The sequence below is a fragment of the Olea europaea genome, unplaced genomic scaffold (genome assembly GCF_002742605.1).
Source record: "Olea europaea var. sylvestris unplaced genomic scaffold, O_europaea_v1 scaffold793, whole genome shotgun sequence".
Taxonomy (NCBI): domain Eukaryota; kingdom Viridiplantae; phylum Streptophyta; class Magnoliopsida; order Lamiales; family Oleaceae; genus Olea; species Olea europaea.
This window is the reverse complement of record NW_019266359.1, coordinates 17,655-89,038: the sequence shown is the minus strand read 5'-3', so window position 1 is coordinate 89,038 and position 71,384 is coordinate 17,655. Positions and strand designations below refer to the sequence as shown.

At 33.3% G+C, this 71,384-nt stretch overlaps 7 protein-coding genes, 1 long non-coding RNA gene and 1 pseudogene across 11 annotated transcripts in view; 1 reads left to right on the top strand and 8 right to left on the bottom strand.

Annotated features, from left to right (window-relative positions):
• Positions 1-2,059: 2,059 nt before the first annotated feature.
• Positions 2,060-2,607, bottom strand: LOC111391450. The gene is made up of 2 exons (XR_002702116.1): positions 2,462-2,607; positions 2,060-2,375 (listed from the first exon to the last, which is right to left on the bottom strand). It is a non-coding gene; the product is annotated as an uncharacterized LOC111391450 (long non-coding RNA).
• A 2,196-nt stretch (positions 2,608-4,803) lies between these two features.
• Positions 4,804-5,624, bottom strand: LOC111391449 (protein GLUTAMINE DUMPER 5-like). The gene is made up of 2 exons (XM_023016674.1): positions 5,064-5,624; positions 4,804-5,031 (listed from the first exon to the last, which is right to left on the bottom strand). Exons 1-2 carry the CDS (start codon positions 5,524-5,526, stop codon positions 4,940-4,942), a joined length of 555 nt encoding a protein of 184 aa, XP_022872442.1. The 5' UTR covers positions 5,527-5,624; the 3' UTR covers positions 4,804-4,939.
• Positions 5,625-11,711: 6,087 nt separating this feature from the next.
• On the bottom strand, positions 11,712-18,676 carry LOC111391448 (diacylglycerol kinase 7-like). Its single transcript, XM_023016673.1, has 12 exons — positions 18,160-18,676; positions 16,670-16,792; positions 16,367-16,504; positions 16,199-16,284; positions 15,165-15,252; positions 14,483-14,558; positions 14,316-14,398; positions 13,837-13,907; positions 13,306-13,383; positions 13,045-13,132; positions 12,209-12,325; positions 11,712-12,122 (listed from the first exon to the last, which is right to left on the bottom strand). The coding sequence occupies exons 1-12, from the start codon at positions 18,511-18,513 to the stop codon at positions 11,964-11,966; spliced, it is 1,461 nt and encodes a 486-aa protein (XP_022872441.1). The 5' UTR covers positions 18,514-18,676; the 3' UTR covers positions 11,712-11,963.
• Positions 18,677-27,691: 9,015 nt separating this feature from the next.
• Positions 27,692-36,650, bottom strand: LOC111391436 (probable alpha,alpha-trehalose-phosphate synthase [UDP-forming] 11). 3 transcript variants are annotated; one of them, XM_023016657.1, is made up of 4 exons: positions 34,240-36,650; positions 33,930-34,161; positions 31,689-31,730; positions 27,692-28,360 (listed from the first exon to the last, which is right to left on the bottom strand). In XM_023016657.1, the coding sequence occupies exons 1-4, from the start codon at positions 36,210-36,212 to the stop codon at positions 28,037-28,039; spliced, it is 2,571 nt and encodes an 856-aa protein (XP_022872425.1). In that variant the 5' UTR covers positions 36,213-36,650; the 3' UTR covers positions 27,692-28,036. The 3 variants fall into 3 exon arrangements, with proteins under 3 accessions (XP_022872425.1, XP_022872424.1, XP_022872426.1); XM_023016656.1 differs by lacking the exons at positions 31,689-31,730; positions 33,930-34,161; positions 34,240-36,650 and adding exons at positions 28,806-29,079; positions 29,158-30,348; positions 30,544-31,353; XM_023016658.1 differs by lacking the exons at positions 31,689-31,730; positions 33,930-34,161; positions 34,240-36,650 and adding exons at positions 28,806-29,079; positions 29,158-30,492; positions 30,688-31,353.
• On the bottom strand, positions 32,762-33,604 carry LOC111391444 (probable alpha,alpha-trehalose-phosphate synthase [UDP-forming] 8). The gene has a single exon (XM_023016670.1). The coding sequence runs from the start codon at positions 33,362-33,364 to the stop codon at positions 32,762-32,764; it is 603 nt and encodes a 200-aa protein (XP_022872438.1). The 5' UTR covers positions 33,365-33,604.
• Positions 36,651-48,469: 11,819 nt separating the features above from the next.
• On the bottom strand, positions 48,470-53,389 carry LOC111391442. Its single transcript, XM_023016668.1, has 5 exons — positions 53,159-53,389; positions 51,740-51,824; positions 50,248-50,361; positions 48,843-48,944; positions 48,470-48,743 (listed from the first exon to the last, which is right to left on the bottom strand). The coding sequence occupies exons 1-5, from the start codon at positions 53,260-53,262 to the stop codon at positions 48,699-48,701; spliced, it is 450 nt and encodes a 149-aa protein (XP_022872436.1). The 5' UTR covers positions 53,263-53,389; the 3' UTR covers positions 48,470-48,698.
• Positions 53,390-55,578: 2,189 nt separating this feature from the next.
• Positions 55,579-57,313, top strand: LOC111391456 (annotated as a pseudogene).
• A 1,883-nt stretch (positions 57,314-59,196) lies between these two features.
• LOC111391453 (RING-H2 finger protein ATL13-like) lies at positions 59,197-61,113 on the bottom strand. Its single transcript, XM_023016678.1, has one exon. It carries the CDS (start codon positions 60,832-60,834, stop codon positions 59,329-59,331), a length of 1,506 nt encoding a protein of 501 aa, XP_022872446.1. The 5' UTR covers positions 60,835-61,113; the 3' UTR covers positions 59,197-59,328.
• Positions 61,114-67,104: 5,991 nt separating this feature from the next.
• Positions 67,105-71,384, bottom strand: part of LOC111391440 (probable E3 ubiquitin-protein ligase XBOS32) — a 4,963-nt gene continuing 683 nt past the window's right edge. Inside the window, exons 1-10 of one of the 2 annotated variants that reach the window (XM_023016665.1) lie at positions 71,152-71,384; positions 70,986-71,045; positions 70,812-70,883; positions 70,531-70,706; positions 70,281-70,441; positions 69,545-69,603; positions 69,418-69,464; positions 68,903-69,043; positions 68,370-68,461; positions 67,105-67,842 (exon numbers count right to left, since the gene is read on the bottom strand). The exon at positions 71,152-71,384 is cut by the window's right edge and continues 683 nt beyond it. In XM_023016665.1, the coding sequence (XP_022872433.1) occupies positions 67,322-67,842; positions 68,370-68,461; positions 68,903-69,043; positions 69,418-69,464; positions 69,545-69,603; positions 70,281-70,441; positions 70,531-70,706; positions 70,812-70,883; positions 70,986-71,045; positions 71,152-71,355 (1,533 nt within the window). In that variant the 5' untranslated portion in view covers positions 71,356-71,384 and the 3' untranslated portion in view covers positions 67,105-67,321. Of the gene's footprint in view, positions 67,843-68,369; positions 68,462-68,902; positions 69,044-69,417; positions 69,465-69,544; positions 69,604-70,280; positions 70,442-70,530; positions 70,707-70,811; positions 70,923-70,985; positions 71,046-71,151 lie in introns of both variants that reach the window. The other variant, XM_023016666.1, reaches the window with a different exon arrangement.

Below are 71,384 nucleotides of genomic sequence, written 5' to 3'. Positions count from 1 at the left end.
TTTACACGCCTTATCACATACAAACAATATTCTGAGATCTAAAATATGGAGGTTTTATAAATAAGTGATGACAAGACAATTAAAACTTGAATTCAAATGTTTCGTTTGGCTTGGGTAATGTAACCATCCCGTCTAAAATCTTAAGGTATTATAGATTATGGTTCAAAATTTTTAATTTTTGGCCTATAATCAATATTGTTCTTGGTTTTTCTAGTTGGACTGATGAATTAGATTCAATTATGATAGTGCTGGCGAAGTTCATGAAGAAACGAATATGATTTGCGCGTAAGAAGATATATTTTTAAATAATTAAATGCCTTCTTCCTTGATTAGGCAACATGAAGAAACTTCTAATTCTCTCATGTTAATGGTGATTAAAATGTTATTTTTAGGAATCCAACTACTAATGAAGACTAATGGAACAGATAATTTAAAATATTCCATTCATTTGATTTTTAATGTAACTTTAACTATATAGGAATAAACATTCGAAGGAATTTTTTTCGTCACAAAATTTTACTCCTCTATTTTAGTTTTTACTTTTTACCTTACATTTTTCAATGTTTAGTAATGGTAAAAGTTGTGCTTAAAAACTAGAAGAGCAAGCAGAGTTTAATGTTTGGTAAATAAGCCGATGGCTTATAAGCCATGGATCAGTGCAAAATGTGTAGTTACAAATATTTGAAGGGTCTCTAATAACATTTTTGTTTTTTTGTTTTTTTTTTTTGGAATAATCTCTAACCACAATTATTATTAGCACTATCATTATTATACGAATTAGCCCTTGTTTGGCTTCTTCAAAATCAGGTAATTGTCGGAATATGATAATTTGCAACACATAATTAAAATAATTATGCCAAAAAAAATCTGTCAAGTGCAGGATTTTGACAGGTCATAATGCATGCAATCTTCATTTGCCAAAGAACAATTCAAATTGTACGGGGTTGCCTTCACAGAATTTTTATGTGTTGTTCTTCTTTTTTTCTTTTTTTTTTTCCTTTTTTTTTTTGTCATCTTTCACCAAAAATTGCCACATATAACATAACTCTCCTGTATAAATTCTTTGAATCAACTTCTGCATTTGTAGTAAGGTTCTTTACTAAATGTACGTATGTGTGTGTATATATATATCTAGCACAAGAATCGATTTTTCGACAACACAACTTAATATATTATATCGTTACACGTATCTAACAATAATTATTATTATATTATCAGGATATTAAAGAGAGTCAATATCGACTAAAACTCTCAATAAATCATAAATTCCCCGCTGACATAAACACCAATTGTCATCCCAATGTATTTTTACTCCTGAAAAATTCACCATAGAAGTTTAAGTTTTGCCTACATCTCTTATATTGCTCGATTCTCTTAAATTTGCAACTTCTACATAGTTGATAATCATGATACGACACAACTTAAAAAGTTCCACTAAAGAAATTTTTTAGAATACCTGTTAAATATCAAATAAGTTAGAGATTCGAGCTAACTAGCTGGAATTTTACTTCCCGCATTTAAATCTTTTAAGAATGTCACTAAATCAAATTCTCTTCATGAAACACGTTAATCTAAACAATTGTAGAAAATCATTTTTCAATTGCTAGTGCTAGCAAATAAGTGATTCCACCTGGAACAATCGAATATGATAATATTAGAATGTACTTACAACACAACAACAATAACAACAACAAAAACAACAACAACAACAACAATAATAATAATAATAATAATAATAATAATAATAATAATAATAATAATAATAATAATAAGAAAAAAAGAAAAAGAAAGGGACAATGCTCTATGGGACAATGCTATGCTCATACACAAGGATTATCACATAATCCTAGCATGATAGAAACATTACATTTGGCTTTTAACCATTTGGTGCTTAGGAATCTTCTTAATCATTCCCATCTCAATTTAAAGTGATTCCATATAACACAAGTAATATAATATATTGACGATCATAGTAAAGATCGAAATTATTGTTTAATATTACGTATAACATATAGACATTCAATTCTTGTTTTTTCTTACATGCTTGTTGCTTACAATGCTTTCTTCAAGACTCCATAAATTTAGCTCCACAGTTGGGAGTTGACTAAAAATTCCTCCTAAACAAGGTATTACACATACAATATTAAAGAAAAGGATTGTTCAACAATGATCCAATTTCCACAAATTGATAAAGATGCTACAAAATGCTGTTGTAATTACTGTCCATTGACCATAACTGATCGAAATGGTACCCGTTTAATTTCAACGAAGGTCGAAAACTCATTGTCCAACGGTTGTTTCCACGGTTCACCATCCATCTGCATATATGCCTTCTTCCATGACCCTCCTCTCAGCTCAAACCTAATTGCCAAAGCCTGGAAAATTGCAGTACAATAAATTTTCTGCTTATTGAAAGCAAAAGTCATGTAGTACAAGTTACTTCCTCTTGTAACTAGAATACCTGTGCTATGTGTTTGGCAGAGATAATCTCACTCATAACCATTGAAGCATGCCACCCTTGTTTCAGACCAAAAATTTCTAAGAAACCATCATCGGCATGGGCCTCAACAAATCCTCTCTAGAAATAAAAGGAGAAAGCGTCGTCAGCTTATAATCTCATACAATTCTTTGTTGATAATCTATAGAAGCAATTGTAACGAGTTAACCATCAAACAAAATCACCAAATTTCAAATAAATTAAATTTGAGATAAGAAGATGTACGGCTACATGTCAAAATTTCATTTTCTTCCATGTTACTTGAGGTAAAAATGTTGAGCTAATGGGGATGAGGGAAGTTTATGCATGTATGTTACTATACCGGCTGGATATGAAGTCGCATGAAAGAGTTAAGTAGCAACTTCACTGGTTTTTCATGCATTTGATATGTTTATTTATAGTTTACTCATGGTATGAAAAGAGTCCAAGGAGCACCAGCAAAATACCAGTAAAGACTGAGGTTGCAAGAAAATAAGTACCCACAGTTAATTATCTTTTTTGGAACTAGAACTAAATTTAGACAGCATAACTAAAATTGATACTGTCTCAGGGTAAAAGAAATTATCTCAGCAAGTAGAATGGCAACTAAATCCATTTTCGAAGAAAAACCAATATAGAATTGGAAATCCAGAAGTAAAACACAAATAACAAAAGGCCCAAAGAAATTGTATTCAAAAGATGGATCTTGAAGAATTAAAATGCAAACCCTAAAATTTTGCCAATTCAACATTCAAAATCAGGGACCATGATTGTTTTAATTTAATCAATATTGGGCAAATTCAGTTGTTCTTGTCAAGTTAGCATTATTGAGAGAATGTTGGATAACGACTCTAATGGATGTTGCTGTAAATGTCCATCAATCTTGACATGCTTCGAGTTATTCATATTTTAAGCAAATTTTCTAACAAAAGGTGATGAAGACTTCACTCTTTTTTAACGAAATAAGACCACAAATTTAAATCATTTAGGCTCCATGTAAATGAGATGTCTCACTCTACAGTTACCTAAAATTGACAATCCAAAAATAAGTAAAGTAGAGAAAAAGAAATTAACAATCACTCACATGAAGGTAGAAGTGCACATTGGATACTGCAAATTGGATCTAACTAATGTTTTATTCCCATCAGATAATAAGGAAATTGATAGTTCTCAATTTGTCACTAAATTAATGATCAATTACAAATAGTGAGAGGTTTAAAATACTCAAGCAACACGTTGTATATAGGGACGTTTGGGACGACCTATACCTCCAACCCACATAGCCACTAAGATGGCCAAAAACATTTTGAGCTTGTGATTTATGCAGATCGTGAAATTTTATATTTAGTGGACCAAACTTGACACGTCTTATTTACACTTGAATAGCATCAAGCCCAACAAAAACTTAAATATGGGTGGACGAGAAGACCTATCAGTTCAACACGGATCATTTTACATCATTAATCATAATTATGCACAAAGAATTAACTATGGAATATCCTTAATTAAAGTAGATACTCTAAGAAGTCAGCAAATCATTATCAAAATTGTAAAATATTCCTAGTAATATCATATAATTGAAATTATGAACTTTAGTCAATTCAAAAATAATAACTCCACCATATTACTAGTTGCATATAACCTTAGCACAATAATTTAACGTGCAAAACCCATAATAATGCACCCGTTCAACAAGACAATGCATGCTGTCGTGTACCACACTGGCTATCACTTTATGATGTTACAACCTTTGTCTTCCCTAATTAAACCAACATATATTTTCGTTTTTCAACTGCCTTGTTTATTTTATCTCATCTGGAACACATTTGGATTTATTTATTTTAATAAAAATTTGATGCTCGGGCAATTTTTATAAATGAGTAATAATGGCAAGACTTTTACAACTTATGTTTTGATACTGTGATGAATTATTTTATCTAAAAACTTAAACTCTTTCGACATATAATTTTTTTTGCATTAATTGAGTTTCTTTGCATTCATAGTCGAATGATTAAAGTGTGCGTTCGATGGGGGTAAAGGGATAATTTTGTAGGGTCTGTCATCTAATCAAACATTTCTTAAATTGTTAAACCAGAAGGGGTAATTTATTTTTCTGTTGTAAATCACCAATAACTTTATCGTTAATGCAAAAAATTCAATACGGAAGGAACAACCTTTTTCACTCATCTATTTTTTTTCTTTAATGTTTTGTTTTTTCTAATGTTGTGCACTCATTCTGTGCATAAATTATTAGGGATGAAAATTCCCTCTTGATGTGTACACATAATTGGGTCAAAAGTGAAGAACACCAGAAGGCAGAGCAACAATTGATGAACAAAGAATGGGAATTTTCTCCAAACACTCTTAATTTCTCCAAGAATTATTTACAATTTCAAAATTCCTACTCAAATCTTAATAAAATAAATAACCCACAAAATGTTGACAGGATACTTTTGAAAGTATCTAAGCAATAAGTTGCTCAAAGACGAGTGCTCGACTTCTTTGTAGCGCAGCCGAGACAGCAAAGGTCTCTGCAAAAATAAAAATAAAATAAAATGATTTCAATGGACCTGATCTACTGCTTCAAGGCTCTCCATGTTCCCCATTTCTACATTTCCACCGTTTTTCTGCTGCTTCTTCTCTTCATTATCTTCCTCTGTAGATTTACTACTAGTAGTGCTTGTACTTTTATTGCCAAAAGATGATGCTTTACTGGACATAGGAGTGGCCAAGAAAGTTGGCTTTTCTTGGCCGGCCATGATCACTAGATACTTCTCTTCAAGAATTGGTGGTGCAGCCTTTAGGCTGCCATCAGCTGAGCCATCGCCGCTGCCATTGACCTCCCCTGCCTCAAGATCCCTCTCGGTTTCTCCCTGGTTCTCGAGGTAGCCGGAAAGTTTCCAATATGAGCAGGCCAGGATCAAGAGAGCAAAAGCAATGAGCCCTAACATGGCTGCCAATCCTCCGAAGAGGTACGGCACCGGAGAATGCCACGGTGAGCGCTGTGCAAGTGATGAATATGATGCTGTTGGAGCCTCCACAGTACCCATTTTTAAGTCTTATGGCTATAAAGAATTTCTTTTTTACGATAACTTATTAAAGAACTAGTTATGCTGTTATGGGGAGCAGACGATGGAGAAGGGGTGGTGGATTGAGGAAGGAGAGATTGGTTGAGGTGTTATTTATAGGGAAGTGGGAACAGGTGGATTTTTTATTTTTTTTTTCGGAGAATTATTTCGCATGAAAAGTGGGGCCTACGTCTTTGTTCATATCTAAAATGTACAGTAGAAAGCACTCGACATGCATCCGAGTCCGTGAGACATTGGAATTGGCATATTGCCGTAACTAATGTGGTGGAATAATGTTATTTAATTTTACTGAAATTATAATTTCAATTTAGGTATCGTTAGCGTGACATTAAATAATAGGTAAAATTAAACATTTTATTCAGTCAATATCTAGAATCATTTAGACTGTTGTTGTAATCTGTAATATTATTCAAATGGAATTGATTTGTAAGAATATCTCTAAAAAATATTTTAAATACAAAATACTCTCTACTTTAGAGAGTCAATACTTAAAATAAGTTCCAAGAGAATCTATTTTAACTTTTTAAAGTAGAGAATGTACTTGATTTTTCAAATTTAAAGAGTCAAATTCACTCTCTATTCTTAATGTACAATGATTGTATTTAATATATTACAAATTTCAATACTTTACAATTAAAATTTTTCAAATTACATTTGAATTTACTGGTCATTAATATATAAAAGAAAATTATATTTAAATAAAATATGTGGAGAAATTATTAAATGTTCATTGAAAAAAATTCTCCCTCCGTTTCACGTATATATGCTTGTTTTGTTTTTTACAAAGATTAAGAAATCTTATTTTATGTTATTGAAAAAGTAATTTTTGTTTAAAAAAAAAAAAAATCTTAGTTTGCCCCTATTTAATTTTCAACAAATAGTAGTAAATTATTGTTGGAATCTATAAAGAATTTGAAAATTGATTTCAAGCAATTGGCAAATTATTGGGAAATGTGCATGTATTTGAAAGATTTCAAGAAGTAGGCAAATTAAGCCCTTGTTTGAGTCCCATTTTTGTGAAGAAAATGAATTTTTGAATAATGTATTGATGGAAAATGTGTAGTTAAAAAATAAGGAAAATTTTTTTATTTGCGTATAATATTATTTTATTAAAGAATGCGTGGTTGAAATGATATCAAATTACTGTTGAAAAATGTATTTTGATTGAAAAATGGGGCTCAAACAAAGGCTAAGTTGGAAAAATTGACTGTAACTAAGCAAATTAAATAAGGATATAACAGTAAAGGATTAAAACAAAATATTCTAAATTAAGAAACTGGACTATATATTTGGGACAAAAAAAAAAAAAAAAAGAGGAAACTAAGTCTATATAAATGGGACGAATGGAGTAAAATAAAGAATCAAAATAGAAAGCTTGTTGGAGTGTATTAAAAAAATTATTCTCTAAATTTAAAGAAGTTCTTTATAAAGAGAGAGTTTTTTGGAGATATTCTAAGTAGTAAATTTAATCTGGGAATATTAATTTAATTTTTAAAAAATTGAAACATGTAATTTGATGTTTCAACGGTTGAATTTTATGCAAGAGATGTAAAACACGTGTTTCAGATTCTTTACTCTGCATGTGACTCTACACGTACATACTGCAAGCCTCAAGAATTAAGTCTAATATTGTTCATTTATCTTGCAAAACCCAACATGGAGCATAGACTATCTCAAACCGTGCCCAATTTTATCATACTTTATTTTAAATTCAAGGTATTAAAGATGTGGTTTCATTGGCTTTTATTAAAATCTAACGTGTGCACGCCCAACTTCATATGTTTTAGCCATTGTACATTTTTGCCACGAAGGAGAAGATCGTTTAACTCGTAATGATACTTCTCTTAAGACTTCTGTTTACTTTTTTACTTAAACAAATGCTTAGACAATTTGTTCTTCGCTTCAAAGCTGATGTATAATATATTTATATATGCATACGTTTCCCTACATAACACTTCTTTCTTTTCCTTTTAAGTGTCTTTTTAGCCTTTCTTTTTGCTCTTTTTTTAGCTTATTCGCCTTTTGTGATTTTTATTTTTTATTTTTTGTCTTCTTGGTCTTTTCTTTTTATCGAAAATAGAATAAAGTTAAACTTCTAGTAAATTCATTTTGTCTCACAACTTCTCATTCAGGAAATTGACAAAATCAGAATGTAATAAAATGAGAAGTAGTTTAAGACAACTAAAATACTATGACGTATATCACATAAATTTCATGTGAAATAATATAAAATTAAAATTTATGTAAATTTTATTAAATTGACGCAATTAGAATGTGATTGAATAATCTAATAATATGATACATCACGAATGACATTGCTTTAGAGGGTGCTAACCTCTTCTTTAGACATGTCTTTATTCAAGGGTGGAGCCAACACTCAACAAACCATGACGGGCGGCCACCATGCTGGCTTCACGTGCTAGCCTAAACTCACATTATCTCACTGGAATTCATGGATCCGATATAAATAAAAATTTAATTTGGTATATATGTTTTTCTCTCAATTATTAGTTTTAGTCCCAATTATCACGACTCTTTTATTGTTGAGAGAAACTTTTTACTTCCTTTTCTTATAGCTTCTTGCTTTGATAATTAATTGTTATGCTTTATTTTCAATTTCTGATGGTATTTGAAAGTGGAGGCATCTCTTTTTTCCTTTTCATCTTTTCTTTTCTGTCTTCTTTATTCAATTATTTGTGTAAGACAAATTAGACTTCAAACATACTCTGGATTTTAATTTCCCTTTTTAGAACAGTTTATTTGCAATATATAATAATACACGCCTTTATTTCAATATTATTTTTTTACACTTTTTTTAGATGAGAGGGTCTAAGAAGTGAACAACTTTTATAAATAGATTCGAGTGTTTTCCTTGGCATTTGTCACGTATATTCATTTGAATCTTGTTTTCAAGCACTTCGTGAAAAAAGCTTGTCCCTTTTTCAAAAATTTAAATTTTCAAACGATGTTGTTCAACACATAACACATTTGTCATCTTTTACCCTCGACTCAAATTGCAACATTTTTTTATAGTACGTGTATATATATGTGCGCGCGCGCACAATATTAAATACAGAATAATAAATAAAATTTTAGGATCAAGTTACAGCAACAGGAAACTTGACATGCGGTTTGATAGAACACACGAATGAAGAAGAGGTCGACATTTTTTAATTCATACGGGACCTACAGTAATTGTGAGAAGTGGTCATCCCTTTGGACAAGCATTTTCTCGCAATTGAGCAAAACTCCAAACTTTAACTTCTTTAGTACTTTTTTTTTCCTTGCAGTGGCTACCACGGTACATCGTCAGCATCAACTAGAGCGAATCGAACGTACACGCCAAGGACATCTATTCAATCCATCCCCTAATGATACGCCCACTCTGAGAAAAATAAAATATTTAATTCATTATCTTATCTTAATCCATTTACCAATTATCTAACTGCTGTTGATTTGACACACTAATCAAAATCGAATCCCACTAATGAATTGATTAAATAGTAAAGTACAGTAGATATATGTTACAAATTACTCTTTAAGTTGTTTAAAGATAATGACAAATGAATTCATCATTAATGTGATGACTATTTTTTTAATAAGTGGATTCAGAGTCGATTGGTTCAAGTTGTAAATTAAAAAGCTCACCTGTCGAAAGTTCTGAAGTTGTAATTGGTCGAGTTTGCTATCTTTTAAGATGAACTTGTAAGTCTAATCCAATTTTGATAACATTGGTCGAGCCTACGAAGTAATGAAAATGATTTACCCTTAGGCAGGGTTAGTTTTTCATTGTACTAATATCTTTGTTCTACATTAGGACCTTCTAATTCTCACGTGCTAAGAATGATTACTATTGGGGATTCAACTACTAATCGAAAAGATGATTTAAAAAATTAAGACGAATCGAGTAATAACACTGAATTTTGCAGTAAATTTCCATTGACTTGATGGTTAATGACACTTTAACTATATGTGAATAAATAATTTGGAGTGGGTTCCAATAGATAATCACCTCGGGAGTAGGTTTCAATAGATAATCGCCTCAGGAAGAGTTTATGAATGATTTAATTTATAAATAGACAGAAACGTTAGCACTAAGAACAACAATTATTGTAAGCACTATCATGCTTATAAGAATTAATATTATAAATCTTCTTTTAAATCAATTATTGATTCTCTGTTACTTTTTCGATTTCCTTCCCTCATATTAAAAATGTTAAAGAGACGTTAAATCTTGTCTTTTACACGCCTTATCACATACAAACAATATTCTGAGGTCTAAAATATGGAGGTTTTATAAATAAGTGATGACAAGACAATTAAAACTTGAATTCAAATGTTTCGTTTGGCTTGGGTAATGTAACCATCCCGTCTAAAATCTTAAGGTATTATAGATTATGGTTCAAAATTTTTAATTTTTGGCCTATAATCAATATTGTTCTTGGTTTTTCTAGTTGGACCGATGAATTAGATTCAATTATGATAGTGCTGGCGAAGTTCATGAAGAAACGAATATGATTTGCGCGTAAGAAAACATATTTTTAAATAATTAAATACCTTTATCTTTGATAGGCAACATGAAGAAACTTCTAATTCTCTCATGTTAATGGTGATTAAAATGTTATTTTTAGGAATCCAACTACTAATGAAGACTAATGGAACAGATAATTTAAAATATTGCATTCATTTGATTTTTAATGTAACTTTAACTATATAGGATTAGACATTCAAAGGAAAACCATAGAGCAATAAATAAGAGTGGGATTCAACCAACTTGATCATATTTTTGTTACTTAACCAATTGATATATTTCAAATTTTCTAAAGGAACTTTTTTCATCACAAAATTTTACTCCACTATTTTAGTTTTTACCTTACATTTTTCAATGTTCGGTAAGGGTAAAGATTGTGCTTAAAAACTAAAAGACCAAGCAGAGTTTAATGTTTGGTAAATAAGTCGATGGCTTATAAGCCATGGATCAGTACAAAATGTGTAGTTACAAATATTTGAAGGGTCTCTAATAACATTTTTGTTTTTTTTTTTTTTTTTTTTTTTGGGAATAATCTCTAACCACAATTATTATTAGCACTGTCATTATTATACGAATTAGCCCTTGTTTGGCTTCTTCAAAATCAGGTAATTGTCAGAAAATGATAATTTGCAACACATTATTATAATAATTATGCCAAAAAAATCTGTCAAGTGCAGGATTTTGACAGGTCATAATACATGCAATCTTCATTTGCCAAAGAACAATTCTAATCGTACAGGGTTGCCTTCACAGAATTTTTTTGTGTTGTTAATTCTTTTTTTTTTTTTTTTTTTTGGTCATCTTTCACCAAAAATTGCCACAAACGACATAACTCTCCTGTATAAATTCTGTGAACCAACTTCTGTACCTATAATAACAATAATTATTATTATATTATCAAGATATTAAAGAGAGTCAATATCGACTAAAACTCTCAATAAATCATAAAGTCCCTGCTATCATAAACACCAATTGTCATCCCAATATATTTTTACTCCCAAAAAATTCACCATAGAAGTTTAAGTTTTGCCTACATCTCTTATATTGCTCAATTCTCTTAAATTTGCAACTTCTACATAGTTGATAATCATGTTACAATACAACTTAAAAAGTTCCACTAAAGAAACTTTTTAGAATACCGGTTAAATATCAAATAAGTTGTTGTAGATTCGAGCTAACTAGCTGGAATTTTACTTCCCACATTTAAGTCTATTAAGAATGTCACTAAATCAAATTCTCTTCATGAAACACGTTAATCTAAACAATTGTAGAAATTCATTTTTCAATTGCTAGTGCTAGCAAATAAGTGATTCCACATGGAACAATCGAATATGATAAATTAGAATGTACTTACAACACAATAATAATAATAATAATAATAATAATAATAATAATAATAATAATAATAATAATAATAATAATAATAAAAGAAGAAGGGACAATGCTCTATGGGACAATGCTATGCTTATACACAAGGATTATCACATAATCCTAGCATGATAGAAACATTACATTTGGCTTTTAACCATTTGGTGCTTAGGAATCTTCTTAATCATTCCTATCTCAATTTAAAGTGATTCCATATAACACAAGTAATATAATATATTGACGATCATAGTAAAGATCGAAATTATTGTTTAATAAAGTAGTTACGTATAACATATAGACATTCGATTCTTGTTTTTTCTTACATGCTTGTTGCTTACAATGCTTTCTTCAAGACTCCATAAATTTAGCTCCACAGTTGGAAGTTGACTAAAAATTCCTCCTAAACAAGGTATTACACATACAATAGTAAAGAAAAGGATTGTTCAACAATGATCCAATTTCCACAAATTGATAAAGATGATACAAAATGCTGTTGTAATTACTGTCCATTGACCATAGCTGATCGAAATGGTACCCGTTTAATTTCAACGAAGGTCGAAAACTCATTGTCCAACGGTTCTTTCCACGGTTCACCATCCATCTGCATATATGCCTTCTTCCATGACCCTCCTCTCAGCTCAAACCTAATTGCCAAAGCCTGGAAAATTGCAGTGCAATAAATTTTCTGCTTATTGAAAGCAAAAGTCATGTAGTACAAGTTACTTCCTCTTGTAACTAGAATACCTGTGCTATGTGTTTGGCAGAGATAATCTCACTCATAACCATTGAAGCATGCCACCCTTGTTTCAGACCAAAAATTTCTAAGAAACCATCATCGGCATGGGCCTCAACAAATCCTCTCTAGAAATAAAAGGAGAAAGCGTCGTCAGCTTATAATCTCATACAATTCTTTGTTGATAATCTATAGAAGCAATTGTAACGAGTTAACCATCAAACAAAATCACCAAATTTCAAATAAATTAAATTTGAGATAAGAAGATGTACGGCTACATGTCAAAATTTCATTTTCTTCCATGTTACTTGAGGTAAAAATGTTGAGCTAATGGGGATGAGGGAAGTTTATGCATGTATGTTACTATACCGGCTGGCTATGAAGTCGCATGAAAGAGTTAAGTAGCAACTTCACTGGTTTTTCATGCATTTGATATGTTTATTTATAGTTTACTCATGGTATGAAAAGAGTCCAAGGAGCACCAGCAAAATACCAGTAAAGACTGAGGTTGCAAGAAAATAAGTACCCACAGTTAATTATCTTTTTTGGAACTAGAACTAAATTTAGACAGCATAACTAAAATTGATACTGTCTCAGGGTAAAAGAAATTATCTCAGCAAGTAGAATGGTGAGAATATCCACAGGGCAGAGCTCAAATAGTGGTGATCAAGTATAAAAGGTATTTCCATAAACGTTGCACCGTAAAAAATCCAAAAAGTGATTTATGTTGAGTACAAAACGAGCTAAACGCTTCGTCTCAACATAAAGGAGCAAATGAAAAATTGAGAAAATTGCATTACTATTACATTATCGAGACTAAATGTATGTGGTGTAAACATATAGATACCTTCTCTAAATACTCTGGCTTAAGATGGCCCCATGGATTTCTTCCACTTCCATAGCTAGGAAGATTTAGAGCAACTATAGCCCTCACACTAAAAGGTTAAAATCATGTCATTTTAAAACAAATGTAACAAGTCATGAAAAGATCGACCTCATAAAAATGTACATGTGATTCTGAGAGAAATTCAGATCATGGTAATACATCATATGTGGCGAGCATAAAATAATATTGGGATCAAGCACTATTCTATAAAATGAAATCAACCTTGATGGGACTGGGATTTTCTCCCATCCTGAACAATTGACCCTCTTGATGTATATTTTTAAGATGTTCTTTAGTCCCCTGCACAATTATAATATCAAAATGTATCAGTTAATTTTAAAAAAGCATGTCTTCATCTGTAAGTAGCACCAGAAATGCCATACGTAAGGCACAGCATTTGTAAAGTCGTGGTGAAGGGCAAAGGGAAAGATTCACATTTGTCACGCTACTCAATAAGATATTCAATTCCTGTTTTCCTTAAAAACTATACGTAAGAATACCAAGAAACCCTAAGAGCCTGTTTGGAAGTGATTTTGAAAATTGATTTTTTGACCGTTAGGAGAAAAGTAGGGTCCACCTGTGAGAGAAGAAGTCAAATATGACAACTGGAATAGTGAAATAACGGTAAAAAATTAATTTTTTGGGAGGAAAAATCGCTACCAAACAGGCCCTAAATAAATAGGCAAATTTAAAAAAATAAAATAAAAAATAAAAAAATTTGCTAGAAGAAATTGTGCGAGATAGAATTCTGACCGTAATCCTGGATCACTGGTACATGGTGTGCAGAACCAGCCTTGCATGCAGCTATACCCCGAATAAATTAACTGCAGTAATTTATTTACACTTCAACTTTATATGGCCAATGAGAGTGGGAACAGTATGTGTAGTAAATCAATTCATAACTAATTCGAAAACGATTCGTTATTTCTGCAAAACTCAGATAGATACTTGCATTGAGCATCATCAGGACGCGGCATGGCATATAAAGAAAACATCACAGAAAGAGAAGTAAATATCAAGGATTGAGGAAAACTTCCCAAATCAAATTAATATCAGAAGAAAGTTGCACTCACACAACCCCATTTGTAAAGGATTTCAATGGTGTGGAATTTGAGTTCACATATCATTCTTTAGAATCCCAAAATTGTTAATCCAAGAAGATGAAACACCCTGATTCTACCATTAATACCAAGTACCTAGAGTATCTTGGGATTGGGAAGAAGAATTTGCACCTTGTTTGAAATAGGACCCTGAGCCAGATAAGGTTTTTCATTGCGTAAATGGTGGAAACCATAAGCAACTTGGGCATCCATTCCTGAATTAACATCAAATGATAATATTTCAAGCAGTGATAACATTTTCACCCAGCAAGATAAGCATAACAAAATCAAATTCATACCTATGCTAAAATAATTATAAAAGACTCCCTGATAACAAGAAACCTTCTCCGGCAACTCCCCTTCAGCTTCCAGTTCCTGCACAATCAAGATGGAATTCAATTTCATAAGCATCAGAAGATAAGCACGATAAATTAGATTTATTGTCCTCAATCATTAAACATATAATAGACACGATTGTATCATGTTGCAATGCCTTTATACAGGAATCATTAATAAATATTGTAAAATGCATTTTAATTTATTAATATCTAGAAGTGCATCATGTAATGGGTATAAAACGTGTTAATTTTGGAATATAGTAAAAATTTGGTTTCTGAAAATTCTTTGTAAGAAGTGGGCTATCACTTCACTGCATAGAACACATCAACGATTGGAGCACAACTACATGAAGTCATTTATTTCCCATCTTTATGCAGATGGTGAAAAGCAGACTTCGAGGCTTAGTCGAGAAGATCCAAAAATATCCCCCAAATCAATGAATACTCCATTCCATCATGAAAATAATTAGAGCGTCATGCATCATCAACTAGCAATTCCAAAAGGTTGAGTTAGTAAAATCAATGATAAACAGACAAAATTGTGAATCAATAAGATTAACTAACTTTATAGCTGGCTGAATCAAAACAATCTTACTGAACAGCATAAAAAAAAAACAGAATTTGATAAATTTCAGCCACATACCTGATCAAGAGGTGTTTCTTCTGTTGCCTTGAGAGAATAAGGTATCTCCAAGTCCTCCCCAGCTGGCATTGATATTAAGACATGCCAACTGCACAACAAAATATGCATTTCATCATCAAGGCAATGTTGCTTCAAAAGAAGAAAAAACAATAGGTTACGAGAACTAATCTGATGATACATTTTCACAGTAAATTCGACATATCTTGAAACTACCGAAATAATTAAATACAACCTTTACTCAGCAGATTTGGGTGCAGCAATGCTGGATAATGCATTTCATCTGCCATAACAGGGGTATACATATAAAAGAAAATTATGAACTGATGTATAAGCCGTTCTTATTCACTGATAAGCCATCCTTTTCACTTCACTATAATAAAAAAATTTCAAATTCTCCTCTAATTTTTCATGGAACTAATGATTTGTAGCTTGATACAGACATATGTATTGCTTTCTGATAATTTATTCTATTAGATTCTCTCTCGATTCCACCAACCAATTTCACGTGTTCAAATATCATACATCTCACTTTCGCATAATCATATATAGATTAGGCGGATCGTGTGACTGCTAATCGCAGCTCCAAAGTTTCTTACAACAAAGACCTATTTAGAGCAAGTAGTGTATCCAACAATCTGTTAACATCCATGGTCGAAGAGGATATACGAAACATAAATTATAGAGCCTTCTTTTTATCGTCCAATATCAGTTTTATTCAAAGAATATTGTCATCGGATTAATTAAACTAGAAAGTTGCAAAAGACTGTACTTTGTGCATCATCTCCTCCCCCATTCCCACACCCACTAGAAGGTAACAAGATTCCAAGATCTCCAAAGACAAAAAAATCTAGATTTTAATTTCCTGATTAACTAGATCTCTGGTAGCACCATCTTCAAAGAACTGCCTCCGAAAGGATGGTACTAAGTATTTGAATTTCTTGTCAACAACCATATATATAGGAGTAAGAATTTATTAGTGGTACCAACTTAATAAATCACGAAAGATACTTAAAGGAACAAGCTAAAGACATCACCTGTCCAGATAACAGGTAGGATCATTGCCTATTCTGTCAAGAGTTCTTTTTATGGATGATTTCCAATTAAATGGGAAAGACCCACCCTGGAAAGACAACATTTGTGACACAGCTTAGAACAGGGTGGACAACAAGGCAAATAAAAGGTTGATGTGGATGAAACCTTACCCAACCAAAACTCCGGGACAGATCATTTCCTGTACCTAAAGGAATTATAGCTGCCGGTGGAACTGGCAGTCGTCCTTGTTTGTTCAGTTCTCCTAGACAGCCAAGGACCCACCCGACAGTACCATCACCTCCTGCAACCTGTCAAGGGCCAGATTGCTTAAAGCTTTATATGTAAATTGACAACGAGCACAAACACTATGAGCATGATCTTTGCCATTCAAGTGAAATACATAGCATAGTAGTAAATGGTATAACTTAAGAATGCCAAAGCATGAAAGTTTTAGGCCAGAATATGATGCTTACCACAACCCTTAGTTTTTCACGAGTCTCTTTAGCAAAGGTGTCTCCAAGACTAGCAAACTTCTCCAGGCAAGCCAATCCATATTGAACAAATTCATGAGGCTTCACCGACGAGAGGTCAAAAACCTGGTACCGTTTAACAGGAAAAGAAAAGGAGAGACAGAAATTCACCTCAGGACTTGTATAGTTATATTATTATCATCAAAATCACATTCTGTCACATAATTATTAAGAACGGAGGAAACGTTTGTCTTGCTTAAGCTCCTGATAACATGACCATATTGAAGTAATATCTAGTAAGGGAGTGCAGAAGTTTTAATTTATGCCCAGAATCTAGTATCACTTTGCAGTATTACAGACCCTCAATTCAGTTTCCAAAAGCTCTAAAGGTCTATTGAAGGAATACAATATATCAAATCAGATGCTTGCTGATAGCACAGCCCATGCTGATTATAAGTTCATTTACAAATTTAAATTTATCCTACGAATAAAAAGGGGCCAAGGTGAGTGTAAAATGGCTCCTGCCATAAACTATTGTTACCCCTTTTAAAATTTCTTTCTTAGTATTTGTATGCTTGTCTTATCTCCAAAAAAAAATCCTTCAAAGAAAAGAATAAGTAAAAATAATAATAAATATTAAATAAATAATTGAATAATAATAATAAACTTAAATCTTGAATTTTTGAGACAGAGGCATGGATTTGTTTACTAAAAGTATGACTTCTTGTTCACATATTTACCCCACTCAGTATAGAAGGAATGATCTTTATTTATTTTTATTTTTTTTGATATCCAGGCATCCAGTAACTAAATCTTGGAGTCTACACCTTGACCCCATAAGCTGCAGACAGGTTAAACTGCAGGTTGTGTCCCAAACTGACCAGTGCTCAAGAGCCCCCAACTGATCTGCCAAAGTGTCAAGCAAGTTGTTTTCCATCTTTGCACCTTGCCTTTGAGCTCCTGCTTTTCAGGATAAATCCTGCCTTCCAGGAGAATAACTGCCTTTCAAGAGAATTCCAGGAATCGAACTCACCAAGAATGATCTTTATTTTAATTTTCACCAAGAAAACTTTTAACTGCCAGATTTCTGGAGGGGGGGGGAGTGGGGAGGAATCTAATATGAAGTGAATTTAAAAAATAAGATACCAGGCTGAATAATTTTAAATTTATAAAAAGTAAAGGAAATATCAACCTCCTCACCAACCCCCAACCCGACCTACTACGGAAAAATAAATAAAAAATCAGATTTATTCAACCTATGGGAAAGGAGAAAATGAAAAAGGAAATCTTGAAAACAGTTTCCATCATTTATAAATTGCGTTCAGATATTAGCAACCTAAAGAAAATGCAAAAACGCACGCAATAATTTCTGCATACATATATTTATTCACGATCGCACGTAATAACTGCTTGCGAAGAACCCATGAACATGTTCCAAATACTTATATTGCACCGATCAGAATATATACAACAAACATCGAATGTACAGTGACCTGTTCTTCGCCCATTAGAGTCTGAAGTCGGGCCTTTAGTTTAGGTCCGTGACGCCCACCGCTTTTGGAGTTAATAAAGACAACCAACGGAGACTCTGGAATCTGAGGCGGTTCGGCTCCAGCCACGTGAGGCTTTTCATAAAGCTGACTAATAGTATCGGCTTCAACATCCTTGGCTTCAATAGCTTCCTTCATGGCAAGCCTCAAATACTCCGGCATCATAATCTTCTTCTTCAGCTCCTCTTTATGGATCATAACGCCGGAAAAAGTGCAGCTACGTAAGGAGTCGATGATGGAGGACCGACCCGATGCGGTTGATGAACCGCCCCGGGTTGGCGCTACCAGGGAACTCATTTGTGTAATTTGCGTAGTGTTTGGAAGTGCTTTTATGAAGTTTCAACTTGTGGTCGTCGACTCGTCGGCGGTGGTGACGGGGAAGAAGGGAAGAAAGTGTGGGACTGTGGGGTTGGAGGGAGAGGATACTGGAAAATATTATGAGTTTTGAAAAATGACTTTTTTATGTTAGTGGGGGTCTCAATAAGACGCGTAAAAAGCAATTGAGGTCACCCAATTTTGAGACCACTTTAATTTCAGTCCATTCAAATTTTTCTTTCAAACCGATTATTGTAATTGTAATTTTATTTGAGTTTGATAACAACACTGATCCTCGAAACAAATTTATGGTCCTTTTTCACATGGTGACTGATTTTCTTACGTACACAATTTAATGATTCTAGTTTATGGATGCATTAGTCCTAGCTAAATTGGACATCGACTCAAACAAAGGCAAGGATCAAATGGTCAAAATAGAGTTAAACCTATGTTCAAAAAATAAGAAGATGAAATAAGAACAAACTTTAAGGCTGAACGATCAAATCAGTTTTGGATGGTAAACTAGCTGGTTTGAAGATGAGGAAATTATACCACGCCTAATTATTAACTTTTTATCTCAATAGTCAAATACAAAGATTTTTCTTTCAAAAATCAGGTGCACCTCACATCCACACTGACGCCTACTCTCACTCTTTCGAATAATATGTGATACTCTCTCTCTCACTACACTTTCTCTCTTTATCTACAGTGTGGATATGAGGCGTCTCCACCATTGACTCCGCCCTTTACGAAAATAACTATTGTACTACCCTAACACCCCATCCCACCTCATGCAACCCCCATTTGTCATTTAATCCATTTTTTCCTATTTTTCAAATCTACCATCTACCTTCGACCTTCATCCACCAACGATCGCATGTCCTCATTGCCATCACCATTCACAACATCACCTCTAGAGGACCTCAACAACACAAAGATTGAGAGCATCGGGTCAAACATTTGATGGTGAATCGAACTGCACTAACGATGAAGCTGTCTATTAATGATGGTTGCTCGTGGCGTTTTACAGAGATATGTAGATTTGTGATTGATTCTTTAGGGATGAAAAGGGAAGTTTTCAAATGAAATGGCTACGACGATGAACACGTGTTGTTCGTAGTGTTGCAGTGTTATATACAAAGTGGTAATGTTGGTTGTGCGTAGGAGGTGGAGGTTGAGGTGCGGTTTGGTGGTTGTGATTGAGGATTGTGGATTTGGGGTGGCAACGACAATTTGGTAGTGGTGAAGTGGGTGGAGTGAGGGTGAGGAGTCATAATGATTAGTTAATTGGATAATTTGTGGCCGATTAGAATATGTGATTGTGACCAAAATACATGATTCTGATCAACAAAATGTGTCTTTGTGATCGTGATCTCATATAATTTGTAACTCGTATGTGATCATGATTATAAATTATGTGTCTATTGTGATAGTGATCATAAATTACACGTTTATTGTGATTTTGACATGTTTGATTAAACACATGTAACAAAATTTTTTCTAATGTCACAAATTGTGATTACCTAATTTTGGAAGGAGGTCATCAAGTTTCTTAATTTTGAAAGTATATCTTGAAAGTATGTAGTTATGTATCATTCTCTTTGAAAATTTATATGCATATACAGTTTCTATTTTTTTTATTTTTTTTTTACAACTAAATCGTATTTCATACGAAATTCTAATGAACTCATCTAAACTTCGTCCAAGCTTGAAGCATGGCCTTTGTTGTCTTGCTATGCTTTGCGCTTTTCTATGCACGAGTCCACTTAAACCTGTAAAAACTTGAAAGTTAATTTTGCCGCTTAGCCACACCATGCGGATATCAATTTTTTATTTTATCCTCTCTTTTTTTTATTTTTTTGGTCAAACTAGCCAATTATGTCCTGATTTTAAGAATATTGATTTACATGGCATACACTTGTGCTTAGAAACTCATTTCAATTGGCACATCTGTTGTATTATGCCACTATGGCATAATAGACTAATGTCAATAAGAGTTCATATAAGAAAAATGACTTTAAATTATACAATTGAATCATTAATGGTGACCAAAATGAAACAAAATTAGATGTATATAGAATAAAAAAATTACATGAACTAAAATGAAATTATTTTCAAAATTGAGTGCCAATAAGACTGGTCGTGCATTCAAGCATGGCATGGTGTTGCAATGACAGTGTTTTTCTTCTTATTTTCCTTTTCTGCACGGCGCGGTACGTGTCTGACGGTTTTGAAGACTTTAATTTTATTATTTCCACCTTTTTTTTAATTTTATTATGTTAAACAGATACTTTTATTAATATTATAATAATTTTTTTTTTTAACTTTTATTAGTAAAAAAATTTATTTACATTTAACTAACTTAGAGCCTGTTTGGGAGTGATTTTGAGAATTGATTTTTTGACCGTTAGAAGAAAAGTGGGATCCACCTGTGAGAGAAGAAGTCAAATATGACGGTTGAAATAGTGAAATAACGATCAAAAAATCAATTTTTTGGACCAAAAAATCACTCCCAAATAGGCTTTTACTAAGTTTAGGTAGACATGCCGAGATTTCTATTGTAAATATCAAGTGATTGTTGACTAAACATGAATTCAGAGTGTGTTTAATTGCAAGTATGAAACTTGTATGAAAAGAATTTGATTTAATTATTCAATGTAAAAAAATATTATACTTGGTCATCTTTTATTAATCGGTAAATGATATAGCAAAGTAGATGAAAGAGAGAAAATGTGAATTACTTGAAAAATAAAAATTTACTCCACATTAAAGAAAATAGTTTTTCTTGTTTTTGAATAAAGTATGGTCACATGACCAACTTTTGAAAAATATTTTTTATGAAAAAATATCAATCTAATATTCAAAAGTAGGAACTTGAGTGAAAAAAATAATATTTTTCTTGAAAAATAAAGTCAATTAAATACGACATAATAAAAAAATGTAATTTTACAAAAACCTAGTGAGAAGTTTTATGATTATAATTTATAAGTGAAATAAAATTGACATCGAACTGACCATTTTGCATTTTCTAGTGGTTGAGATCATATATCGATCTCCATTTCAGACGATATTAATAGTTGTAATCTCATTTCTACATGACTAAAGTTATGTCTCGTGTTCAATTTTGATTTTTAAGAAGTAATTTTGTGAAAAATGATTCCTTTAAAAAATGTCTACATACTCAAGAAATGAAACGACACAATACAACACAGCCAAATATGACTCGATATTCACCAATAGATATAAACGAATGGTTAGTAATTAGGTAGTATTTGTGGATCAAACAAGTGTTTATGAATTATGGCTTAATTTAGGATTTACGCATTATGGCTTATATAGTTAGCTCCTGTTTGACCCGTATTCTATAAAAGTTCATTTTTTTTCTCAAATTCATTTTCAATCATATATTTTTTCAATAAAATAATTTTATACGTAATCAAATTGTTTTTTTTTTTGAACCACATATTCTTCAAAAAGATCATGATTACAAAACTTATTTTTTCAAACAATGGAGTTCAAACATACCCTTAATGACTAATTGCACTGGTGGAAAGATATAATGCAAATAAATGCAATCAACTGCCAGTTGTTGAATTGGTTAGTGTGGACCTAAACGTGCTACCGAATAAATTCCACATAATTAAAATCTATTTGAAAATCACATTCGTGGTCTAGAAGATACAAACAACAATTAAGCAAATGTCGACAATATATATATATATATATATATAGAGAGAGAGAGAGAGAGAGAGAGAGAGAGAGAGAGAGAGAGAGAGGAGATTCTTCACACCCATTTAGCTATGAAAAGCATGTATTTTTTCATAAATTGTTTGTTTTATTGTATGTCATGTTCACTAAATCAACAATGCATCTTGTACTCTGCTATAATGTCATGGAGTTTCGTTGTCTTCTAACATAGACTCGTCACTCATCTAAACTCTGTTGACCCATGTGGGTTGAGTAAAATTCTTGATCGGGACTCGTTTAAAGTCTTACAACAGTTTCAAAGGGCCTATACCACCGTCGTAGCTTCCAACTAAAAGATGAAAATAATTTACATGAATAGAATCCAATCAATTGAAGCATATTATAGTTTTTTATTATTTTGAAAATTCAAAACATGAATAAGGTTATCCTTTTCTATTTAATAAATAATAGGAATTCAATTTTCACTCAATTGGCCAAAACATTCTTTAAGTGTTTGTATCTTGAAATTCGAACTCCATTTTCACTTTCATATCAAATAGCCAAAGTAGAAAACGAATTCCTCAAATGTGTCTTTTTCCATGGATTTTAATGCTATTAAATGGAACCCTAATTGTAATTCATCCTATTTTCTAGTTTTGGTACAAAATATCCAGTTTTCAGGTTGTGTACTTGTGTAATAAATACTTGCATCAACTTGGTGTTAGTTGTGACGTTGGTATAGCTGTCTTTTCTTCCCCGTTTTAAGCTGTGACATGATCAAAGCAATCTCTTTGGACCATTATTTTGTTCGAACTTTTACTTGAAACTCCATTTGGTGGGAGCATTTAATAAGGGATACAAGATGTGGTTGGAGGAAGCTGGCTTTCTTTTGTATTTTGCTTTGTAATGAATATTATACTGCATTTCGAAATTGATACTCGTTTGACTTTTAAACAGATTTAATCAGTGGTGGGTCGAGAATTTTGAGTCAGTACTAGTGGTCGTTGATTGTCAACTACAGTAAAATATTAAAAGCCCATTTGATGTCATTTTTTCTACAGAAAAATAAAATAGTGATTTGATGGAGAATGTGTGATTAAAAATAATAAAAAAATTTGAATTTGTGTGTAAAATATTAATAGCCCATTTGATGTCCTTTATTTGCAAAAAAATAGAATAAAAATAAAAATGAATTTTTAAATAATAATTTGATGGAGAATGTATAGTTGAAAAGAGGAGAAAAATATATATTTTGAAATAAATGGGAATCAAACAAGGCTTAAATGAAATATAACAATTACTTTGTTTAAATTTAACATATATAATTTCTTTATAACAGTACTCACCAAATAACATTGTTGTCAAATTTTGTATAATTCAAAGGAAGGGCATGAGTTTAAATCTTTACACCGCTAAAACCTAAATTGGTTGGTAAGGGAGTCAAATCTGAAACTTCCAATATGTACATGCAAGCTTTAACCAACTTGCTTACGGAGTTAACATAATAATATAGTGCCCAAAAATCAGGGTAACGATCAATTAGTACGACATGCAGTGCAGCAGTTGAGGTAATAAATTCCATAAAAATGGTTTTTAATCTAATGTAACCTACATTAAAATAAGTAGAAGTGCAAGTAAACTATACAATTTTTCATTGCCAAAGTCGGTCACCGAGCCATAAAATTTATTACAATAACTACAAATTAACCTTATTTTCATTTTTCTAATTAAAAACGTCTCTCTTTTAAATTCAATAGAGTAACCGCAATGACACTCGACTTTGACTTTTAACTTTTGGTTTCAATTTTTCATCAATCCTGCTGTGTGTACAGCAAGCTTCATACAGAAGCCTGCCAGAACACACACATAGGGGGTGAAGGTATTTTTTGACAATTTTTTATTCACGGTGGGTCCCATACATGAGAGTAATCTGATCAAATTCTGTGGAAAAATTTCTGTACAAATGGCTTAATACATTTTTCATAGTGTGTTCGGTTAGACTTGATTAGTAGCTGAACTGAAAACCTATCCATAGGGGCGAACCAATCCGCAAGGCAATATAATTTGAATTGACTCATTCCTAACTTTTTAATATACCTGAGATACTCACCCGTTTTGACTCCTTATCCCCTTCTCTTTTATTTATTTTGTGAGAAGTTATTAGTTTGATCTTAAAATCATCTAGAGGGGATGAATAGATAAATAATGTGGAATTAAAATTATCAATTAAAAACAACAAATTGCTTTTTAATTGTTTTATATGTTTAGTCAATCAAGACAATTTTATTATATGTTGAATTGCTCGAATAGTCAATAAAGCAGTAAATAACATATGATTAAAAATTTCGGAACCAAGCCAATGACTTTCAAAATAAACAATAAGAATTTATAATATGATCCAATCTAGAAATCCTACTAGACTAGCTGATCTAATTCTGTAATCTCCAAAATTCGCTGGAACGTGCTTCACTCATGTCTACTCCCGATTTTCTAGAATTGTCCATTTTCTGTGAATTCCTAAGAACACCTTGTTCTTGTACTTTTTATGTACTCTCTCAATTTTCAACAACCTCTGAAAATTATTGAGAAAGTACCTTCTTGATTATACTTAAAAAATGAGTGTTTTGGATCATGTGATTTTGATATTTTTCCCAACTTGTGGTAGATTGATCTCAAGATGTAAAATAGTTGTTTTCTGTCCAAATGATATGTAGAATATAATGATCAATCACCTTTCTTTTTTTCTTTTTTCTTTCTTTTTTTCATGAAGTGGGCATGTATATTTAGAGTAGAGAGGTATTGGGGTAGTATATGATACTCTTAAAAATCGAGAACTAAAGTTTCTCGAAAAGCATCGTCACTCGAGCGCCAGGCGAGCGACAGTTATGTCTCTCAAGCTATAGTCGAGTGACAATGATTTTGTTTTGGATGCTCGAGTATCAGCTTGACGACGAGCTAACATAATTCCAACAACTCTTTTTCCACGTTCCATATTCTCACTCAAAGACTCATAATTCATTTATACAATATTCCAACAAACTTCTTGATTTTTAATACTCTTCTGTAATAACCGTTTTGTCTAAAAAATAGCCAATGCAATTAAAACCTAACAAAAACATTTAAGGGTAGTTGTTTTTCATTTAAAAGAATTCGCATGGACAATTTCCAAATCCAAATGCACATAAGTATTGGATCCCAAATCTTCATATGGTTTTCATTTGTTTTCAAAGGCAAATGGACCCTCAATCTCCAATTCTTATGGATGATTTTAATTTTATAAAGTTTCATTCCCCTTCAAAAATCATTTCGATTGCCACAAGTGACAAAAGTGAGTAAAGAAATGAAAATGAAGGATATAGGACTTTTATTATTATTATTTCCTCCAAATTATTTGATACGTCTCACAATTTTCTTAAAATGATCAGTTTAACCTCCATTAAAATGTATGATGAGACATATAATTTTATTTTCGACTCTATGATTAGTTATCAAATTAATCGATCTTTAACAACTATATTTATTTCCTATTTAATAACAAAATCATAATTTCTGGTATGTCATAAATCTTTTCAGGTTTGAATCAGGTCATCCTTAGGTCCATGTAATATGGTTTGGGCTCGATTACACCTAACCTAACCCAACAAAATAAAATAAAAATAAATCAACAAATGGAATTTGACACAAATAGCACAAAATGGATAGTGAACTATATTCTATGTAAGAGCTCTACAAGTAACTTTCCATTGTGTGGTCATTTACTAGATCGAGATCATAATCAATCGCATTGCATTAACTACATTGTGTATAGAAATTGGGGTACCAATCGACCGTATCTCTTTATGACCATTCAATAAAGGAGATGTGGGGATTCCGCTCCATGATAAAGCATTTTTTCATTTAGAGAAAATTTTATACACCAAGGCTCTCTATTTTGAATTTTGCCTCTTCATTTTTTACTTTCAAGCAACGTCTGCTAATTTTTCCTTTTATTTTATCTGACATATATTTTTATTATATGTCTATGACCAATTAATTTAAATATGATTTGAATAATTTAAAGGATAGAATATTGAATTCTATAACTTATTATACACGATCATTATAAAATAAGAATATAATTTATTTGACTTGAATTTGAAGAGTAAGTCACTCAACACTATAATAGGTTGTTTTTCTATTAGATACGAGTTCATAACATTTGGTATCAAAGTCGGGTATGACCATTAGGGTTGGCAACGGTTCTGATCCGGTTCGATCAAAACCATCAATTTTTTTGTTATACCATAACCAAGTAAGTTGGTTCGGTTTAGTTCGGCTCGGTTCGTGTCTCAGTTTGGCAGTTATTCACCAAAAAAAAAAAAAAAATTAAGTCCAATTGTCAAATTGAAAAAAAAAAAACAATTTATGAAAAAAAAAAAAAAAAGTCAATGAAAACAAAAACACAATACTAAGCTAATTTAACAAACAATATCCCAAATAAAAATGTAAACAATATACCAATTCCTAAATGCAAAATCTTAACAAACAATTTCCAAATATATTTAATATTTGTGTGATAGGGTGCAGGGTTACTGGGTTAGGTTAGTTGGACTTTATTGGATCGGTAATGGGCCAGACTTTTAGACAGAACAAAATCATAGAAAGAATAATGAAAAGTTAGTTACCTAATTAATTATTTTTTAACTGATAGTTGGTTTGGAGTAGGATGACGGCGTAAATACCATATCCATCCAGTCCTAAACGAGGGCACTAAAATCAAATATCATATCCACCCTATTGCGCCATTACTTTGATTTTTTTTGTCCCATTTGGTTCGATTAAACGTGATTTTTGATTTTGACAGTTCGAATTGTCATCCCTAATAAAATTCATGTCAAGTTAGGTACAATATAAAATGTGTACTTTGAGATGATAGATGCAAACTTACTGGGGTCTCAATTTCTCGTACTGACATTGCAAACGAGAAATATCATGCAAAGATAGTATTGGGTGGTGAGCAAAATATACAGTCTCTGATTAAGCGAACAAAAATATGATCACCCGAGACGTCCGTCTATATGGTGGCAAAATTCTGATAGTGATGAATAGCCAGGAATGTTCTTCACATATTGATCCTATTCTTGAAGCTGGCGGATCCTTTTCGCCGAGTCCATGGTATATGTGGGTTGAGAAGATATTCGACACTCTTCTGGAATAAATACTGTTACGGTCGTTCGAGAGCTACAGGGCTGAGAGCTCGATCCACATTTGATTATGTCCCACCTAGCAGCAGCTCATCCTGTATCGATTATCGATTCACAGTGATCGAGCAAATGTACCATAACAATTAAATTTGATGCTAAGAATGCATTCAAGAAAGCATTACGTACTCTTTTTGGCTGCATTTTCCTCTAATCTTAAGTCATTTCTATTTTCCCATCGATCAATTTATACTATGTTAGCCTCAAGCACAAAGTTAATATTAGAAATTGAAAGAACAAATCTATCCTGCTTCAAGATTATACGAATAACTCAAAACCAATCTGAAATTACTTAAAAAAGTACAAAATGAGAACCCAGAACTGTAATGGACATTGTCAATGGATCATACAGTACTATGAACAAAGAGAGAACTAACATTTCTTTCCTGTGGTGGGATGTAGGAAAAACCTGGATCAAGAATTTTTTTAAAACTTCTATTGGTTTTGAGAGGTCTGGTAAATTTTCTGTCTGTACAAAGCTGTGTATATCTCCCCGTCTCTAGATCACACTGCATGCAGATATGGTAGTCTCCACACTGTTGAGCAAACTTGAAGCTTCTGCTTTTCTTTCCTGTCATTCATATTGAGTCTTCAATCGAGACTTGATTATGAGGAGACTTTGGTACTTGACGTGCTGATGCAGCTGAAAGGCCTTGAAGCATTTTGATGACTTCGTCTGTATCGTCCAGATAATACTTTGCCATACTCGGTTTCTGACCGACGGTGCACGCGAATACTTCTGCTGTATCAGGCAATGAATGGCTGGCAACTGAACTTGCGATGCTCTCGAACATATCCTCATCAGATCTGTCGTCCCCTATGCACAACACAAAATCGGGTGGCTTCCCGGTATTCCTCATGGTTGTAATGAGATTCTCGACGACCACGCCTTTGCTCACACCCTTAAGCACATCAAGAACATACATCATATCAAAGATGAAACAGATTTAAGAACTGTATCGGTCGTACTATTCTATTCCACATATTTCAACATTACATAATCTAATCGAGAATTAGAGACATTTCTTGAATCCTAAACATGAGGATTCAAAATCTTTCATGAAACCCTTTTAACAGATTCAGCATTTTAAAAAAGTCAGTTTCCTCAGCTTTTTCCGGGGCCCAAATAACTCAAGTTTTAACTACAATATTTCAGGTCAAAGGTGTAATATAGTGATAGAAAGAAAAAAACTCTCTATAATTATGAGTTCTATTGAACCCAGAAATCATGCATTGGAAGAATCCGCTATTGAGTATTCCAATGTGCAACATCCATCGAAGGAGTTGGTAAGGGTGGGGAGAAACAGATTTCCACGATAAATTTTGAGTTTGTTTTATGATCACTACCTGTGGTTTCACCTCAACAATGTGCTGGCCTCTTTTAACAACCACGGGTTCATTAGCAAGCACGCTTTCCAAGTGATCAAGAAGCTCTTTTGCCTGCCATGTGCCAAAGTCGGGGTCGGCTTCTTGATGATGCCACACTAAAGCACTCTCCTTTTGTTCAATCGATGAACCGTCAGTAGCCTCCGTATAATGCTCCATTATAGGCAAAACTATGTTTTTCCAGCTCAAGTCGACGACTAAACCGCAAGATTCCCATGCAGAATTCGTAGGCCACCTAGCAGAAGAAAATGGTAAATTAAACAAGGAAAAAACACACACAACATTCATAGTCGTACATAGAGTGAAATATTACCAGGTGAAGTAGCCATGTTCTGCAGATAACCCGAGTCTCTCACATGGAGAGAACCACTTTTCTAATGAATCCTTCCCTCTGCCACTAACAATAAACACAACATTCATTGGATCATTGCATAAACCATTCAAGACGGAAATAACTGCACGGCATGGAGATTTGTCAATTAGATCTTGTGGCATCATGGTACCATCATAGTCGAGAAGGATAAGCCTACTACTAGTATTCTTATATGCAGAAACAATGTGTTCCACAGAAAGCTTCCTGAAATGAGGCCCCAAGGCGACAACTCGGATATTCAAACCAAAGCCAATGCCCCAACACCTGTTTTCGTAATACTGAGCACAAGCTCTTTCGAGGTCCTGATCAAAACTCCTGGCCCAATAGGCAACATCATGCGATGTAACATACTTGTAATGTTTCTCGTGGCGCAGTTCTTTCTCCAAGTCCTGCATTGAAATTGCTGAATGCATGGCCTCGGCCACACAACTGATGTTCCATGGATTCACTCGAATTGCACCACTTAGAGATGGAGAACATCCTATAAATTCCGAGACAATAATGACACTTTTCCTTGGAGCGGCTGATCCCTCAAGTCCCAACACCTCATCCAAATAAGGGCTACCCTGCCTAGATACAGTGTACTTATAAGGCACCAAATTCAATCCATCCCTCACAGCATTTACCACGACACACTCAGAAATCACATAATACGCAACCTTATCTTGAAAAGAAACAGGGCCATTGATACAAACAATTGGTTCATAGTCTGCACTACCATATCGTCGATTAACTTCTGTCGCAACATTATTAATCTCGTTTTGAACCTCTTGGATATCATTTCCCTGACTCCTTGGGGAGTTCATAATTTGAACCAAAACAACACTTCCCCTATATCTCGGATTCTCGTCCAAAAGCTGCCCAAAGGCTTCAAACTTCAAACCAATACCCTTAAACATGTCCACATCATCTACACCCAACAACACAATTTTCCCATCATACTTCTCCTTCAATTCCTTAACTTTCTTAGGAGTGTCCGGTAACGACATAATTGATTCAATCTGACCCATATGAATTCCAACAGGTAGAATTTTAATACTAACAGTTCTACCATAGTAATCTAGACCAATATACCCCCTCTTGGATTGGTAATCCAATCCAAGCATTCTACTACAACATGATAAGAAATGCCTAGCATAATCAAATGTTTGGAATCCAATAAGATCACAGTTTAAAAGGGCCCTCAAAATTTCCTCCCTAACAGGCAAAGTTCTATAAATTTCAGATGAAGGAAAAAGACTATGAAGGAAAAATCCAAGCTTTACTCTATTGTACCTTTTCCTCAGGAAAGTAGGTAGCACCATGAGATGATAATCAAAGAAATGCCTAGCATAATCAAATGTTTGGAATCCAATAAGATCACAGTTTAAAAGGGCCCTCAAAATTTCCTCCCTAACAGGCAAAGTTCTATAAATTTCAGATGAAGGAAAAAGACTATGAAGGAAAAATCCAAGCTTTACTCTATTGTACCTTTTCCTCAGGAAAGTAGGTAGCACCATGAGATGATAATCATGTACCCAAACATAATCTTCATCTGGGTTGATAACCTCCATAACCTTGTCAGCAAAAACCTTGTTTGCCGAAACATAAGCCTGCCACATGTCCTTATCAAATCTGACTCCATGATCAGGTGTAAAAGGCAACATGTAATGAAATAAAGGCCACAGATAATGCTTACAAAAGCCATGATAAAATTTGTTCATCAAATTCAATGACAGAAAGGTAGGCACACATTTGAATTTTTCATACAAAAGTTGACCCACTTCTTCTTGTTCTAATGGATCAATCTCCACCCTCAAGCACCCCACATACACAAATTCCACATCTGGTGAAAACCCATCTTTCATTTGTAAAATTAAGGCATCTTCATCCCAATCAAAGCACCATTTATTGGTTTCTGAATCTTTATATGCCTTTAGAGGTAGCTGATTGGCTACAATGACTCTTCTTTCTTGATGAACAGGGGCATCAGATTCTACCCCTTCATCACGATCATCAAAATCAGATATGATTCCCGGAACGGAAATCACTCTCGGAACCCGGGCCCGATCACCTCCACTCGAATAGTCATCGAGGTTCAACAGATTGAAATAAGATCTCGACAACATAATGAGGAAAAAAAAAAAAAAAACACCAGCATTTCTTGAATCCTAAACATGAGGATTCAAAATCTTTCATGAAACCCTTTTAACAGATTCAGCATTTTAAAAAAGTCAGTTTCCTCAGCTTTTTCCGGGGCCCAAATAACTCAAGCTTATTCCATTAACTACAATATTTCAGGTCAAAGGTGTAATATAGTGATAGAACGAAAAAAACTCTCTATAATTATGAGTTCTATTGAACCCAGAAATCATGCATTGGAAGAATCCGCTATTGAGTATTCCAATGTGCAACATCCATCGAAGGAGTTGGTAAGGGTGGGGAGAAACAGATTTCCACGATAAATCTTGAGTTTGTTTTATGATCACTACCTGTGGTTTCACCTCAACAATGTGCTGGCCTCTTTTAACAACCACGGGTTCATTAGCAAGCACGCTTTCCAAGTGATCAAGAAGCTCTTTTGCCTGCCATGTGCCAAAGTCGGGGTCGGCTTCTTGATGATGCCACACTAAAGCACTCTCCTTTTGTTCAATCGATGAACCGTCAGTAGCCTCCGTATAATGCTCCATTATAGGCAAAACTATGTTTTTCCAGCTCAAGTCGACGACTAAACCGCAAGATTCCCATGCAGAATTCGTAGTCCACCTAGCAGAAAAAAATGGTAAATTAAACAAGGAAAAAACACACACAACATTCATAGTCGTACATAGAGTGAAATATTACCAGGTGAAGTAGCCATGTTCTGCAGATAACCCGAGTCTCTCACATGGAGAGAACCACTTTTCTAATGAATCCTTCCCTCTGCCACTAACAATAAACACAACATTCATTGGATCATTGCATAAACCATTCAGGACGGAAATAACTGCACGACATGGAGATTTGTCAATTAGATCTTGTGGCATCATGGTACCATCATAGTCGAGAAGGATAAGCCTACTACTAGTATTCTTATATGCAGAAACAATGTGTTCCACAGAAAGCTTCCTGAAATGAGGCCCCAAGGCGACAACTCGGATATTCAAACCAAAGCCAATGCCCCAACACCTGTTTTCGTAATACTGAGCACAAGCTCTTTCGAGGTCCTGATCAAAACTCCTGGCCCAATAGGCAACATCATGCGATGTAACATACTTGTAATGTTTCTCGTGGCGCAGTTCTTTCTCCAAGTCCTGCATTGAAATTGCTGAATGCATGGCCTCGGCCACACAACTGATGTTCCATGGATTCACTCGAATTGCACCACTTAGAGATGGAGAACATCCTATAAATTCCGAGACAATAATGACACTTTTCCTTGGAGCGGCTGATCCCTCAAGTCCCAACACCTCATCCAAATAAGGGCTACCCTGCCTAGATACAATGTACTTATAAGGCACCAAATTCAATCCATCCCTCACAGCATTTACCACGACACACTCAGAAATCACATAATACGCAACCTTTAATCATGTACCCAAACATAATCTTCATCTGGGTTGATAACCTCCATAACCTTGTCAGCAAAAACCTTGTTTGCCGAAACATAAGCCTGCCACATGTCCTTATCAAATCTGACTCCATGATCAGGAGTAAAAGGCAACATGTAATGAAATAAAGGCCACAGATAATGCTTACAAAAGCCATGATAAAATTTGTTCATCAAATTCAATGACAGAAAGGTAGGCACACATTTGAATTTTTCATACAAAAGTTGACCCACTTCTTCTTGTTCTAATGGTTCAATCTCCACCCTCAAGCACCCCACATACACAAATTCCACATCTGGTGAAAACCCATCTTTCATTTGTAAAATTAAGGCATCTTCATCCCAATCAAAGCACCATTTATTGGTTTCTGAATCTTTATATGCCTTTAGAGGTAGCTGATTGGCTACAATGACTCTTCTTTCTTGATGAACAGGGGCATCAGATTCTACCCCTTCATCACGATCATCAAAATCAGATATGATTCCCGGAACGGAAATCACTCTCGGAACCCGGGCCCGATCACCTCCACTCGAATAGTCATCGAGGTTCAACAGATTGAAATAAGATCTCGACAACATAATGAGGAAAAAAAAAAAAAAAACACCAGCAAAATCTTGGATTTTCTTGACACAACAGATAAAGATCCCAATGTAGAGTAACTTCAGTATAAAAACAGAATAATCTATTTACTTCAAAAGGGTTATCTCTTCTTGTTTGTGTGTGTTAATCCAAACCGAAAAGTGTGTAAATTCATGGTATAAAAGGCAAGATTAATACCACCTAGTACTGAAAATGCTTTTTTTCTTTATTCTGTACAAGGAAAGCAAAATCTTGGATTTTCTTGACACAACAGATAAAGATCCCAATGTAGAGTAACTTCAGTATAAAAACAGAATAATCTATTTACTTCAAAAGGGTTATCTCTTCTTGTTTGTGTGTGTTAATCCAAACCGAAAAGTGTGTAAATTCATGGTATAAAAGGCAAGATTAATACCACCTAGTACTGAAAATGCTTTTTTTCTTTATTCTGTACAAGGAAAGTGCAAGGAGGATAAGAATGAAAGATGACCGACTTACAAATATGAATATAATGTACGCAATGGGTTTGGTTTGGAATTTATCGGCCAGGATTGACTATTACACCACGGGTTCATTAGCAAGCACGCTTTCCAAGTGATCAAGAAGCTCTTTTGCCTGCCATGTGCCAAAGTCGGGGTCGGCTTCTTGATGATGCCACACTAAAGCACTCTCCTTTTGTTCAATCGATGAACCGTCAGTAGCCTCCGTATAATGCTCCATTATAGGCAAAACTATGTTTTTCCAGCTCAAGTCGACGACTAAACCGCAAGATTCCCATGCAGAATTCGTAGTCCACCTAGCAGAAAAAAATGGTAAATTAAACAAGGAAAAAACACACACGACATTCATAGTCGTACATAGAGTGAAATATTACCAGGTGAAGTAGCCATGTTCTGCAGATAACCCGAGTCTCTCACATGGAGAGAACCACTTTTCTAATGAATCCTTCCCTCTGCCACTAACAATAAACACAACATTCATTGGATCATTGCATAAACCATTCAAGACGGAAATAACTGCACGGCATGGAGATTTGTCAATTAGATCTTGTGGCATCATGGTACCATCATAGTCGAGAAGGATAAGCCTACTACTAGTATTCTTATATGCAGAAACAATGTGTTCCACAGAAAGCTTCCTGAAATGAGGCCCCAAGGCGACAACTCGGATATTCAAACCAAAGCCAATGCCCCAACACCTGTTTTCGTAATACTGAGCACAAGCTCTTTCGAGGTCCTGATCAAAACTCCTGGCCCAATAGGCAACATCATGCGATGTAACATACTTGTAATGTTTCTCGTGGCGCAGTTCTTTCTCCAAGTCCTGCATTGAAATTGCTGAATGCATGGCCTCGGCCACACAACTGATGTTCCATGGATTCACTCGAATTGCACCACTTAGAGATGGAGAACATCCTATAAATTCCGAGACAATAATGACACTTTTCCTTGGAGCGGCTGATCCCTCAAGTCCCAACACCTCATCCAAATAAGGGCTACCCTGCCTAGATACAGTGTACTTATAAGGCACCAAATTCAATCCATCCCTCACAGCATTTACCACGACACACTCAGAAATCACATAATACGCAACCTTATCTTGAAAAGAAACAGGGCCATTGATACAAACAATTGGTTCATAGTCTGCACTACCATATCGTCGATTAACTTCTGTCGCAACATTATTAATCTCGTTTTGAACCTCTTGGATATCATTTCCCTGACTCCTTGGGGAGTTCATAATTTGAACCAAAACAACACTTCCCCTATATCTCGGATTCTCGTCCAAAAGCTGCCCAAAGGCTTCAAACTTCAAACCAATACCCTTAAACATGTCCACATCATCTACACCCAACAACACAATTTTCCCATCATACTTTTCCTTCAATTCCTTAACTTTCTTAGGAGTGTCTGGTAACGACATAATTGATTCAATCTGACCCATATGAATTCCAACAGGTAGAATTTTAATACTAACAGTTCTACCATAGTAATCTAGACCAATATACCCCCTCTTGGATTGGTAATCCAATCCAAGCATTCTACTACAACATGACAAGAAATGCCTAGCATAATCAAATGTTTGGAATCCAATAAGATCACAGTTTAAAAGGGCCCTCAAAATTTCCTCCCTAACAGGCAAAGTTCTATAAATTTCAGATGAAGGAAAAAGACTATGAAGGAAAAATCCAAGCTTTACTCTATTGTACCTTTTCCTCAGGAAAGTAGGTAGCACCATGAGATGATAATCATGTACCCAAACATAATCTTCATCTGGGTTGATAACCTCCATAACCTTGTCAGCAAAAACCTTGTTTGCCGAAACATAAGCCTGCCACATGTCCTTATCAAATCTGACTCCATGATCAGGTGTAAAAGGCAACATGTAATGAAATAAAGGCCACAGATAATGCTTACAAAAGCCATGATAAAATTTGTTCATCAAATTCAATGACAGAAAGGTAGGCACACATTTGAATTTTTCATACAAAAGTTGACCCACTTCTTCTTGTTCTAATGGTTCAATCTCCACCCTCAAGCACCCCACATACACAAATTCCACATCTGGTGAAAACCCATCTTTCATTTGTAAAATTAAGGCATCTTCATCCCAATCAAAGCACCATTTATTGGTTTCTGAATCTTTATATGCCTTTAGAGGTAGCTGATTGGCTACAATGACTCTTCTTTCTTGATGAACAGGTGCATCAGATTCTACCCCTTCATCACGATCATCAAAATCAGATATGATTCCCGGAACGGAAATCACTCTCGGAACCCGGGCCCGATCACCTCCACTCGAATAGTCATCGAGGTTCAACAGATTGAAATAAGATCTCGACAACATAATGAGGGGAAAAAAAAACACCAGAAAAATCTTGGATTTTCTTGACACAACAGATAAAGATCCCAATGTAGAGTAACTTCAGTATAAAAACAGAATAATCTATTTACTTCAAAAGGGTTATCTCTTCTTGTTTGTGTGTGTTAATCCAAACCGAAAAGTGTGTAAATTCATGGTATAAAAGGCAAGATTAATACCACCTAGTACTGAAAATGCTTTTTTTCTTTATTCTGTACAAGGAAAGTGCAAGGAGGATAAGAATGAAAGATGACCGACTTACAAATATGAATATAATGTACGCAATGGGTTTGGTTTGGAATTTATCGGCCAGGATTGACTATTACACCCCAGCATGAAGATCATGTTCATCTCTTTTATTCAGTCTTCAATAAGATCTTCCAACCCTTTTAATTTCTCTCTCTATATCTGTAGTCGAGCCTATTCTTTTATTATCACATGTATATATATCTTAAATGAGGATAGTTGGACAGTCACGCGTTATGGAACCTACGAGATAACGCCTGGCTTTATATATTTATATATTTTTTAGTATAATTTAATTAGCTGTATAAATTATTTTTCCACATTTAGTTCGATTATTGTTATAATTGTTTAGTTAAAAAAGTAGGTGAAAGACTAATTTTTAGTGAATTTCATTTTCGGTATTAAATTTTGGCTATTTTTAAAGCCAGCTAAACATAAATCTCGTGTCGATTTCAGTACTTTATTTTACTTTAACGTAAAACTTTTAACTTTTCAGTTAGTCGAACTAATATCTGTTAAAGGGGTTTAGTTCAGTTATTAATTTAAAATAAATAAAATTAAGTGACTTACAAAAAATTCGTAGCACTTTTGGAACTAAACCATGTTTTTAGTATTTTTTGTGTAATAATTTAATATAAAAACGATAATTTAGACATGGGAAGTCAAATATTTACAATTATTACTAGAAATATAGAATAAAGAATGAGATAAAACTAAATTTAATGTAACGATTTAGATAATGTTCATATACATTTTGAATTAGAGGCCCAATAGGCAACATCATGCGATGTAACATACTTGTAATGTTTCTCGTGGCGCAGTTCTTTCTCCAAGTCCTGCATTGAAATTGCTGAATGCATGGCCTCGGCCACACAACTGATGTTCCATGGATTCACTCGAATTGCACCACTTAGAGATGGAGAACATCCTATAAATTCCGAGACAATAATGACACTTTTCCTTGGAGCGGCTGATCCCTCAAGTCCCAACACCTCATCCAAATAAGGGCTACCCTGCCTAGATACAGTGTACTTATAAGGCACCAAATTCAATCCATCCCTCACAGCATTTACCACGACACACTCAGAAATCACATAATACGCAACCTTATCTTGAAAAGAAACAGGGCCATTGATACAAACAATTGGTTCATAGTCTGCCGTGTAGTTCATCGCCGTCACCCACTCGTGACTTAATTTATGCGGTGGTGTAATCAAATTGGTCCACGTAGCTGCGAAAATCATGGTTTTGCGTTAGGTCGGATTAGATAGTTATCCACAAGAATGGCTCGTACTGACTCCTTGGGGAGTTCATAATTTGAACCAAAACAACACTTCCCCTATATCTCGGATTCTCGTCCAAAAGCTGCCCAAAGGCTTCAAACTTCAAACCAATACCCTTAAACATGTCCACATCATCTACACCCAACAACACAATTTTCCCATCATACTTTTCCTTCAATTCCTTAACTTTCTTAGGAGTGTCTGGTAACGACATAATTGATTCAATCTGACCCATATGAATTCCAACAGGTAGAATTTTAATACTAACAGTTCTACCATAGTAATCTAGACCAATATACCCCCTCTTGGATTGGTAATCCAATCCAAGCATTCTACTACAACATGACAATATCTACTTCCTTTGAGTAGGTGTTGCCGGTTTAGTCCGGTCCTAATTATTAATTATTAGGAATTTTATATTCGCTTAACAATTTTATGTACAGTGGCTAGGATTCGTTTGACATAATTTTTGAAAAGTCAAAATGAATTTTTGAAATTCAAAGACTGCTTTCGAATATTTTTGGTTAATTTTATAAAAGTATTTTTCTAGTTAGAAAGAATTTTTAAAGTAAATTGATCCAATGTTGCTTTATTTAAAAGCTCTTACGGAAGATGAAAGTTCTTTGAAAAATTAGATTTTAAATATCAAATACAGGTAACTTTGCTCTTTTTACAAGAAATATGAATTCTGTCAATTAGGTCATAAGTATCTTCTACTGCAACATACTTCATATATACGAATGCTTATACATAAGTTAAAATTCGAACTAGAGTTAAGTCACTCGACCCGCGAGAGTGATCACGGGAATGACCGCGCCCTCACATGAGATGAGTGAGTCCCGTATGAATTAAAAAATTCCAACCCCATGTGTGTGCGCAGTCATCCACGCAGTCACTCACGCGATTCGTGTAGCATAACCCTTCGAACTAATTGTGTAGAAAAAGAAGACAAGTAATGACATTTTAATTTAAGCCAATTATTTAGTCATGTTTGGCTTACATTTCATAATTTATTCATTTTATAAATTTATTTTTAATCACATATTTTATAAGATTCATATGTTTATAAATTTTTTAAATATATATTTCATTAATTTTTATTCAAACCAAACAGGTGCTTAATATTTCCATATCGCAAATAGTCAATTATCTTATCCATTACGTCGGCCAATCGGATTGCATGTTTGCCTTTGAGTCATATTTAAATATTTAAAGTTGGGTCCATTTGTGTGGCCCAGCCGAATATGATTTGATTTCTTAAGATACGGCATTAATTAGCAGCCCACAAGACCTTTTCACTTTTCAAAAGCATGCTTATCATTAAAAAAAATAATAATAATTTAAAACATCATCCAATTTTCCAAGTATGAGAATATTCTAAGAATAAAATTAGATTAATAATATATTTTTGAAAATTAATTGGTTTAATACCAAAGAATATTACTACCTAATATTGTCTTTTTGTCCCTGGCGGCGCTAATTTTAGTTACATCCACGGCAACTCTTGTAATGGTTATCTAAAATTGTATAATCTATGATACGTGGAAAGATAATAATTTTGTCTCGATTTTTATTTTAAAAGATTATAAATGCTAAGAATAGTAGCTCGAACCTCTGTGTGTTGTTTATTGCTTGCATCTTTATGAAATTTGAAATTTAATGTTAACATGCTTCGTAAAAATGTGTCTGGTATGAAAATAAATATTTTCTCGTGCTCTTTTTGAGCTATATGGCCTTTGATGTTGTATTGAGTATGTGCTGAAGTTCATTACAAAAAGTCAACATCGTTCACGATGGTGAATTAAGCCCTTGTATGAATGTTTTTACTTTTTGTACGAGACTATTGCTATCCAGCACCCTTGGTAGGGATGGCAGTAGGTCAGGTTTGGGGTGCGGCACCCCGTCCCCGTCGCGTCTTAGCTGAGAGGTGGCTAGTCTCGTTTGTTGCCTCATTTATTTATTTATTTACATTTTCGAAATCTCAAGTTATGATGTTATTGAAGAATAAAATACAAATTTTTATAATTTAGTCAAAGGAGTTTAATAGTCAATATGTGCTCAAAAATACTAATTTTTCGCACCTTTCTTGGAAGTTTTGAACTTGACCAAATTGCAACAATAAAGTGCTTGATTCAAAAAAATTTCATGTTGAAACTTCACAGCAACTTTTATGAACCATTTCATGAATCTTTGAATAACAAAATTAAGAAAGTCTATTAAATGGGTTGATATCATTTCATGAATCTTTTAATAAAATTTCAGATTTTTTAATTTTTTTTCTCTTCACGGGGCTGGACGAGTTTTTTTGCCATCACTAACCCTTGGTGCTACAAAATCATTTTAGGTGATATTATGTAATAGACTCAATTAAAAGTATAATTTTATAAAACTCATTTAATTTTACATATCATATAACACCATTTCGTGTCACATCGACTAGTGTCACACGAGTGAAAATGAATAAAATTACTCTTTGTACAATGTAAAATTTCATACTTTTATTTATAGATTTCGTGGAAATTGATTATTTGACAAGTTCAAAGTTGTCTTCTACACAATTTTATATTAGAATTTACTAATGTGAAGGAAAGAAATTGTAGTTTCTTTGTTGGTGGATATTATCTAAATGGAAACTTTTTTCTGTTGAGTCGTCTCAAAGTCTGATGGAGACTGTTTGTTTGTGTTTTCAAAATATCTTTTTGCTGTTTCGTACGAAAATAAAGTTTCGTTTAAAATCACATATATAAAGCTTGTTCGATAGAGATTTTTTGATTATTAGAGATAAAAGTGAGTCTTATCTGTGAGAGAAGAATTCAAAAATGACGACTGAAATAATGAAATAACGATCAAAAAATTAATTTTAATTGACTTAAAATTTGTACCAAAACAAGCACATAATTTTAAAAGTATTGACCTACCATGAACCCCACCCAAGAAAAAAACAAAACCACAAAGTGGACCTATTTTAGCCAAGTTTGAATCCATTTGAAGAGTTGAAAGTTGGCTGATCAAAGGCATTTCCCATTTGAACTTTGAAAAAAGTTGTTTAAATCCCATACAACACGTAATTAACTCAAAACTTTCAAATTACCCACAGAAGACGAAATCGAGCAAGTCAATTATAGAGATCTTATCAATGTACTAATTTTGAATTAGTCGGCTTACTTTGAAATCGGGAATCTCTTTCATATTTATATAAAAATTTCTCTCTACTTTCATAAAAGTATTCCTCAAAAAAACTAATGAAAACATAATAATGATTGTAATTCATTACAATAAATAAAAACATTTTTCAAGTAGAATAGTTGCGATAAAGCCAAAAAGACTTTGATTCCAAGATTATATATGATGTTATGAAGTTAAGAGTTAATTGTTCACAAATAATTAACAAAAAAAATCTCAATATTTAGATCTATTTGATTTATATAAAAATTAATTTTATAATAAAATTTAATAGAAGTTAACTTGGAATATCTAGGTACAATACCTTAAAGCGTGATTTTCCATCTTTTATTTTCCTAGGGGCTATGTGGTTTTTGGTTTTCCACCTTTTTTTTTTAAAATTTTTGGCAATGGGAACAAATTCTAGGGACAATTGTAAAAAATGATATTCTTGAAATTGACAATTTTCATGTAAAACAAAGTCAAACAAATACCAAAATATAGATGATTTTTTGATCTTTTTTTCCTCTTTTTTTTTTTATTTGGTTGGCAATGGAAACAAATTTTAGGAACAATGATAAAAGTGGATATCTATTAAATTGACAATTTTCATATAAAACAAAGTCAAACGAACACCAAAAAATACTTTTTACTTCAACATTTTTCACGTAAAAACGTATACCAATCAAACACAATAATTTACAATTCCCAAGAAAACAATTTTTAGGTAATTCAATTTCTTGGAATTCATTTTGTTTTCATCCAAATTCCATCTTCGCAATCAAACAGATCCTTAATGTAATGTGTGGTTGAAAAATTGTGAATCTTATTAAATGTGTAGTTAAAATTAATTATTGATCCTGACTTAAATTTTAATCAAAATTTTAAATTGAACCAAACCGTAACTTATATTATTTTTTATAACAAAAATATCGAGAGAATCTCAAAATAACCTGGCTTGAAATCTGGCAGTATCTTTAATGGCTTAGATAAAACTGCAACCTGGTTCATGCGTTTTATAAAAACAATTAATAAGTCTTAACTATTCCCTCCATCTCATTAAAATAATCCTACTTCTTTTTCAATTAAAAAAAAATTAATGAATTTAGTTAAAATAATAAAATTTACTATCATTTTTCATAAAATATTCTTCCATTAATGCAATCAATATTTAAGATAATTAAATTATATTTGTAATATTAAAGCACATTATATATGGGTGTATTAGAAAATTAATAAATTAACTACATTCTCAAATAAGAAACGAGACTATGATTTGAGACGTACGATGACTATCTACATGGGATGGAGGGAGTAATAAAATATGGGATAATTGACACAAACATCCCTACCTCTTAATCTTATTGTGTAAAACATCCATAACTTATTGTTTGGTATTTTCACCACCACATTCCACCTTTCATTGGGCAAAAGGACATTTTCATTCATTTTTGATGATTTTATCCTCTATTTAAAAAAACCAAAAAGAAAAGAAATGAAAAAACAATGAACTAATTGCAACCAAAGTCCCAAATTTTAAAAAAAATTACAAATGAGTTAAAAATATATTCTTAAAAATCAAAACTGAAAATTACAAAAATACAAAAACCTTTATTCTTAACCCACGATATTGGAGAGCACTGAAATTTTGATAAAGTTTTAATTAAGTTTTGTGGCACGAATTCCAAGTGTTCAATTGAAATGGAGTCGAGAGGCATTCACGAGTAGAAGGCATCTTCACTAATTGGTTGATTCGAGACAAATTAATGAAGACCCGTATATGCATTTTGTTCACCATGATGAGTAGAAGAAAATGGTCATGGTCCCCGACCGTGGTTCTCAATGCCAGCGTCGAAATTTGGGATGAAAACTGCGTTGTTTGTTGCCTTCAAATTGGAAGGAGATTGAATTTGATTTAAACTGTTTCTTGATAATATGGGACTATGAAACTGCTCGGCTAGAGGAGTATTGGAAGCCTATAATGGGTTTGGCGATGGGTGTTGGAGGGTTGCCCTGAATTAGTATTTAAGTCTTACGTGAAGGCATGTTTTCAGCCCTGAATTTTATCTGATTTTGGAACTATTATACTAAATTTTGGTATGGGATTGTAGAGTAAGATGATCTGGTCCAACATGCAACCATTCAACAAATTATTTCTTCTTTAGCAATTATTTACTCCGATGGGGAGAGCATTTTTCAACGTTTTAGGTAGCAGTGGGGTGGGTTAAACTATCAATAATTTAGGTGGCGGAGGGTTAAACTCACAGTAAAAAAAAGGTTTTTTTTTTTTTTATTATTATAGTTCTGATTTTTAAGAATATATTTTTAAATCATTTGAATTTTTTTTATTTGAAAATTTAGGACTTTGGTTGCAATTAGTCCATTGTTTTTCTTTTCTTTTCTTTTCTTTTTGTTTTATTTAAATAGAAGAGTAAAATTGTTAAAAAGGATGAAAATGACCTTTTGTGCAATAAAAGGTGGAATGTAGGGATGAAAATGTTAAAAAATGAAAGTTAGAGCATTTTGCACAATAATATTAAAAGGTAGGGATGTTTTATGCCAACTACCCATAAAATAAGCATGAAGTATTAAAATAAAAGTTTTCGAAATAGAAAAATAAAATAAAATAGAAGTAATAAAATTTGAAAATAGAGGGAAAAAAGCATTCTCCTTCCCAGCTCAATCCATATTACGCGTCAAATCTCGATCTAATTCTTATTGTTTTTTTACTAATTTCACTTGTCGAAAACCCAACTCACGATAACTTAAGCACTTGATAATACAGCTTAAAGCAACATCGATAAACTAATCCTTGTTGTCAATAAATTTGAGTATGAACTATGTCTTGATTTTTTTTTTAAATCGAGATTTCATTATTTTCTTAAAATAAAAACTATTTTTGCATTGAAACCAATGACAAAACTACAACTTTTGATGGATGTTGACATGGCATCATGGGTACACGTTGTTGGCCTAACTGGATTGGTCTTATTTCATAATCTACTAGGAAGGTGACATGTGAGCCCACCATGATCTTTTACAAGATTGGGATTGTAGAGAAAATAATTCCAAATGTATGAAAATTGGTTGGAAATAATCCTCGCCACGTTTTTAGGGTTTGTGTCAATTTCCGTGCGCCAACTTTGTTGATTTTTATTAATTGTTCATCCTTGTGGTTATCTATCTATCCTTTACTTCTTTTGTGGGGATTATGATTTGAGTGATGTTCTTTTCAAGGAGGTTGCTTCCTTTTGGGAACCATGTTTCAACTTGTTAGTAACGATTTATTTATTACGTGCAAGAGATGATATTTATTAGGATGATTGATGGAAGTGATCGATGGATATATATGACTAAATAAATTTTACGTGATTAAGAAAGAGAGTTGTGTAAAATATTTGTTTATTTTCAGTTCAGTATGTTGTACTAGGTTTAAATTTTACAGCCTTTTATATGTAATTGAAATGAATTTTCAAGAGTTCTTGATTTTATTGATCAAACTAATCAATCGATCCTATTTTATGACTTTGATATTTTATAACATATTTGTAAGAGAGAGGTTATAAAATTCACGACGAAAATATTGTAACTAGTTAAGAAATATGATATATGCATGTATATCGATTACATGTTATAAAACTCATTTTCCTACGTTTGAACGTGATAAACAAGAATAATTCTTAAGATGAGATAAATTATAGTTTATGTCAAATCGTGATATATGGTTTTCGAAAAAAAAAAATATGAATTCACTCAATTTAGTCAATTCTTGACATATGAATTGATCAAAGAATTTAGACGAAATGGTTGAATTGTAGTGGGCAACTTTTAAAGCTTATCCAATGAACCAAAGTCATGTCCTTGAAATCTTTATCCATGTATTGCTTGGACCCTTTATTCTTAGTGCTTTTAAGGATTAAATTTGTGGCAATGTCAAATTTGGTTAAACACTCTAGAAGGGTAGAGATTGAGATTAGGAAAAAAGAAAAAAGAAAAAAGAAAAAAAAAAAAAACTGACTTAGACTGTGCTCAATACATTAGATTGAATAAGAAAATTGATAATTTTGTTCTCTTCTTTAATTTCATTTAATCCTATTTGGTCTAGCATGAAACCCACTAGTTGAGTTATGTAAATTATAATCGGCATACAAGGGTTTGATCTATCCCTTTTAATAATGTTGATATTTTAAAATGCCATGTCAAAATACAATTTGGTTTTAGAGCTCAAAATGCTTCAATGAGCTATTTGAAATATAAACGAACAATCAAATTTCGAGATTAGTGTTATGATTTTTAACTAATATAGGATTAAGCTATTCCTTTAGTCCTTGTTTGGTTTACATAAAATTGAGATTTTTTATTTTTATTTATTTATTATTTTTTTGTAGACGTTGATGAAATTTGTAGTTGAAATTATGTGGGTCTCACTAAATATGAAATTAGACTTAATTTTTCACTTAGATTTTAATTATTATTATTATTATTATTATTTTGTTAGCTGAACTAAATAAGGATTTAATAAGGCTGACATTTAGTGTGAAACATTGAAACTTAACAAAAGACTTGTAGTCAAGCATTCACCACCATTGGTTTATGAAAGTTTCACACGTGTCAAATTTTTTATTAAAACAAGATTAGGAATGACAAAAAAAATCCGTCAAACTCGATACCCGTGAACCTTGCCGCTCTTAATTGGGTATTCGGGTTGGGGATGGGGGCAAGTACGGGTAACAAGGGCCCCATCCCATCCTGTCCCGTCTTGCCTATAAAATGAATTACCAAAATCTTAAAAAAAAATAAAAATTAAATGGGTATTAAACTGGGCAAGGGCCTCGGCTCGCCTTAAATGGATAACAATGTGGGTACAGGGTGAGAACTTACCCGATGGGGTGGGGGTGGAGGCGGTTGCCCTGTCCGAACCTGTCTCGTTGCCATCGTTAAACAAAATTTCATTTAATATAGCGTACTCATTTAATTTTTAAAACAAGATAACTAACAAGTCTATTCATGTACCTATTCCTATATTTCAAAACTGGGGAAAGACAAGCTACAATAATTCAAACCCTTATCATCTTGAGATAGAAAGGCTACATGATAAAGTTTATCCCACTTGAAAAGGTAAAGAATATGGTATTTAATCTTTATGATAGAGTTGCAGCCTTGATGTAACCTTTTTGTTGAGAGTCCATCAACTTCAAGAGCTAGGTTATTTTTTTTTTATTTTTTATTTTTTTTTAGCTCCCAGGGCATATCTCCCAATAGCAAAGGGAAGGGCGGATAGGGTTCAGCGCGGCAGTGTGCAGAGTTCGATTCCCCGCAAGGTGGAATTGACTTTGTTGCAAGTGGGAGTTACCATATGGGTTAACAGCCTTGGCCTATCCATATGCTCTCCACCCTGGCTCCTGGGAGGCACATCCTGTGATTTACCTCCTCCACGATGGCCCAGGGCAGGGTCAGTGGGGGCCCTTAAGGTTGGGGTTCAACCTTTTTTTATTTATTTATTTTTATTTATTTTTTTTTTTAGTTCAACGACCAAAAAAATCAACTGTGTGCTAATCTTGGTAACATGATGATTATGCCTTTTGAAGTTTCTTAATTGACAATTGTTATTTTGGACAACGCTTAGTTGCAAAGACATTATTGAGATCATTTATGGTACGAACTACTAGGTATTACTTTTCATACATTTGCTGAATTTACTTCATTAAATACGTGTTTGTTATTTTCACTTAAAGCCCTAGTTCATACTTGTAATTGTTGATGTGATATTTTAACTCGACAAATGCCATAAAATATCGCACGAGATCATTGTTATTTTGCTCATTGTGTTGTCGTACACACAATCTTACAACGAACTAAGATTAGTCCATTTAACTAAAATTGCTCATGTTTGGCTGCCTTAAAGTAAGCTGAAATAACTTTCGAATTACCTGTTTTTGTCAAAAACAATTTTTAAAATTACTTTTTTTCAAAATGAGCAACTTTTGTTAGCACAGTCGTGGACAAACAAGAAAGCACTAAGAATACAACAATGAAACCTATCGCTGTAGTCCATGGATCTGGCCCACTTTCACACATCGCAAAATCAAGAAAGTAATAGCATATTTTCAATGATGTATTTGCCCAATAAATGTGAAAATGGCACGCAAGTACTTCTTTCATTAAAATTAAGGTGAACGACTCATGTGCAACTTGTTATTTTAATCTCTATGGTCATTTCATCATCAATATATTAATTGATATTAGAGATATATTATGAGTAATGCTATTTAGTCCCATTGGATTGCAACTCCAGTTTAGGTGACGCTAACGTAGCATTAATTGACAAGTAGAATTAAATAACTTATTTAATTTCAATTTTTATTTAACTTATCATTTATTGCCACCTAAATTGAGGTTGTAATCACGGTCAGAGGCAGAGCCAACTTTTTTGTTTGGTGCTGGCACAATTTTATCGAAATCGAACGTTGAATTTTTTGTCATGAATTTAATGATGATAAGATATAAAACAATATTACGAAGGAAAAAAAAAAAAAAACCCTTCGCAATCAAGGTCAGTGGGATTGGGGAATGGATTATGGGTTGTAATTAGATGTGGGTGTATGTGTTGATTGGGCTAATGGGCTATTGGCTGGGCTGGGAATTAAAAAAGAAAAAAAAAAGTTCCGTGCTGACATATCATAGCATTACTCAGATATTATTCAACATCAAGCAAACCTTTAAATCAATATTTTTAACGAATATTAGTTTGCTGCTCTTGAAGAGCTGAATTTCTTATTTATTAATATTTATAAAAATAATATATTATTGCTCTCGAAAAAACATAAATTTATACAAATTTAATGAGGCAATATCTTGATACTCCAAATTCTTTTACAATTAGTTTACTCTATTTACTTAATTTGATAGTTATTTCCCAATAGTTTTTTTTTCTCGTGCAAGGATTTCAACAAGACAACTGTTATGTAGATAGTTATTCAAGGGCTGGTGTAAATTAATAATTATTTTTGAATGAACATCATACCCTGCAACCCTAATTTTAATCTATAAATTTGGAACTTTAATCCTCAATAAATTACATACAAGAGTTTCATTTCTCTCTTTCTGTATCTTATTCTCTAGGTTATACCAATAGGTAAATATTTGAGAAAACTAAAAGCAAAAAGAAACGGAATTACAAGGGAAGACTACAATGATAAATCACTTGAGAGTAAACAAACAAATTGATCTTATCTTAGAATGGGAAATGGACTGATCAGAATTTTTCAAAATATATTAAAATCCAATCAATCAAAATTTAACAAAAATGAGAACAAATAGCATGCTCAGTATGTTGGACTAGACTTGATTAAAAGAAGAGGGGTTTGGAACGTATTTATCTATTGTCTTGTCGAGATCTACTTGACACAACAAATGCATAGTAGCAGGTAGTGATACCCAAGTTCACATAGTATCTAATACTAGCTAAAATCTTGTTCTTATATTGTCTAATTTTATCTAAACTGCATACCAAACATGTACTAATTATTATGCTCGTAATGCTTCCTGGCATATTCATTCAAGGGCATTATATTATCATAAAATATCGTCATTAAAGATGTTAACAGTCAGATTACATCGATTTTGCACTATAACACAAGTTCGTTGAAGAAAGCAAAATGAAAAACCAAATCAGTGCAGTAATTCGAGATGAATGAAGCTAATCTTAAACATCTTACGATTCCAATATCAATGAATCATTCAGTAAAATTCCACAGTTGCCTAAGCTCTGCACTAAAGCCTATCTCACGAAAAAACCAATAAAAGCAGTCCAGTATCCAGCCAGCTGTCACAATTAAAAAATAAAAAGCAAAGACGGTAACTTGTTAAACTTCACCAAAACTGCATAATAACTTTCAGTTTATAACCTTTGTAGTAAATTTACCTGAGCCAAAATGGTGTTTCCAGTGTGGCCTTCAATGACTAATCCTGCTGTAAGGCCAATCATAGCCCATGCACCATTAATTGCTTCAATTTGACGTCGTTTCTGTAGCAGCAATAAGTAAGCCAGAGATCATGGAATGTAAAATTTATCCTATGCATATTCTCAATATTGTCTCAGGTCCTCCCTCATGAAGAAATAATAGGACAGTGTAACATTTGCACGTAATCGCTCCACAGCTTTAATATGAATACCTAAAGAGTGAATTTAGAAGGGGCCAGTATAATTATCAGGGTGAGAGTCCCACTAACAATTACAGGCATGTTTGGTATTCAATATAAAAGAGGGACACGGCATTATAATCAACGAAATTTCTGATTCTTTATCTTTTTCATTATAGTCTGGTACTATCTAATCCATATCATCAAATGCATGCTCTCTCTGTCATGGACCCAAAAAAGTTCATAAATTTACAGTGAAAACTGAAAAGATGCACCACCTGTTTCCCTTCATAGTGATGATAACCCAGTATCTAACCATATTAACTTGGTTCAAACTCCAAAAATTACATGTTGGCAGAGCCAGAGGAACAGAGAGGTGGCTGTAGAAGGGGTTGGTAAATTTCTCATTTTAAAACTACCTAAGTCAAGTCCAGTCGAGGTAAATCAATAAGCATAGGGTGTTGACAATTGAATTTCAATGTATCGAGAGAACACCAAAACCAGGAAGGTCTGCCAAAGAATATTACAGCACAATATCACAAGACTGTCGAAAGAGTATGGAACGGACAATGTATTGCTATATAACTGAAAGATCCAAAGGTTATTGTCATTTTTCCATTTTTTGAACTTTCTTTCTAGATTAGCTAAAATTAATCAGATGCTTACATTAAAAAAGCAGTTAGTTTGAGTTGCGTATAATTTAGTGGTTCAATCTCAAATTAGGAATTGAGTGGGGAGAAAGATGCCATCTTTTCACAAATTATGAAATCATAAGAGAAGCAACAATACCAAATTCCAAGAATATCTCTGCAACTTAGGGAAACGTCATGTTTGTTTGAATAGATACAAATAAGTCAGCAATCATGTTCATGATATGATAATGACAAGGCTTTTTAATGGAAGTCAAGTCCTTTAGACCCCGTTTGACCACCATTAAATTAAATTTTATTTTTCTTTCTCCTATTTTCAACCACATAATTTTCCATAGAATAATATTACACGTAAATCGAAACATTTTCCTTCTTTTTCAACAACCCATTCTCCAAAAAAATACTATTCCACCCATTATAATTTGAAATATTTGGGGCCAAAAGGGGGCTTAGATTCATTACGGCATCACTTTTCTTGTCATTTAAAAGTTCCACAAAGTGCAACAACATAATAACGAAAACATAAATCCACCTTACTTTGAATTTATCTTTAGCTTTAATTTTTTCCATTTGTTTTGCAGCTAATCGCTTGGCTTCCAAGGGATCAACCATGATCACTTCTTTGTTTGAATTTCTTCTATCTGGAGATACCTATTTAAAATAAAAGAAGGATGCCTTTGTTAATGGAAGAGAAATGCATACAAAAGATTTTTGCAGAACGAATGCTGAAGGAGTGATGAAGTACCCAATTATAAAAAGTCAACAAACAAAGACTACCCACACATTAACACGTGTTGAGTTTATGCTGATAGCTTAGAAATATAGTAAAATTATCTTTGGCCAACAGTGAAGAAAACATATTTACCATAATTAAATTTCACAACAAACAAATAGTTCGAGGTAGCACTTTCCAGGTTTTCAGCGGAATATTCATATCAGAATGGTTAATTTATAATCTGCACGACCTTATTTAGAAAGAATGAAGTCCAAACTAATTAGGTAAATGCTGCTAAAACTTTAAATAAGCGGTTTCTTCATTTGCAATCAAATTTGTCAATACATGAAGCAAGGCAATAGCTACATCGTAAGAAAAAACTATAGCATATATCTTCTATACAAGATAAAAGTCTATATGATAATATAACAGCAGCCTTTGAATGGGAAACAATTGGACAGTGAAAAAGAAAAAACAATAATAAAATACTTAGATCACCCATTACACAATTATAAAATAAAGTAGAAGAAATAATGAAAGAAGGAAATAAGATTTTATAATTAGAAAATAGTAATTCTTCCGCGGTGGAATACCCAAAAATTGGAGCAAGACAACTTACATAAAACTATTTTAACAGCACTATCTGACAATTTAAAATATTGAAGTGCTGGAAGTAGCAGAAAATCTCCATTCTAAGCTACTGCGGTGATAGCAGACATTTGAACAATGTAATCATTTTACTTCTAGTGCATATTTATGTCTACAAACATTTCCTTAAGCACTAAAATTTAATTAAAACACCATCTGCTTTTGCATAGGAAACAACTTTCAATAGTTTAAAATAGTAGAAAAGTACAGAATCAGAGGTTACAACACAAATAGGAAAGAGGCCAATATGCATTGCGGACGGACCATATGTCTATGAGCTCATGAGCTAGTTTGTGCACGCTGCACAGTGACATTTTGTGATCACGAGACTTACCTTGCCACCAATCCGATCAATGAAAATTAGAAGAGAATAGTCGATAATGTTTTCCCAGGTCCAAAAATCTTTTTCTGTTTCTATTCAAGATTGTGGATGGGTATTTTTGGCAAAGAGAGAATTGTGCGTTCACATCATGAAAATAATTTCTTATTTTACATAGAGATAACATCACTAGTCTAGAACTAAATGGAGCGTGTTTTTAAGTAATCGATTCTAACTGTGACTACGTACACGATAGTCAAATATCACTAATCACATACCTAAAACATCTTTGAGCACATTCAAACCAATATAATGTTATTCATGTGGAAGCCTTGAGTGATGCATACATTTGGATTTGCTAAGACTCGAATTTCCTGACTTTTTGTTCTTTGAGATATCAATCTCACATCTTGGTTTCTTTTTGATCCCCATCTGAAAAAAAATAAAAAATGAAGAGCAGAGTTAGAGAGAAGTTGGAATATTAATTGAATAAAGCAATTTACACACTTATAATATTCTGTACTTATACTTTGCATTACATGAGCTTACAGAACAATATAGATAGAAACAAACTCTTACAAATGAATCGATGGAATCTTGACTAAAAGAGTAAGAAAAAGCATGTAAAATCCTAAAAAGCATGATTATGGTCTAAAATTCCAGAAATGGATATTGATATGATTCCTTAAGTTTTATAAATACAAAAACAAGTTTATTCAAATCGAGAAATCAAGATGCCACCATTCCTCTCAGACCTGATCGCCCATTTGAGATTTCAGCAAAACTCTGTCACTCTTAACAACAAGACATGTTCTGCACCATGTTAAAAATTCAAGAGAGACATTCTTGTAAAAGCGAGTTCTTTGCACCCAAGAACTTTGAGAAATTCCCTTCTTATACAGTGCAATAAATTCACTCCAAAATGCTAGATCACAATGTTTTATTTTGACAGCCCTTACTCTTCATTTTAAATATTAGAAATTTCAGTTCTTCAACTAACAAACACGCATAGGAAAGTATATTAATCTCCTAGGACCTATCATACACCTACACAGACATGTGAGAGGTCGGATACGTCAACGAAATTTTTCAAAAAAGTATCGACACGATATGTCGCAGCTCCTTGATTAAATTCTATAAATTCTTCATATACATAATATAAATTTAGTTTTATACTTATTATTAACTTTTCTTATTGATAGCTTATAATTATGATTAACTATTTGTTATTTAATATTTACTTTGAATTAAAATTTTATAATATTTCTGATAGAGAAATAAAAATATCATGATAAGTGTTCGAGAAGTGTCGATGTTCGACAGGTGTGCGATACCACGAATTGAGCGAAGAAACCCTTTACTTGATACTCATAGTCCTTCAAGAGGAAGCTAAATGCAAGTTTAGTGAAGAGTTAAGCCTTTATTCTCAACTCTTAAAGAGAATCCACAATTTCATCATTACTTATGCAAGTTAATTCTGAAATCTTGAAATAAATTGTAATTACCCACCCCAATCAAAGAAAAAAAAAGAAAAATTTCTACATATTCAGAATTCAAAAAAGAACCCAAACTCCCAGTAAATACCCTTTCTTTTCTCAATTAGAAAGGAAAATACAAAAATCACAGCTGTGTCCCTAATTGACTGATTATGAAGATTTCATGCCCAGCAGAGCTTACAATTTACCTACAAAACTGCAAAGACGTAAAAAATAAAACAAAATCAAGAAACAGAAGAAATCCAACAACTGAGTAATTCGAAAACTTACATAAAAACAGAAGAAGAATGAAAATTCGAAGAAGATAATTGCCGCGTGGAAAGCAAGAGGCCTTTATTAAAAATAAGCAATGCTGAAGAAGACGCCATTGTCATTATCTCTACAGAATTCTCCTAACCAAGTGTTGATTAATGGAAGCCTTAACTATTGGGATCTGCGGGGTACCTTTCTATCCACTTAAACTGTAGCGGATTTTTGTGTCTGCGAGGGATTCCACGCTACTATTGGAAGGTATAGTTGACCAGCTCTCGTTTGAAATAGATTTTATCAAAAATACCTTCTTCTTTTTTTTTCATCTTCAACTGTACATTCTTAAAAAAAAAATAATAATAATTACTTTTTACGTTTTTTTTTTTTTTTTTTTTTTTAAATTTTAATTTTTAAAAAAAAAAAAAAAAAAACGAAAAAAAAAATTATTTTTTTTTTTTTTTTAAATTTTAATTTTTAAAAAAAAAAAAAAAAAAACGAAAAAAAAAATTATTTTTTTTTTTTTTTTAAATTTTAATTTTTAAAAAAAAAAAAAAAAAAACGAAAAAAAAAATTATTTTTTTTTTTTTTTTAAATTTTAATTTTTAAAAAAAAAAAAAAAAAAACGAAAAAAAAAATTATTTTTTTTTTTTTTTTAAATTTTAATTTTTAAAAAAAAAAAAAAAAAAAGAAAAAAAAAATTTTTTTTTCTTTTTTTTTTTTTTTTTTTTTTTTTAACTACAAGTTCAAAAAAATCCATTAAAGTTCCAATTGCCTTATCCAGGATTTCTTAAAGTTGGTATTTAATTAATTTACCAGCTTAATTGAGATAAGTGAGTCAGCTTCTGTCCAAACATGACTGTAACCAAGGTGAAAATATAATCTTAAGCCTTTCGCAAATTGCTTTATTTTCTGCTTCTAAGCAAAAACGATTGCCATGGTATTCATAGAATGCAAATAGGACATCTTTACTATTTGTATTGCGTCCTCTTTACTGTTTATTAATGATGAAAAATAAGATTAGGATTAAAGGTTGCGCTTTATGATTTTCGACTAAACGTGAAGTTATTTCTCAGAAGAGTCACACTACATATTTGAAAGATGTGTGGTTTCACAACATGGATACAATGATGTCAAGGAGGATGTAGTTAAATAGATAACTCCTGAAGAGTATTTTGGCTTAGCTCAACATTCTTGGAAAACTATCGAATTGATAGTTTTCTTTCTAATTACTTCCATGGTCATACCTTGTGGTGGTCGACCAACAGATTGAGATGATTACGAGATGAAAAAACATGTTTCACTTGTTTTGATGTTGAGAATATGTCTCATACTTTATCCACGTTGTGAATAATAAGAATATAAAATATAACATTTTCCCCCCTTAACTAATCCATATCGCAAGTCTGTTAGCTATGGTCAAGAATCCCATTTTCTAATTTTATTTTGTAGGTCAACTATTATACTTTGCTAGTTTTCCAATTGCTACCTTATCATAAGATAATGCGTTGTTTTGTGGAGTTAGAATTCTTTATAGAACCCATTCATCTACTATGCGTCACGTTAAAAAGAGCGAATGAGAATTTCAAGAACCTAAACAAAAATAAAGAGCTAAGTGTACCCCCAAGGCTACCCTCTCTCCTCCCCTTTTAACTAACAACGACTTTATTAGTGGAACTAAAAATGAGTTTGAGTTGTTTTAACTTACTTTTAACCACACAAGACTGCTATCTATATGTGTTCCAAAATACCTCAATTTTTTATTCAAGAAAAAGGGTTTGGAATTTGACCTCCCCCGGATCATTGACTCCTTTTTAGTTTAGGATTGCTCAAGTTGTACAACGTCCAATCAATTTGGTTTTTGTTTCTTGTTGAGAAGTTTGTTCGGAACCATGCACATTATTACCTCCTTGTCAAGGCTAAAACATTTACTTGCCTTGTAGTCAGCTATTTCTACCTTTTTTGTCAGTTCTCATCCTCATCTCTTGGGCACAACTAGGACAATGCCTATTCCCAACTGGGGGAAGTCTTTTCTTGATCCAAACTGAATGTGCCAAAAATGACAACTCCAAACGTAAATACACATCACAAACTGATCCCTATTGTTAAAAACCTTGAACCATAAACTAGAACTATGATTCTCAGTCTAGTTTTTCCTATTTAAGAGAGTAATAATAAATGAGAAGGAAATCAGAGAATGAGCTAAGCGCAAACATAGTTATAGCTTGCCGTTGCAGGTTTTCCTACAGAGGAGAATACAATTTTTTTTAATGGTCGAGAGGATAAGTTTATAATATGATTACGTTCCACACACTCATCAATTCTGCAGTTCTTTTAATGTTATCATATTGTTAGACTCTTGTAACATTATGCATATTTATTTAATATTGGATGGACGATAGAATATATCCATTTTTTCCTCCCCCTTTTCAGTTTTCTGCTAAATGGCAGGGCTCCGGTTCATGTATGAAACCAAATCGCTTAGTATCCTTCTAAACCTAGTATTTCTTCTTCTCCTCTTTTGTTTCATATCACAATTCCCCACTTCAAATTCTAGTAATTCAAACAACCAAAGATGGTTGAATCACCCTATTTACAATACAATTGACGACGATATTGGCTGCAACGGGCTTCAAGAATACACTGTCAAGCAAGAAAAATGTTACTATGTTAAATCCCACAAAGAATGCCAACCAAGAGGCTACATTCCCTATCTACAGATCTTCTATTGCAAATTTAGCCAGGCTTCACTTGCCTTTTGGCTTGTAATCCTATTCTATTTACTAGGTGATACAGCAAGCAATTACTTCTGCTCTTCACTCGAGGGCTTATCCGATATTCTTAAACTTTCCCCAACTTTGGCTGGAATCACCCTTCTTTCTCTAGGAAATGGAGCACCAGACGTTCTTTCTAGTATAATTTCCTTTTCGAGCGAAGGCACAAGAGATATAGGCCTAAATAGCATATTGGGTGGTGAATTCTTCGTATCTAGCGTTGTCGTTGGAATTATAAACATTTCTGTCAGCAAACATGGCAGAAAAATCAGTAGGTCTAGTTTCGTTACAAATGTTGTGTTCTTACTCTTTTGCCTTTCTTGTCTACTAGGGATTCTCATTATGGGCAAAATCAATCTGTGGGGTGCTCTTTCTCTCCTTTCTTTGTACTTGATATATGTGTTCGTCGTTTTCATGTGTCCTAAGGAGGAAAATCTAGCAGAAAACTCAGATGAATCTCCATCAGCACTTTTACCTTTAACCACGAACTTTCCCAAAGAAAATCCCAACGGATCATCCCACTCGAACGCGCCTTTATTACTATTCATGGCTAATGAGAGCCATATTTTAACTGATCACAAAGGTAAAACTCTTTCGTACATTCTTGAGTTGCCATTTTACTTGCCAAGAAGATTAACAATTCCACTAGTTTCGCAAGAGAAATGGTCTAAGCCATTTTGCAGTTGTTTCAATAACATTAGATCCTCTTCTATTTTCCCTCTTTTGGGGATTTAACACATCAAAACAACAAATTCTGATTTATGCAATTGTGGGATCGTCAATTGGAATTGCTTTAGGGATTCTTGCATTTTACACTACTGCTAGGCTAAGTCCTCCAAGAAAATGTTTATTCTTATGGCTTGCATTAGGATTCTTGATGAGCATACTTTGGACATATATTTTGGCCCAAGAATTGATTTCCCTATTGGTTTCAATTGGTCTGATACTAGGCATCAATCATTCCATTCTGGGGCTAACGGTCTTGACATGGGGAAATTCTCTTGGTGACTTGGTTTCCAATGTATCACTGGCCAAGAACGGTGGGCCACGTGGAGCCCAATTAGCCATATCTGGTTGCTATGCTGGGCCCATATTCAACACACTTGTGGGCTTGGGCTTATCACTGACTTTCTCAACTTGGGCCGCACATCCAGGTTCTTGTACAATCCACGCAGAGGATTCGGTTTTTGAGACTATTGGGTTTTTGATAATGGGCTTGCTATGGGCTCTTGTGATTCTTCTGAATAAAAAGATGAAGCTTGATAGGTTTGTAGGCAGTGGGCTTCTGGCTATGTATGCTTGCTTTTTATCCTTAAAGATAGCAAGAACTTTGAGCCTACTATGATTTCACACGTCTCCTTCATTTTTCAAAGTACATGGAGGTCTTGAACTTCTGTTCGCACTTTCCAAACAACTTTCCTTTACCAAACCATCTCGACCCCCTCAGGCAATTATGTATTCATTCATCTTCCTCAAATCAAGAAGGATCATAAGTTTTATCAAGGTCTAACTCTTTCGCTGAATTGTCTTATATGGGCATCATCGTTTTGAAAGCCAACTATAGATTTGTTTCCATTATCATAATTCAATTTGGGGAGCATCACGGTCGATCAATGGCAACTGATATTCCACCTATGAATTTTCAAGGCTAAATTCGGGGCACGAATCTATTTCCAATTGTTGGAAGGCGTGGGGAGTTATGTTGGAGGACCTAATAATGCCCATTACATCATGGTCTAGCTGTTAACTTTGAAAAACTTTATTACGAGTACTTGGTATCTAATTGTGTATCTATAGTTGTTGTATTTATAGTTGGTCCAACCTATAAAATAGGACATCAAAAATCAAGATATGGTACATATTTACCTCGATAGCGTCATTTGTGGTACCATCGCAGATATTAGTAATATTCAGATTTTTTTGGTTCATACTATAAGTGACTCAAATTTAGAGGCATCGAACTCTAGATGGCTTAGCACGTAAAAGCATGCCTCCCTACATAACCAGCCTCATAATTCATTGGTCGAGCTCGACTATAAAAGTATGCAGCTCGGTTTACACCTCTATTCAAATCTAGAAACCGTCGGGCCAAAAAAAGTTATATTTTAAGATTAAACTAGCACTTATCGAGAGATGTTAAATTGGGGCGAGTATAAGATGTAGGGTTAGGTCATATATGTAACAGCAGACAGCAGCCCTCAACGGTCACCCGTGATTGTAATAACATTAGCCATTAATGTCTCTCTGTGTCCAATCAATTCTACTGACTCATATCCACATAAAGAAATACCATCAATCATATGCAAATGTTTGGCAATTTTCTGCAATTTTTCTCAAAAACTTTAAGAAATTTTAAATGAATCCCTCGTTACAGTTTTACGTCAAGAAAATGGGGTTCTGAATTTGAATCTCGTCCTTTTTGGTCAATCACTTCGAAGATCTATTGAGATCATCTTACTACGACTTCAAATATGCATTGGAGGTCTTAAACGAGTAATGCTGAGCACCAGTCTAACTATCCATTCAGTGTTCTTAAATAATTGGATATCTCAAATGAAAAGATTTAAGTTATCTTTAAGATGTGTAATCAATTAATTGATTGTTAGATTGGTGCTAAGTACTGTTGGAGTTGAATGACTTTATTCGTCTTAAAAATGGAAGATTGACTTGGCATTTTTTTTTGTCAAATTTCATCATACGCCATATGTAAATTACATTGAAGGGGAAAAAATAATGCAAAGAATAATGAAAATTTTAATGTTTTGAACATGTTAGACAATGCCAGTTGTGCAGACAGGTCACAAATAAATGCCAAAAACAAAATTTATAATGGTTGTGACTAAAAAATTTAAGTGTTCACATGGCATGTAACATGGGAAAATTGAAGTTCGTTGTCTTTAAGTCATTATATCCCAACAACACAAACATGTGTGTGTGTGTGTGTATATATATATATATATATATTGAAGGAAGTAATCGATATCTACCAATGATGATACAAAGTAATGAAACATTTAGGTCATCATTGTTATAGTGATTAATTATGTTATTATACTGAATCATGCTTTCTTATGCGTATCATTATAAACACGTGGTATTGAAATTTGAACTAAGATCTTTTGACTTTGCATATCATACTTAACCATCTTATCTACAAACTCAAGCGACTAAAAAGAGGATTAACTTATTTAAATTATGTCTTCGACATTCAAGACACAAGAAATTCAAAACAACTGAATCCTACAAGGAAACACTAAGACGTGGAAAATAAAGAATGAATCATGATAATTTCGGAAAAGATGATCATCTCATTCACTCAAAATAACAAACATTTTGAATTTGTTTTTGATTTTCTTCATAATGAAGTCTTTGTATCCTTTAATCTACAAAATAAAATGTACCAAGATGGAAAACAAAAAATTAAACATTGGATGGAAAAGATGAGTTAACAACCTTGTTTTGTCTTCCCATTAACCAAAGAAGAGTTCTCCTTGCAAAAGATGGAGAATTTTCTTGAGAATCCAAGATGTTACATCTCTGGTCAATATGGCAACCCAATTCAATTTCTCCCCACCTACTGGTGTCGAGTTCAGATATCATCCTCCTAGCACCATGAACATCGTTTTTGGGCTTCAGCTCGTCAGTAGCCATCATGTTCTGGTTCCCTGGAAACCGGAATGAAAACGCGCGCCTAGATGAGTCGACTGTGGCTGCATTAGGCCTATCCTTTTTTCCCCTTAGCCAAATCTTTGACACTGAAAAGCTTTCCCTCTTGCTTTTCCCAAAGGCCTTTCTGTCATTGCCACTGGTGATACTACTATCATTGCCATCTACTTGAATTTCACCAATCCTAAATTCTTCAAAACCACCAAATTCTCTTCTTGAATCACATCCACATTCAGACAATGCTAGCCTATGACCTGGTGTCAATGGCAAATTAGGTTTCTTGCTCGATTTTTTCTTCATAGGGGTTCTAATGGAAACTTGCAACGATAAATTTTCATCCATTACATAAGCAAAAGACCCCATGGAGGAGCACCTTCTTGCATCAGCACTACTATCACTACTACCTTCACCTTCACCTTCACCTTCACCTCGACCTTCAACATTCTTGAACTTCCCAAGCTTTACCGTGACAAGTTTTCCTCCTGAACCCACAACTAATCTCTGATTGCCGTCATCCTTTGATTGAATTTCACAAGAGTTAGGCAATTGATCTTCATGAGATTGTTTAAATTCATCATCACAATGAACACTCAAATGAGAATTCACTCTTGAAACTGAATTACTGGTGTCTAATCCACCCTCCCTATCCAAAACAATCTCTCTTGAACTTTCACTTCCAGATTCAAGAACAAGGACAACTGGAGAACAATTGCTTTTTCGCGAAAAGTCTGGAATCAAACTTGCTCTACAAAGAGGGCAAGTGGAGTGAGATAACAGCCAAGTATCTATACAATCCATATGGAAGGCATGACTGCACTTGGGTAGAAGCCTAAGCTTATCTTCAGCCTCAAATTCACACAAACAAACAGCACAATCAAATGGATCCTTCACTCCTATTATTTCTTTGTAATTGAATACAGGGAGGGTGTCAATAAAAGACTGATCAACACCAGAATCATGCAAGTGAAAGAGTTGCTGCAACTGGCCTTGTAGGACAGTCACATTTTCTAACTCATTAGGATCCCTATTATGAGGTCTCAATAGGAATCTAACAAGAAGGTGAAGCAAACCAGAAATAAAGAAAATAATGGCAAGGATTATAATAATCAGCAATATACTTGGACTCACCTTGTTGTTCAAATTGAACCCACCTGTATGAACGACACTGAAAGAAGGAGGTGTAGGTGGCTGAATGAGAAAGTAAGGCTGTTGGGATGGAGAAAGAAACCCTTTCTCTTTGATTTCGAGAGCCAAATCCATATTTTCTTGAGAAAAATCAACCACACTGAAGCTTAATACTTATATATCATCTGTTGCAACAGTGTCTCATTTGACTAAAAAGACAATCTTGGCTGGTTTTCTTAGAAGAAATTTATCAAATAATTAGGGTGCCAAAAAAAAAAAAATGTAGTGAGATTTAAGCCGGCCATTTGGTAAAGACTCAAGGGGGCATCCCGTTCATTAAAAAATAAAAAATAAAAAATAAAAAAAAACTGCGCAGTCAAATTTACAGAGGAGAAAGGAGTAAATGTGATGCACAGAGGGTTGAAAATTTGAATTTGCAGCAATAAATTTACAAATCAGCAATATTATTATTGGATCCAATTAGCACAAAAAATGGCACTCATTATTTCTAAATATAATTACTGCATGCTGTGAAGGTGACTATTTATGATTTCATCAAATGCAAGGCCTTTTTGGTTTGACTTCCAAAACCCCATTTCATCAACCCCAAAGCACATTTAAGGAGCCTAATTGAAAAAGTAAATTATTGGTAAGTGAAACTTTTCATCAAATACATTTTTTATTCATACATTTATTAGTGGGATTTGCAATTTTCATCAACTTATTTATCCATACTTTTCATAAATATCACTTAAATTTTAATTTTAATGTAATCATTTACTTTTCTGTTTGGCCCCCATTCTCATTTTTATTCTTTTTCTCTCGCTCATTTTCAACCACATAATTTTTTATAAAATAATATTACACACAAATCAAAAACTTTTCATTCTTTTTCAACCACACATTAGAATTTGGATAGAATGGGGGCCAAACGGGGCGCAATAAATGTGAACTCAAACAGCCATTTCCACTGCATTTTTAGTCATTTTTCAGTTTATTATTTAAAAAAAAAAAAATTCCCCTTCCGATCCCATTCTTATTACAATGCTTCTACCCCATTCTAATTCAAATTCCATTCAACATTGAAGAAAGTCTTTATTTAAAGAATTTTGTTATTTGTACACTGATTTTTGACACTTTAATTAACACTTGCATTGTTGTCAAGTGTCAATTGAAAGAAAAAACTTTTTGAAATTTAAACTGTCCAATAGGATAATATCACGTGATAAAGTGTACATCATTGTGTACATGTAGCAAGGTTCTTATTTAGAGCCGTATAAAACGAATTGATTGAAAATATTGACGTAGTCAATTATAAATTTATTGGTACAAGACATGTTGAATTAAACATAATAATAAAGAAAGATTTAAGTAGCCAATTACAAATTTGTTGAAAACAAGACACATGTTAGGTTAGTGGACGTTGGACAATGCTTGAAAGCCATATTAATCGGAGTGATAAAAAGGATTCACGAAATTGATTACAAATTTCTTGAAAACAAGACATATTAGGTTAGCGAATGTTGGGCAACACTTAAAAGCTGTTTTTGAATATGTTTTTAACAAGAAGTAAATTCAAGATTCAAAAAACGCTTGGCTAGAGGATGTGTGAACGTGTTTAGAAATAATTTTTCGAGCTATTGTTCTCAACATCACAGCAGTTCAGGGAAAAAGTAACTAAAAGTTAGAGAAAACGCTTTTCAAACACAATTAAATATGCTATAAATTAAAAAAGAAAGTGAAAGTTAATAGCAACTTTCAAGCTTTAGTCAAAAGTATGTTTTTGTTAAGCTTAAAAGTAACTTACTTTTACCCACTTTTTAGAAAGTTAATTTTAAATAAGTTTAAAATTGATCAGTGGACAAAAACAATTAGGTCAATGTGAGTGTTTCTTGAGTGGACCCCATCTTCTTGAAGTGAATTTTTTTTTGCATTTCTCATGCATATATTCACGATCTTGCTACGTATATATTAGGGATTATATAATGGGTTACATAAAATCACATGCTACTCTACTATTTGTTAGTTTAAAATTCAGTTAACTTTTCCTCAATATCATATTACGTAATTCGTTATGTATAACTTTGATGTTCGATTAGCAAAATCAATATATTCATGGGTTCTCTGCCTTTGTGCTTGACTTTTTGTGCCACTAAATAGCAGCCAGCAATGGAACCAAAACCCGCATAGAAGAAGGATCTCCCACTTTATGTCTTTGCGATAATAACTTTTTTAAAATTATATCAATACCCAAAAATTTGAAGCTAAAAGTCATAGTATAGTTGACTTTTGTCATAATTATAATTGATCCATGCCTTATATCTAAGCCTCTATAGTGATAATAACCAAAAAATTGATTTCTTTCTTGGGGACTTCATGTGGGGTAATGTTACACCAACCTATATATTGAGGATCGAAAGTCAAGTTTATATTAAACTTTAAATATTTGAATCAAAGATGATGAATATCGCTGAGAGAGTTTTGCCGATTTGTTCGACTCCAACAAATTAACAAATTAATTGTTTATGTGTCTAATTTGTTGAATAGGGACGGAAAAACAAGTAATTGCACAAGTAGTTATCTCCATTGAGATATCTACAATATTAATGCTAAGTACATATGAATTCTTAAAAATAATTGGATCAAGCGCTTGAAGAAAATTTGATTATTCCTCCAAATTGCGCCATAGGTTAAAGGACTCATACACCGTTCTCTTTCATGAATTCATTTCTCTTGGTCAACTGACAACAATGTGTTTAACGTGTCATAACACAAATTGAGTAACTCCTCCAGATGGGTAATTGTAAATGTATGATAAGAACAATAAAAATACATGTACTTTTGTGTAACATACTATGTCTCAAGAAATAGTCATAAATTTTTCACGCGATCTAAGCTCATACTCCACATGAAAGATTGCCCACAATCTAAGTGGTACCACTTATCGGCATCGCCCATACATCTTATAAGAAAGTGGTATAAGATGTATAAATTCTAACAAATTTAGGTATTAATTAGTAATTAGCAAACATATCGTGTTTTCGTAATTCTCAATAAATTAATTAAAAATAAATAAATCCAATTGAGTTTCCTTTTTACTATAAAAAATTCCATTTTGTAAAAATAAAAACATATTTTTGTCTTTATCGAGCTTCATGAACAAACAAATAAAATCAACTTGGACTTTTCTTTTGTCTTTACCTTAATTGTTTTTATTTTGAAAGCCAGACTGTTTAGGGCACACTGCTCAAAGTGAATAGAAGTCTCCATGTCTGACTTTTAAGCCTATGAACCCTATAAATGATGCAATCCCAATACTGATACATGAGTTATAAGAAAATATTTCATTGGAATAATTCAAGGGTTCTATAATTCCAATTTATATATTTATAATTTTCTTAATTTATTTAAGTTTATTGTCATTAGCAAAATAGCTATATATATAAAAAAAAATTTAATAATGTTACTGGTTACAAAAAGAAATTTTTTTTGCAATGTAGAGTCAAGTATTTGTCGTTCTGGTAATAAATAATATTATTACCATATACAAAATTATGTAGAAAACAAATATTTTAATAGATGCGACGCTTCCTTTTTATTCAATTCGAAAACAACTTTTTTATCAAAGATTTTCGTTAGGTTTAAAAGTGACTTCTTGACTATTTTTCTTGACGACGGATAAAGATATGTCGAGAAAAGTAATAAAAAAAAATACCTTAATCAAAGGTGTGTTGTATATCAAATCAGACATACATATCCAACACCCCTCACTCGTCCCCCAAAAACAAAAGTACTCGCATGTAAGATCTGATAATTAGTGAATTTCCAGACAAATTTAAGGCTAACAAATTTGTTCATCAAACATTATTCCATTTAGTCCCACGTGACTTCGACTTCTACTATGATAGATGTTAAATTATATTTGTTCACATTCATTGACTTTTAGTAAATAAACGTACAAAAAGTAACAATCAATAAAATCACTTGTTCATCAACACATGCCAACTTATTTGTCCTATATAGAGCAATGCAATACATGTTTGGTCGGATTATATTAATAAATAAATTTTCATATGTTTCGAATAATATTAACTTTTTTATTGAAAAGCTAAAAAGAACTTGGACTAATTCTTCCATTTTGACACCACTAATCATTTTTTTTTTTTTTTATGACGGGGAACCCGCAGTCGCTTCCTTTTGGGTTTGTACTAGGTAAACTTTCGGACTGACGCAATAGCCTACAAATCATACCAACCAGGTAAACCGCATTAAACAAGAGGCGTGTAAGCAAAATTATCCCTTATTAATCATCTAACCAACCTGCCATTTAACAACTCCTTGACCCTTGTGCTTAACATCTTATATTGTCAAAAGTTTCTGAAAATAATGGTGGCAATTCACCAATGTCAATGTTATTATTAATATTAAAAGCCAAAAATTAAATTATAGGACCCAAGATTCCATAAATGTACATGTGAATGCAAGAGAAATTTAAGTGTCCCCACCTTTAATTTGGAAACTGAAAATCTGTCAAACTTAATCTCAACTACTTCATTACCAGGATTAATCAGAGGGTTTGGTGTTTCAGCTTTTGACTATTGCCACGTTGTTCGGATCTTAGCAGTATCCATTGTCTAAGTTTTGGAGATCGAGAGACTTTTGCTTGGGGTTGAGGTGGACACAGATGTCGACATGAAGGGTATGGTTGACAAAGTTTCTACTTCCACGAGAATATTATTTAAATCAATTTTTTTAAAGTTCTTCTAGTCAAATAAAATACTTTTAGAAAATCATCCAAATGGATTCAAAAGTAACTTCTTTATTTCAGAAGTAGTTTTTGACTTTTCAAAAATATAAACGAGGTCCTAAGTCTTGGAGCTACATCATAAAAGGTGAACTTTATTAGGTTGAGCAGCGCTTACGTCTCCACATTGATTATCGTTTTTGTATGTAAATGATCCTTCACGTCTATAATCAAAATTAATGACAGCATATTCATGGTAACATGGCCGTCCATTCAGATTGGGGGAACTTTAAATAGACGACTCAACATATTTTGACACTTGTAATCATAAATTGTTTTGACCGAATGCGATGGTTCAACTACCAAAAGAGTGATTTGTTGAGATATTAAAGCTAGATTGATAGAATAACAAACAACTATCATGATTGAGGGAGATTAATATCAAGGTGGTGTTATGATCACGTGGAGTGGATTTCTTGTAGTCAATAGAGTACGCGTTGGATGGCTAATTTATTAACTTAAACCAAGTCCAATTCATTTTCAAATAGATTATTTATTTCTAAATATACTACGCGTCACTTTTTTCCCCCAAAGATAATCTTAATCAATATTACGGCTGGGCAAATTTTTTGAACCGAACTGACAGACCAAATCGAACCCGACGGTTCTTGTCAAATTAAATACCCAAACGGCTATCTGTATTGAAAATCGACGGATACGATTCGGTTCTCGATTCTAGACCAAGAACCGAAGAACCGAATCTTTCTAATTTATTTTTTATATTGAATAAATCAAATTATTTTAATTTTACTTTTTTCTAAACAAATTAACAATTTTTAAATCCAAATTTTTGGCCCAATAATTTGTTTCATTTCTAATTTTTTAATTTTTGGCCCAATTACTCCTTTTATTGTCTCATTTCTTAGCCTAACAAGATCCAACCCACTAAATAACCCTAAACACCTACACTAAAGTGCATAACGCTATCTCGACTCTCGCAACCTTGCTGACATTCCAAAACTTGTACAATCATCGACCGACGCTGTGACCTCCGATCGAAGCTGTGACCTCCTGTAACTGAAATTTTGACCGTAACGATCATTTGAATAATGTAGTCTACGAGTTTATGACATTTCAAAATCATTGAATGTGTCATTAATTGTATTTATATAATATTTTTATAAATGTTAAAAAATTTAATTATAGTACAGAACCAAATCGAACCGAACTGAACGGAACCGAACCCGAACGGTTCCATAATTATATTTGGACCCGACGATTCCATTTACTAAATACCCGAAAATTTTGGTTCGGTTCGGTTCTCTTTAGAACCGAACCGACCCGTGCCCACCCCTAATCAACATATTTACTCACACGACATTGGACAATTATAATCATTACAAGGATGACTCGACACAGGACTCGTTATAAAGTAAGTGACTGCTCTACTAGACAATACGAGAATATGTAAAAACAATAAAAATTAAGATCTTGTCGATTTTATTGCCCAATTCTTCTCTCCAAATTATCCTAGCGGTGTTGAAAGGTAACATCTAATGGTATATCTTCTCATCAACTTTCTTCGTCTTTGTTGAATTTCATATCAATTGATCTCTTCTTTTATTTTCTCTCATGCAATTTTCTACATACAGAGAGTGATCTAAAGAGAGAGAAATCATGCTTTCAAGTGCATAAACTAGTGAGATTTTAGAGAAATCCTATCAGCTTCCACATATTTACACAAAAAATTTCCCCAAAGATGCTATCAGCATCTTCTGAACAAAAACAACGACAATAATATACCATTTTTACAAAAATCAAATTTAAGAAGTTACCGTGCAGAAGTAGATTATATGTGCACCTGAATCACATTAATCTTCAACAGGTGCTTCCAGTTTCCATAGATTGGCTAAAAGTGCATAACCCCCTTCTCCCTTCATTCTGAGAAGTGGAACGCCTAAAGCTGGATCTTGAACATCTAACCAGTTGATTCCTCAAGTTACGGTTGATCGATCTTGGAACCAAACAAGTAGTGTCCGAAGCTCCCATACAAAGGCTTGGGCGGAGTTTCACAGATGGAAAACTTTGGCAGCTAAGTGAGCGGAAAGAAGAACCGAGTGGGGAGGTCCGAGCACACAAGAAATCCGGCTTGCATAATGGGGTTTCCAGTAAGGTGGGTTCAGGAACCTCAGTCGACCAAGTGCAAAAATTCAAGGACAAACTTGTTCTTGAAATATCCTTGCATATTGACCTCGTGTCCGGAAGCTTAACGAAAGAAATTATGCCATGCCGGCAGAGTGGACAGGCAATCGAGCCCGGGGGACCGTGAGATATGGTAGTGAAGCTATTTGTGGAACATAGATACAAAGCACAATGTGCGCAGAACTCATGAAGACAGCCTGAAAAAAAGGAGCATCTTATGTTGCTAGACATAGATAATGGTTCATTTGTGCATGAAGTCATTGCAGTGGAGTAAATGCTTATGTAGCAAGTTTTCTATATCATAGTTATAAGTTCAGCATTTTTGCCATCATGACAACCTTATGTATGGCTCAAAATCCCACGTTAATGAGAACGTACTAGGAAGAATGAAAAAAGGAGGATATTTCAGAGAGAAAAATATAAAGGAATATGAAAAGAAATAAATGATAACTGCCAGAATAGTATGAAATTTATAAATATCAACATAGAATAGCAATTGGCATTTTGACAACAACTAAATTAAAAACCCATCGCCGCGCATCGAGAGATACCAAGCAGACTATTAAAGAAATTAAATGTCACCCGTTCATATTCTACATAGTAGTAGTGATATCCATATCGCCATCTACTTTGTGCTTAAGTACGTTTTTCAACAAAATTTCCACTACATGACTAGAAAGGAAAACAGAGAATGAGAACGATCTGCGAGTTTGAAGTAATATACCTTCTGCAGCAACTGTGCATTTCCTTTCCAAGCAAACAACACAAGGATCTATGCATGTGGACAGCGCATCGTTGCCTCTCCATCCACATTCTCTGCAAATGCAACAAAAGAGAATAATAGTTAAAATCTCTGTTATTGCACGTTCAACCATCAAAAAAGTTTAAGCTATTAGAGACGGCTACACGTATTCATTTAAATTTTGTATTTAATACACCTTCTCATGAGCAGAGTGGATTCATTTTACCAAAGGTGTGACGTGCACAATTTTCATAATTAGGTGCTGTCAAGTCTTGAACTCAGGCCTTCTGCCTGCTTTTATACTATCTTGAATCATTTCATCTAAATTTTTATTATAGATGACTACGAGTATTGATTTAAAACTCTTGTCTTCAATATTGTTCAGGATCTATTTTAGAAACAAAAATTGAGGGCAAAGGTCATATACGCTGTATCATCATCATAATGTTTTACTCCCATCGAGAGATTTTATTATTTTTGAAATATTACTAGAGCAGCGAGTAATTTTGGCTCACCTAGAGATATCAACAATGCTTTTAAGAGGAAGACATAGATATGGTGAAGAACTAAGTTGTGGTTGACTTTCTGGACGCCTGCTAAGAATTTCCTCGAGTGAATCTCTATGCCATGAACGGGCAACCATCAAGGGAGTCCAACTTTGAACATATAGAAACAAATAGTTAAGTAAGAGAACAAGCCATCGGTTAATAAAGAGTAACAAAATAATGGAATTTCAAAATACTAAAACCAATCATCATAGGGGCTGGCTGAATGGCTGAAAAACGGCAACATATAACCCCTGGAATTATATATAAAATGTCGGAAAACCTAAACGTACAACAATTCTAAAATAATTTTTCATCGATCCAAATTGACATTAAATTACTTGATATTTATCCAAAACATGGAAATAAGAACCGACTAGTAACTTTTACTTATTTTTAAGCTTAGACAAATATGTTTTATGCAAGACCACATGAAGAAATATGTAGAGCAGCCATTGAAACGTGAAAATAAGTCACTTGCATACCCATTAGCATTTTCTGCAGTCAGACTGGCACCCCTTGCTATCAAAAGCTGAAAATAGCGATAACAATTACATGTTTAGCTCATATCGACCCACAATGAAATTTTCATTTGACCTGAAATATGCTGACCTGACAACACTGTGAACTACCACCACAAGCAGCATAATGGAGGGGCGTGCTTCCAGGACCTGCAGAGTGGCAAGAAGTATATACTCTCAAATTTTATGTAATAGCATTGTTAAGTTGAGAAACAAGAAACTTTATTTCACTGCTTGAATTTTATTAATGAAAGAGGATGTGTTATTAAATGCTTTTATAATCAGTGATGAGTGAAATAAGAACATGTATCTGCTTTCGAGCTTCTCTTGCCCTAATCCAGAGCTAAAAGTATACATTCAAGAAATTCAATGCCCCGAATCTTTTTTCTTGACATATCTCATGCTTAAAGAGAGGATAAGTAGATCCATAGGGACTTTAAACTTGTGCTCAATCAAGCCTTCTATAAAATCAAACTCACACTATAAGCTTTGCAGGTTGATCATTACTGTAGATTGAAGTTTCTTTTAAACGTGAAATCTATGGTCACAGACACAGCAAAAGAGTTTCCAACTTAGAATCCTTTCTTCCTGCATTCTTACATAATTTTTTTCCCCCCCCCCCCCCTCCCCTTCCCCCCAATGACTTGATAAGGTGATGTACATCCAGAAACTTCATTGTGCAAAAAAGGAACATTACTAATCTACATGGAGACGAGAAATTATCATTCTAGATGTGGTATATTGTATTTAAACACTTAATCGTGCATGCTAAAACCAAAATCCATCAACTATGTGTGGATTCAAAAAGAATAAAAAGTTTAACTTACCAATTAAATCAATTGTAGTTCCATCTTCCACCGTGGCCTCAGATATGGGAGCCCCTAAATCCAAGAGGAGTTGAACAGTTTCAATGTGACCATTAAGTGCAGCCATATGAAGGGCAGTGACGCCACCATCAGCAGGTCTGTTGATGACCTCGTAGAGTGCACTGAAAAGGGCAAAAGGAAAATTAAAGCTTCTAAGCTTGCTGCAAACAGAAAAGTTACATAGTTCAAAAGAAATTTTTAATATCAGTACCTATCATCAATTTCTGAAACGGATTCATCATTTTTTGATATTTTCCTTAAGATGCTGCAAAAATTAGGAATGCTAGGAATATAATCAGAAAGGAGAAGCCGGATACATCGGGAATGGCCATTTAGAGCAGCTAAGTGAAGTGCTGTTCCTCCATTAAGATAATCAGCTCTGTGGATCTATAATAAAACGCAATAATAAGTTGGACTTTACCCCAGAAAAAACATTCAGTTTAGTTCCTGTATGAAATGTAGCAAAATATACCACCGAACGAACTGTCATACATTGGCTTTGAAAAGAATCAGAGTTTGAACAACCTCCCAGTGACCGTATTGACAAGCTTGCATCAGAGCAGTCTGTTCGGGTAATTAATCATCACTAAGTTAAAATCAAACCTACAAAGAAATGACATTTGTAAAGAAACTTTTACTAAGACGTGAAAAGAGACAAAATTTTACCTGCCCACGATAGTTCTTGAGATTAATATCAACTCCTGATTCAACTAAGAGGGAAACGATCTAAATACAAGGAACAAATAATATAATCACCATTGGCACCTAGAATTCCAACACTTTTGATATATACTAAACAGATACAAAAAACTAGTACTAAATAACAATATACCTCGTGGTGACCTTGCGCAGCTGAGTAATGCAGGGGAGAATTACGAACACCAAATGTTGAATACCTCACGAGGCGAGGATTATACTCCAATAAAGCCTTGGCTTCTTGAAGATCCCCATCTCTTGCTGCAGAAATCAGACGCTCCCCAGATGCAGAACACCCAAAAGAATTACCCACAAGACTTAACAATCTCATACTCACCATATATTTACAATTCCTCTAATACGAGATTG

What these genes read in the sequence shown, in the direction of transcription:
- LOC111391453 (XM_023016678.1), bottom strand. Translation starts at nt 60,834, where the DNA reads ATGGATTTGGCTCTCGAAATCAAAGAGAAAGGGTTTCTTTCTCCATCC.
- LOC111391444 (XM_023016670.1), bottom strand. Translation starts at nt 33,364, where the DNA reads ATGTTGTCGAGATCTTATTTCAATCTGTTGAACCTCGATGACTATTCG.
- LOC111391436 (XM_023016657.1), bottom strand. Translation starts at nt 36,212, where the DNA reads ATGTTGTCGAGATCTTATTTCAATCTGTTGAACCTCGATGACTATTCG. An exon ending in GAACATGGCTACTTCACCTG is followed by an intron (nt 34,162 to 34,239) that starts GTAATATTTCAC and finishes TTTTTCTGCTAG; the next exon opens with GTGGACTACGAATTCTGCAT. An exon ending in TGCTTGCTAATGAACCCGTG is followed by an intron (nt 31,731 to 33,929) that starts GTGTAATAGTCA and finishes AATGAACCCGTG; the next exon opens with GTTGTTAAAAGAGGCCAGCA.
- LOC111391448 (XM_023016673.1), bottom strand. Translation starts at nt 18,513, where the DNA reads ATGAGTTCCCTGGTAGCGCCAACCCGGGGCGGTTCATCAACCGCATCG. An exon ending in CCTACCTGTTATCTGGACAG is followed by an intron (nt 15,253 to 16,198) that starts GTGATGTCTTTA and finishes TTTGTTGTGCAG; the next exon opens with TTGGCATGTCTTAATATCAA. An exon ending in AAGAAACACCTCTTGATCAG is followed by an intron (nt 14,559 to 15,164) that starts GTATGTGGCTGA and finishes TTGATTGTGCAG; the next exon opens with GAACTGGAAGCTGAAGGGGA.
- LOC111391442 (XM_023016668.1), bottom strand. Translation starts at nt 53,262, where the DNA reads ATGACAATGGCGTCTTCTTCAGCATTGCTTATTTTTAATAAAGGCCTC. An exon ending in CATTCTTCTTCTGTTTTTAT is followed by an intron (nt 51,825 to 53,158) that starts GTAAGTTTTCGA and finishes ATTTTTTTTCAG; the next exon opens with ATGGGGATCAAAAAGAAACC. An exon ending in GAGTCTTAGCAAATCCAAAT is followed by an intron (nt 50,362 to 51,739) that starts GTATGCATCACT and finishes TATTTTAAATAG; the next exon opens with GTATCTCCAGATAGAAGAAA.
- LOC111391449 (XM_023016674.1), bottom strand. Translation starts at nt 5,526, where the DNA reads ATGGGTACTGTGGAGGCTCCAACAGCATCATATTCATCACTTGCACAG. An exon ending in AATGGGGAACATGGAGAGCC is followed by an intron (nt 5,032 to 5,063) that starts TTGAAGCAGTAG and finishes CATTGAAATCAT; the next exon opens with TTTATTTTATTTTTATTTTT.